The sequence below is a fragment of the Lissotriton vulgaris genome, chromosome 4_1 (assembly GCF_964263255.1).
Source record: "Lissotriton vulgaris chromosome 4_1, aLisVul1.2, whole genome shotgun sequence".
NCBI classification, from domain to species: domain Eukaryota; kingdom Metazoa; phylum Chordata; class Amphibia; order Caudata; family Salamandridae; genus Lissotriton; species Lissotriton vulgaris.
The window spans coordinates 1,569,481,191-1,569,553,279 of NC_141691.1; positions in this window are offsets into that span (position 1 = coordinate 1,569,481,191).

The following is a 72,089-nucleotide window of genomic DNA, read 5'->3' on the forward strand; positions in this document are numbered from 1 at the left end:
TGTTGCTTCTTTCTGTACTTCTCTTGCCTCTATCTGCACCCTTTGTGCCTCTTTCAGCACCTGTCGCTTCTTTCTGCACGTCTTTTCCTTTTTTCTGCACCCCTCGTGCCTCTTTCAGCACCTCTGTTGCTTCGGTCTGCACTCCTCTTTCTTTTTTATGTACCCCTCGTGCTTCCTTCTGCACCTCTGTTGCCTCTTTCAGCACCTCCGTTGGTTCTTTCTGCACTGCTCTTGTTTCTTTCTGCACCTTACTTGCCTCTTTCTGCACTTCTCTTGCTTCTTTCGTAACCTCTGTTGCTTCTTTGAGTAATTCTCTTGCCCCCTTCTGCTCTTCTCTTGTTTGTTTCTGCACCTCTGTTGCCTCCTTCTGCACTTCACTTGCTTCTTTCTGCACCTCTCTTGCCTCTTTTGGCTGCTCTGTTGTTTCTTTCTGCACCCCTCCTGCCTCTTTCAGTACCCCTCTTCCCTTTTTGTCCAACTCTCTTGCCTCTTTCTACACCTCTGTTGCTTCTATCTGTACTTCTCTTGCCTCTCTTTGCACCCTTCATGCCCCTTTCACCTCTTTTGTTGCTTCCTTTTGCACTTCTCATCCTTCTTTCTGCACCTCTTGTGCCTCCTTCTGCACCTCTGTTGCTTATTTCTTCAATTCTCTTGGTTCTTTCTGCACTTCTATTGCTTCTGTCTGCACCTCTCTTGCATCTTGCAGCATCTCTGTTACTTTTATCTGAAGATCTCACCCCTCTTTCTGCACCTCACATGCCTTATTCAGCACCTCTGTTGCTTTTTCTGCAGATCTCTTGCTTCATTCTGCACCTCTATTTTCTCTTTCTGCACCTCTCTTGCCTCTTTCTACACCCTGTTCTTGTACCTCTCTTGCCCCTTTCTGTACCTCGGTTGCCCCTTTCTGCACTTCTCCTGCACCCTTCTCACCTCTTTCAGCACCTGCTTGTTCTTTCTGCACTGCTCTTGATTTTTTCTGTACCTCGTTTGCCTCAACCTGCACTTCTCTTCCTTTTTTCAACACCTCCCTTGTTTCTATCAGAAATTCTATTGCCTCTTTCTGCACTTCTCTCCCTTCTTTCTGTACCACTACTGCCTCTTTCTGTACATCTCTGACTTCTTTGTGTACCTCTCCTACCTTTTTTCTGCACCCCTCTTGCCTCTTTTTTTACACCTCTGTTGGTTCTTTCTGTACTTCTCTTGCTTCTTTCTGTACCTCACATGTCTCTTTCTGCACCTCACATGTCTCTTTCTGCACCTCTCTTGCTTCTTTGTACATTCCTGTTGCTCTTTTCAGCAAATGTTGTACCCCTTTCTGTACTTCTTTAGCTTCTTTCAACACCTCTGTTGTTTCTTTCAGCAATTCTCTTCCCTCTTTCTGCACTTCTCTTCCTTCTTTCTGTACCCCTCTGACCTCTTTCTGTACCTCTCTTGCCTCTTTTTGCACCCCTCCTACCTTTTTCTACACCTCTGTTGCATCTCAGCATTTCTCTTGCTTCCTTCTGCACTTCTCTTCCTTGTTTCTGCACACCTCTAGGCTCTTCCTGTACCTCTATTGCCTTTTTCTGCACCCCTCATACCTTTTACTGCACCCCTCCTGCCTCTTTCTGCACATCTGTTGCCTCTTTCTGCACTTCACTTGCTTCTTTTTGCACCTATCTTGCCTCTTTTGGCACTTCTGTTGCTTTTTCTTCAGATCTCTTGCCTCTTTCTACACCTCTATGTTCTTTTTCAGCACCTCTCTTGCCTGTTTCTGTACCCGGTTCCCTATTTCTGTACTTTTCATGCTTGTTTCTGCACCTCTGTTGTCTCTTTCTTTACCTCTGTTGCCTCTTTAAGAACTGTTCTTGCTCTTTATGCACCCTTCACACTCTTTCATCACATCTATTGGTTCTTTCTGCACTGCTCTTGCTTTTTTCTGTACCTCACTTGCTTCAACCTGCACTTTTCTTTTTTCAATGACACGTCTGTTGCTACTTTCAGCAATTCTCTTGCCTCTTTCTGTAATTCTCTTCCTATTTTCTGCACCCCTCCTGCCTCTTTCTGTAACTCTCTTGCCTCTTTGTGCACCTCTCCTACCTCTTGCTATACTCCTCTTGTGTCGTTTCCACCTCTGTTGCTTCTTTCTGCACTCCTCTTGCTTCTTTCTGTATCTCACTTGTCTCTTTCTGCACTTCTCTTGCTTCTTTCTAAACCTCTATTGCTTCTTTCAGCAATTCTTTCGATACTTTCTGCACTTCTCTGGCTTGTTTCTGCACCTCTCGTGTGTTTTTCTGCACCTCTCTTGCCTGTTTCTGTTCTTCAGCTACTTTTTCTGTACCTCTCCTGCCTCTTTCTGCACCCACTTTGTGCAACTCTCTTGCCTCATTCTACACCTCTCTTTCCTCTTTCTGCACCACTCTTGCTCTTTCTGTACCACCGTTGCTTCTTTCTGCACTCCTCTTGCTTGTTTCTGCAACTCTGTTGCCTCATTCTGCACTTCACTTGCTTCTATCTGCACCTCGCTTGCCTTTTTCAGCAAATCTGTTGCTTTTCCTGCAGATCTCTTGCTTCTTTCTGCACCTCTCATCTCTCTTTCTGTACGTCTATTGCCTCCTTCTGCACTTCTCTTGCTTGCTTCTGCACCTCTGTTTCCTCTTTCTGCACTTCACTTGCTTCTATCTGCACCTCTCTTGCCTCTTTCGGAACCTCTGTTGCTTCTTTCTGCACCCCTGCTGCATCTTTCTGCACTAACTTTGTGCAACTCTCTTGCCTCTTTCTACACCTCTCTTCCCTCTTTCTGCACCACTCTTGCTCTTTCTTCATCCTTTGTGCATCTTTCAGCACCTCTGTTGCTTCTTTCTGCACTTCTCTTCCTTTTCTCTGCACCCCTTGTGCCTCTTTCAGAAACTCTATTGCTTCTTTCTGCACTCTTCTTTCTTTTTTCTGCACCACACGTGCCTCCTTCTGCACCTCTGTTGCCTTTTTCAGCACCTCTGTTTCATTCTTCCTGCACTGCTCTTGCTTCCTACAACAATTCACTTGCCTCTTTCCGCACTTCTCGTGCTTCTTTCTAAAACTCTGTTGCTTCTTTCAGCAATTCTCTAGCCTCCTTCTGCACTTTTCTTGCTTGTTTCTGCACCTCTGTTCTGCACTTCACTTAATTCTATCTGCACGTCTCTTGCTTCTTTCGGCACCTCTGGTGTTTCTGCAACCCTCTTGCCTCTTTCTGCACCTGCTTCCCGATTTGTCCAACACTCTTTCCTCTTTCTATACCTCTGTTGCTGCTGTCTGTAGTTCTCTTGCCTCTTACTGCACCCTTCATGCCTCTTTCACCACTTCTGTTGCTTCCTTCTGCACTTTTATTTTTTCTTTCTGCACCCCTTGTGCCTCCTTCTGCACCTCTGTTGCTTCTTTCTGAATTCTCTTGTTTTTTTCTGCACTTCTATTGCTTCTTTTTGCACCTCTTTCGCATCTTACAGCATCTCTGTTGTTTTTTCTGCAGATCTGTCGCCTCTTTCTTCACCTCACTTGCCTTTTTCAGCACCTTTGTTGCTTTGTCTGCAGATCTCTTGCTTCTTTCTGTACCTCTTTTTCCTCTTTCTGTACTTCTCACATGTTCTGCACCCTTCACATCTCTTTCAGCACCTCACTTGCTTCTTTCTACACCCCTGTTGCCTCTTTCTGAACCCCACTTCCCTCGCCCTGCAACTCTATTTCCTCTTTCGGTACCTTTCATGCCTCTTTCAGCACCTCTGTTACTTCTTTCTGCAATTCTCTTCCTTCTTTCTGCACACCTCTTGCCTCTTTTTGCACCTCTGTTGGTTCTTCCTGCACTGCTTGTGCTTCTTTCAGCACCTTACTTGCCTCTTTCTGTACTTCTGTTGCTTCTTTCCACACCTCTCTTGCTTCTTTCAGCAAATCTCTTGCCACTTTCTGTACTTCCCTTCCTTCTTTCTGAATCCTTCCTACATCTTTCTGAACCTTTCTTGCCTTTGTGCACCTCTCCCACCTCTTGAAGCACTCCTCTTGCATCTTTTTGCACCTCTGTTTGTTCTTTCTGCACTGCTCTCGCTTCTTTCTGCATCTCACTTGCCTCTTTTTTCACTTCTCTTGCTTCTTTCTAAACCTCTGTTGCTTCTTTCAGCAATTCACTTGACGCTTTCTGCACTTCTCTTGTTTGCTTCCGCACCTCTCTTGCATCTTTCTGTACCTCTCTTGCCTCTTTCTGCACTTCACTTGCTTCTTTCAGTACCCCTCTTGCCTCTTTCTACAGCTCTGTTGCTTCTTTCTGCACCCTCCTGCCTCTTTCTGCACCACTGTTGCTTCTTTCTGTACTTCTACTGCCTCTTTCTGCACCCCTCTTTGTGCTACTCTCTTGCCTCTGTCTACACCTCTCTTCCCTCTTTCTGCACCACTCTTGCATCTTGCTGTACCTCTCTTGCCTCTTTGTGCACCTCTCCTACCTCTTGCGTTTTTTGCACCTCTGTTGTCTCTTCCTGCACTTCACTTGCTTCTTTCTGTGCCTCTCTTGCCTCCTGCCTCTTTCTGCACCACTCTTTGTGCAACTCTCTTGCCTCATTTTCCACCTCTGTTCCCTCTTTCTGTACCACTCTTGCCTCTTTCAATACCGCTGTAGCTTCTGTCTGCACTTCTCTTGCCTCTTTCTTCATCCTTTGTGCCTTTTTCAGCACCTCTGTTGCTTCTTTCTGCACTTCTCTTCCTTTTTCTGCACCCCTCATGCCTCTTTCAGTACCGCTGTTGCTTTTTTCTGCACTCCTCTTCCTTTTTTCTGCACCCCTTGTGCCTCCTTCTGTACCTCTGTTTCCTCTTTCAGCACCTCTGTTGGTTCTTTCTGTACTGCTGTTGCTTCTTTCTGCACCTCACTTGCCTCTTTCTGTGCTTCTCTTGCTTCTTTCTAAACCTCTGTTGCTTCTTTCAGCAATTCTCTTGCACTCTTCTGCACTTCTCTTGCTTGTTTCTCTACCTCTGTTGCCTCTTTCTGCACTTCACTTGCTTTTTTCTGCAGCTCTCTTCCCTTTTCCGGCATCTCTGTTGTTTCTTTCTGTAGCCCTCTTGCCTCTTTCTGCACCCCTCTTCCCTATTTGTCCAACTCTCTTGCCTCTTTTACCACTTCTCTTCCTTCTTTTTGCACCCCTTGTGCTTCCTTCTGCACCTCTGTTGCTTCTTTCTGCAATTTTCTTGGTTATTTCAACACTTCTATTGCTTCTTTCAGCGTCTTTATTGCATCTTTTAGCATCTCTGTTGTATTTTTCTGCAGATCTCTCGCCTCCTTTTGCACCTCACTTGCCTTTTTCCACACATCTGTTGCTTTTCCTGCAGATCTCTTGCTTCTTTCTGCACCTCCCATCTCTCTTTTTGTACCTCTCTTGTCTTTTTCTTCACTTCCCTTGCACTTTCTGCGGCCTTCACACTTCTTTCAGCACCTCTGTTGGTTCGTTCTGGACTGCTCTTGCTTTTTTCTGCACCTCACTTGCCTAAACCTGCACTTCTTTTCCTTCTTTCTACACCTCTCTTGTTTCTTTCAGAAATTCTCTTTCCTTTTTCTGCACTTCTCATCCCTCTTTGTGCACCCATCCTGCCATTTTCTGTACCTCTCCTGCCTCTTTGTGCACCCCTCCTACCTTTTTCTGCATCCCTTGTGCCTCTTTTTGCACATCTGTTAGTTCTTTCTGCACTGCTCTTGCTTCTTTTTGCACCTTACATGTCTCTTTCTGCATTTCTCTTCCTTCTTTCTGCACCCCTCCTGCCTCTTTCTGCTTCGTTGTGCATTCCTCCTACCTTTTTCTTCACCCCTTGCCTCTTTTTGCTCTTCCGTTGGTTCTTTCTGCACTGCTCTTGCTTCTTTCTACAAATCTGTTGCTTCTTTCAGTAATTCTCTTGCCTCTTTCTGCACTTTTCTTCCTTCATTCGGCACCACTGTGGATTCTTTTTGTATCTCTCTTGCCTCTTTCTGCACCCCACTTGTCTCTTTATGCACTTCTCTAGCTTCTTTCTACACCTCTGTTGCTTCTTTCATCAATTCTCTTGCCTCTTTCTGCTTTTCTCTTCCTTCTTTGTACGCCCCTCTTGCCTCTTTTTGCACCTCTGTCGGTTTATTCTGCACTGCTCTTGCTTCTTTATGGACCTCACTTGCCTCTCTCTGCACTCATCATGCTTTTTTCTACACCTCTTTTGCTTCTTTAAGCAATTTTGTTGCCTTTTTCTGCACTTTTGTGGCCTGTTTATGCATCTCTTTTGCAAATCGCTGTATCCCTCTTGCCACTCTCTGCACCCTATTTCCCCACCTCTTTTGCTTCTATTTGCACTTTTATGGCTTATTTATGCACTGCTCCTTCTTCTTCCTGTACCTCTGTTCAAATTTCTGTAACCCTCTTGCCTCTTTCTGCACCCCTGTTCTGTCTTTCTGCACCTTTATTGCCTGTGTCTGCACCTCTCCTGTCTCTTTCGGCACCTCAGTTGCTTTTTTCTGTACTTCTCTTGTCTCTTTCTGCATCTCTGACTTAGAGGTAGTTTTAATCCCCCTGCCCTATTATGTACGAGCGCATTACAGGGGAGGTCATGCCAATCACAGGGGTACCCCAACCCATAGTGTACCCTAGTGTATGTAGGTGTTTTCACGGTATTCTAAGTGTCTTTCAGAATAGCACTTGTTCCGTGCCTGGTAATTCAGAGTCAGTTACAACCAGTACCAGTCATCAAAAAGGTGGGGGCACAGGATGACTTCGCAACAAGGCCCCTTTCTGCACCTCTGCTGGTTTTTTGTGCATATCTCCTGCTTCTTTCTGCACCTTTCTTCGTCTTTCTGGACTTTTGTTGCCTCTTTCTGCATTTCTCTTGCTTCCTTCTGCATCCTTCTTCCCCTTTCTGCACATGTCCTACCTCTGTAGGAATAGTTAGAAATGGGCATTTAAAAAACGTTTGAAATTCACTTAAAAAAACATAGATTTCAAGGACGTTATAGTTAGAAATGATCATTTAAAAAAACGTTGAAAGTCACTGGAAGAAACATAATTTTCAGGGTTTTTATAGTTAGAAATCAGCATTTAAAAAACCATAAAAATGCACTGAAAAAAACATAGGCTTCAGGGACGTTATACTTAGTTGGACATTTCACTTGTACAAAATCAGAGAAATTCGGCTGCCGTAGGTAGTTGAGCTAACTATAATTCGTGCCCCCACATCACTGATGACATCTCAAATGACATCACTGATGACATAATCCATGCGATAATCTGATGCACTTCCTCACACCCTAATATAACCTTTGATACACTCACTCTAAAATACAGACTACCAATTATAAAACTATAGACACACCAATACCAGTTACTAAAAACCAACTCATTGATTCCTAGGTCTATGTACACGTTTATTCATTCACCCAAACAGTCCCTCATACATACCGTCACCTATCAATACAGCAATATCATTTGCACTCATATACCTATAGAGACACTCACACATTGCTACTCATCCATAGAGGTACTCATACACCTAGTCAATCATGCAAAGAATCATTCACACTCCCATTTATTCACCAATACAGTTATACACACACCACCTCACTTATTCATACAGATACTAACACATACGTCCTCTCTTATACAATCACTGTTACAAGCACACACTCATCCATACAGCCACTATCATAATCACTCACTCTCACAAATAATGATTTATATACCCCAGCACTCACATACACTGCCTTTCACATATGTAGTTACTCACAAATGTAACACTGAGACATTCATCCACTCGCCACCACACCCCTACACACATTCACCCACCCATACAGCCCTTCACTGATACACTCTTGAACCCATACACCCAGTGAATTTCCCACTCACACATCTATGCACAGAGTCAAACACCCCCCACCCACCCACACAAACACTCAAACACCCATACTTACTCAGACAACCAATCAATAACCCATATAAACACTCATGTAGCTACTCACCATGAAATGCAGCCGCTTACACACCAAATAACAGACTGATACAGACATTCACACAATTTAGTAACTAATCCATACATTCGGTAAGACACGCTTAATCACTCACCTATACAGTCAGTCCCACACCTATTATATCATCCATTCAAACAGTCATACACCCACTCATTCTTCAATACACATTGACCTATTATATATATATATATATATATATATATATATATATATATATATATATATATATATATATATATATATATATATATATCCTATTTGAACTTTACAGAAACACACAGTCACTTGATGATGTCATCAGAGATGTCATCAGTGATTTCATTTGAGATGTCATCAGTGATGTAATGTCACTGAGCATGTCATGAATGCTGTAATATGTGAGGTCATCAGCAGTGCATTGCGGGGGCATGAGTTATAGTTAGCTCTACTAACTATCACAGCCAAATTCCTCTGGTTTTGTACAAGTGAAATGTCCAACTAACTATAACGTCCCTGAAACCTATGGTTTTTCAGTGAATTTCAAAGATTTTCAAATGCAAATTTCTATCTATAACATAGCAGTCGGGTTTGCACAGTGGTGGAGAAAGGTGAGCGCGGCCTCTGAACACCTCTTAGCAATCCCACTGTGTGGGATTTACTGAAGGTAACAGGAGGGGTAGTTAGCCCCCCAACTTCAACCTTGGGGGCCAATTACCCCTCCTATTATCTCCAGTAAGTCCCACACAGCAGGATTGCTAACTTCTCATACCAGGCCACCCCCCTTTCTCCACCACTCTGCAGATGCACCTACTGGTGCATTCTGTGTTAGGGGATTAAGTCCTCTTGAACCCTGAGGGTCCCTAGGGGCCAACTAGCCCACCAGGTACCTCCAGTAAGCACCACAGAGCTGGATTGCAGAGATTTTGTCTGAGACCACGCCCCTTTATACACCACTCTGCAAATGTGGCCCCTGGTGCACTGCTGCTCAGAGGATGAAATCCACTGGTTTCCCGTGGTCCAACAGTCCAAGTGCAATTGTGCACAAACATGGATATGGACACTGGATTCGCTGGTGCCAAAAATAAAGATTTATTTCATAAAGTGCTGTCCCTGATGCATTTTGGCTACGTCCTTTGACCTTGACCACATGACAACGCTACACAGTAATGGGCATTTAATGGGCTAACACCCTGTGAATAGGGGTGGACGGAATTTGCGAAATTGACTTTTGCAAACTATCGCGAAATTGGTCAAAATCTCTGCGAGCATGCAGACCTTTTGTGAAGATGCGGAGATTGCTTTTCCTGCCCGTTCGCAATGTGTTTTTGAGTGCTTGAGGGGAAATTTACCTCTAACTTGCCCATGCGGTTGCTAATGGGCGCGGCCATTTTGCTCGCGGTGCTTATTTCCTGTTCCGGGTCGAATGACGTGTTCAGTATCGCAAACTGGTGCACGATAGCATGACCTGTTACCAACAATCCAACATCTCATGGCGCATGCAAATGGATAGGAAAATTAGTCGGCGAATGCAGGGACCCAGTAAGTCACTACCACGCATGCGAGAACACAAATTTAAAGTGCAAAAAAGAAAAAACTTTCGTTTTGCTGCAGATTGCGAAAGTTTTGACATTTTCGCACTCTCCGCGGAATGCGAAAATGTCGAAATATCGCAAATTTCACGAGCAGAATAAAATTTACCGCCCAGGCCTACCTGTGATATGACATCACTAGCAACAATGAAAGAAATACTATGCAAGTTTGCTTTTCATACCGTTGTCAATAAAGCCTTTTGTAATATTTGAAATACAGGTAGTTATTCTTCCATACTAATGCATTGGGTATGAATGAATCCAAATAACATAGTGCTTGCATTTAAAGCATAGACTGTACTGACTAATGCTTACATTTAAAACTGTCCTGATCTCTCGATCTGTCTGTTACATGTAATCGCATATCCCACACAAGTATAAAGTCATATCCAAGTATCATATACCAATACATGTAAACGATAATTACATTGGTTTCTATATTACAGTTGACACTATAGATAAACTGTGCAAAAATTGCTGTACATCTCCCAACTGAGAGGAAACTAAAATAACCTAATGACTATAAATACATATAGTATGTAAAGTGCAAATAGATATTAATGTGCAAAGAAATATTTACATGTTCAAACTATATGTGTCAGCCTGGCAAATTCCAAGTACAGAGGTTAGACATATTTACACTAAAATCGAGATCATCTGGCGGCAGTTAGATAGAAAGTGTTACTAAATCTAAATAAATTGGAAGATGTTGTTAAAATAATTTTTATAGAAAAGATTTTATATTATGATTTGTTATAAAAACAAAATTAATTTTCTCCTCTCTAGTTTCTTAGATGCAGGGGGACACCTGGCACATGCAAAACATGATCTGAATTCCTTGTTATGAGAATAATGGGACTTTCAAATAAAAGCCTACTTAAAGTGCAGTATATGCCTTCTGATCCCTAGTTGTCTTTAGTGAGCATGATCTTCCAGTGATCTCTACTGTATTGCACACTTCTCAGTTCACTGATTGCTTATAAATAATTATGCCGGTCCTCACCAATGTTGAAGCCCTGTGGGGACTCCGTGTCCAATTCGACAATATATCTAGATTTGAGTTGTCTCAACCTTTTCTCACAGATTCCGCCTCTTTTGGTGAGTTGCACTGAATCTATCACAAAATATTGAAAGCAACTGAGATTATTACTGCGAACCGCTTTAAAGTGTCTTGCAACTGGGTAAGCTGGATCAGAATGTACTATTTCACGTAAGTGCTGTAGTATTCTCACCTACACTTGTAGTTTAGTACTACCAATGTATCGCAGACCACAACTGCATTGCAAAACATATACAGCGTGGTCTGTTCTGCAAGTGTAGTGATCTCTAAGCTTAATATTACTGTCAGAAAATGCGGTGTGATATGCTGTTGTGTTTGTGCCAAATTTGCAGGTTCTGCAAGAGCTGCATTTGAAGAATTCCTTTTTGGGAGATTGCCAGCTACTCTTATTCTCAGTTTCATGGCTTGTTCTGACTAAAGCATTCTGTATGGAGAATGCTTTTCGAAAAGTGAATGTATGTTTATCTGGAAGGGCTTGTTTGAGGGTGGCATCTGTTAGGACGATGAGCCATTGTTTGTTGACTAAGGTCTTGATGGCTTTGGTCTGTTTACTGTAGGTGGTAATCAGTCTAATAGGAGGTTTGTCTGTGGTTTTTAACGGATTGGAATCATCATCTGTGTCCACCATCTTATCATCCCTATTGGAATTTAACAGTGTGCCACAGTCCTTACGATAAGCTATTCTGATTGCTGTATCCAACTTCTTGGGATTATACCCTCTTTCCATAAACCTCATTGTTGCTTCCAATTGATGATGTTCATAATCACCTGTTGTACTGCATGCCCTATGGATACGGAGAAACTCTCCATATGGGATGCTGTTGGTTTTGTGCTGTGGGTGGAAGCTTTAGGCATGCACAACTGTATTGCCCACTATAGGCTTTATAAAAAGACAAGTGTTATAACATGATATGTCCCTTTCCCCCCTGCTTTTCCCCTTCCCCATTTGGTCCCTCCCTCCTGTAGAATGTTGGAGTGAAGCTTGTCTTGGAATGTTGGGGAGCTCACTCCAGGAGTTGGCACAGACGGATCCGTTTCCAATAAACTCCTCTTCTTCATCTTATTTAGTGTGGAGTTGATTTCTTAACATTTTGGCGACTTACACCGTGCTGGGGATGGTTGGATTCTTTCCCCTGTGATTTCTGCCAACCAAGGAAGTCAAATTACAAGCTGTGAGGCGTCGCAGAGCATGATTCACACCTGTCACGGTCCTAGCTTTGAGGAGTATTCCGTGTGAAATTATCAAGGTTGGTGACTCATGGGAGTAACAGAAAGGAGATCGTGAATCAGCCTGTGCTTGTTTGAGCAGCAGCTGTTTCATCAGTGTGTGAGCTGCGTCTGGAGATTGAGGTGTTTTCTTGACATCGAGACGCTGTGCTCATTCTGCCGGGTTTGGCGTGGGAACGGGTAACTGTTGAACCTGCGGTGACCCTTCTTGCTGTGCAGTTCATGTCAGATTACTGCCTACGAAGTTCCCTTGACAACGGGACGCTTGTTTCGTGCCGACGGGGGCTGGAGGAGGAGGTCTGCGTGAAGAACCTGCACCTTTGAAGGTTCCTTTCTCGTCAGATACAAGGAAGGACAGCGAGCGGTGACGGAAGGTCTGCGTGAAGAGCCTGCGCCGCCTTGATGGTTCCTATCTCGTCAGCTACAAGGAAGGACAGCAAGCGGTGACGGACTGCTTCCAGCCGGAGTCGAAGAAAGAAAAGTACCTCTACGAAGAACATCCTGCTGGCATGATTCCAGCGTTTAAGTTCCTCTCAGGTGAACCACTCTGAGGCAACGTGACATGTGACGGTTGTACCTCTCGTCCCTTTTTGAGTTGCGGTGTCCACTCGGAACCCCCAGTGTGGCATCATCGTTATAGCAATACTCCAGTTTCATGGTTTTGTGGCTAAATTGAGGTAGGAGACGTCATGTTCAGCAATTCTCTTTAACTGTTTCGGTTTGGGGATTGTTTTCCTCAAGTTGACACGGAAGGTTGCATGACGGTTATCTGTCTTCACGTTGTCTGAAAAAAACCCCCAGTAAATTACTCCTGTAAGACAACGCTCGACAATTTTTGGCGTGTTCTATTGCCATCAAAGGGGGACTGTGACTGACAATATTTGCTATTGGCGTGCCACCTATGTACTTTGTCAGAATCAATTGTAATTTTCACCTTGGCCCCTGACCTGCAAGGATAGTGGGTGCACGTTTTAGCATAATCTAATGTGTGTTTAAAGAGTTATGGCAAAAGTGGTTTGGGTGGTAAATGCTGGTGTAGGCGCTGTAATTTATATCTAAGGTGTCTCCAAAAACTGGCATGCGCGACAGACAATCCGCCACTGAATTCTTTTAGCCAGGGACATGTATTATAGAATAATTGAACCCTTGCAGTCCTAGAACCCAGTTGGAGATACGTGGAGTGGTATTTTCTAGCAGTTTGGTAGCAAATAACGGGATCAGTGGTTTGTGATCCGTCCTTAAACAGAACGGAATTCCTCACAAGAAGTACTTAAAATGGCGAATGGCCCAGTAACACGCAAGTGCCTCTTTCTCAATGGTGGAATAATTTGCTTCCGCCATCTTCAAAGTTCTTGAAGCGAAGGCTATCACTCTTTCTTCGCCATTTACCATTTGAGTCAAAGAAGCTCCCAACCCTTTATTACTAGCATCAGTTGAGAGTGTGGACTTTGCATTCGGGTCAAATGTGTGTAGAATGGGGGCATTCACAATGGCGTCTTTCACGAGTTGGAATGCTTGTTGGTGCACTGTGCCCCATTCAAATTTGGTTCCGAGTTTGAGCAGATCACGGAGTGGTTGTACTTGGTCGGCAAAGTTCTTCACAAACTTCGACATATACAACACCAGGCCCAGAAAGGACTGCAATTCTTCTTTATTTTCCGGAGCAGGAGCAAATTTGACTGCGTCCACCAAAGTGGCCTTGGGTTTGATACCTTCGCTCGAGATAGTGTGCCCAAGATACTCCACCGATTGCACCCCAACCTTACATTTTTCTTTCTGGGTCGTGACTCCCGCTTTACTGAGTTTAGACAGTACCACCTCCAAAACTTTGTTGTGCTCATCTTCAGATGCTCCATAGAGCAAAATATCATCCTGGAAACAGGTAACTTTTTCCAGGCCTTGCAGGATATTTTGCATTATGCGCTGGAAAACAGCAGCCGCTGAAGCCAGTCCAAATGGTAACCTTGAGAACTGATAAGCACCAAAAGGGGTTATGAATGATGTGAGGTGCTTAGAATCTGGGTGAAGGACAACCTGGTGGTAGGCCGAGGACAGGTTAAGAACAGTGAAGTACTTTGCTCCTTGAATTCCCATCAACATTTCATTAATGTTAGGGAGGGGGTGTCTGTCCACCCAGATGTTGGCGTTCAAATCCCTGAGGTCAACACAGAGACGGATGCCCTTCCCCCCCCCCTTTAGCCGCTACCACAATGGGGGCCAACCACTCTGAGCTTTCAATACGCTCTATTATTCTGTTTTCTTCCAGTCTGTTCAATTCATTCTGTAGGGGTTTTCTTAACAACAAGGGGACAGACCTTGCTTTATATACAACGGGTTTTGAATTAGACTTTAGTTTGATCTTGTGAAGGAACCCTTTAAGTTGCCCTAACTTGTCTGTAAATACCTCGGGAAATTTCTCACAAACCTCCTTCCCTACCGTAGGCCTGTCGATAAGTAATACCTGTTCAGGAGCATTTGGATCTAATTTGATACCTAGGTCTTTTTGGTGTTTCCACCCCAACAAATTTGATCAATTTCTTGTGATATACACTTTACCCAAAGTAGACCTATCCTTAAAATCACTACACATTAACAACATGCCAACCAAAGGAATGGGGTCACTTGTGTACCCCCCTGGTTTGATATCAGGAGGCAACAGATTATACTTCTTTTTGCCTGAATTTTCTTTGAATGCAGGGAAAAAATGAAAAAGTAAAGAATTATATTGCAGTGTTGAGGGGTTTGGCAGCCACGTGTGATTTTGGTACACTCACTGAGTCATTAATAAGGGATCAACTAGTTAGATGCACATGTGAAAAGAACATTCAGGTGAGGCTCTTAGCAGAAGCTCCTGATTTTCAAAGAGCTGTGGACATTGCCATCAGCATTGAGCACACAAGCTACTGTATGAATGAAATGAAGGAGGCTAGCGAGGTTAAACAAGTTAATGATAATAGTGTGAACAAAGTAGTTCAGAGAGATGTTAAAGTTAAGTCTAACCAACCTGAGGTGAATAAACATAATGCTCAACCCAACAAGCCTAAGTGCTATAGGTGTGGTAACCCTAACCATTTAGCTAATGATGTAAAGTGTCCAGCGAGGGGAGTCACTTGCAGCAATTGCAAGAAAAGGGGTCATTTTTCAAGGGTATGCCATGAAAAGAAAAGTACGACTCATATGGTGGTCCAAGAATCAGAGCAAATGTTGCAAGGGGACATTATTTTTCAAGTGCTGAACATTGGGGAACAGAATGTTAATGCGTTTCTGTTTTGTCCTGATTGATGTAAACCTTGGTGTCTAGAAAGATAGTTGCTTCATCATTGATGTGTGCTGTGAAATGCAAATTTAAGTTGTTTACATTGATTCGGTTGACGAAAGGCTCTGCCTGGCCTATGGTTCCTCTCCATATGACAAAAATATCGACAATGTAACACCACCATTTAACCACATGTGTTGACCAGTCATATGTATGTTCAACCTTGGGTACATGCTCCTCCACCAGCCCACATGCAAACAAGCATAGATGGGGGAGAAGCAAGCACCAATGGCCACCCCTCATAACTGTTGAAAGATAATGCTATCAAATAAAAGTACATTATCATAAAGACACCAGTGTATCATACCAAGCAGCATTTGATTATTGCAATACATTCCAATTGGTTGTGTGCCCAAATAATGTTCAACAGCTTTTAATCCACCGGAGTGTGCAATACTGGTATAGAGGGCAGTTATATCCATGGTACGGAACACATAGTCATTAGACTAGGTTTGTTGACTCAATTTGTGTAAAAAGTCGGTGGTATCCCGAATGTACATTGGGAGATTGATTCTGAATCCTTGAAGATAAAAATCTACATATCTAGACGTGTTCTCAAATATACTCTTTTTGGCAGACAGGATGGGTCAGCATGGTACTGGAAATTAATTTTTATGTACCTTGGGGATAAAGTACATCGAGGGCATTATATAATAATCATTATTGAGGAATGTGTACTCGTCTTTTGAGATCGAACCTTCCTTTTTTCATAGTGTCAGGTCATCTTTATAGTTTTTATGCATCCTTTTTACACGTGCCAAGTTAGTTTTGTTGTAGAACAATGGATCGTTAAGGTGCCTATATGCCTCATTCTTGTCATCAGATTTTTTCTAAAGCACAAAGTTCCCTTCCTTGCCTGATTTATTTATTACAATTGCATTATTGCTTTTCAATTTGGTCATTAGTTCAAAATATTTTTTGGTTTGATATTTGGGGGTAATATTTTGAGCTTTGGTCTTGGCCTGTAGTTTATTTAATTCTTCTGTTATGAGGTCATGAAAAATGTCTACTGCTTAGCGAGGCATAGTGTGAACAAATGTAAATGCCAGCTTAAAACGACTGTGACCAGACATGGCTAAATGTATTCCCTCTGCTGCAGCTACAGCTTGTGTATTCATATCAGCTTCCATGGTCCTGAAGGTGACATCACTAAGCGCATGCAGTGTTCTAATAAGTGGCATGTCCTCAGATTGTAATCCCCTTGGTTGGGCTTCACTTCCTGCATTTGTTTCCATCTCTTTATTGGTTTTGTCTAGATGTTTTTTTAATGGTGTAATATTTCTTTAGTTTTACTTTTCTTATGAACTTATATACGTCTATGGGTGTTTCACAGTAGCCAAAATTGCTTTCTGGGCAAAATGATAAACCTTGGGCAAGTAGTTGTTTTTCAGTCTGGTCTAGTTGGATGTCAGTCAGGTTAATTATAGTGTTGTCTATTGCGGCTGGCGTTTTTTCCATTGCTGTTTCTGTTGCCTCCGTCCTCTTACGCCTGAGGCACTTCCGTCTTTCACACCTTCTGGCATTTCTCCTTTGTTTAGCAAGGCATTTGTATTTCATGGCTGTAGGGACTGTTTTTTTCCCTTCTTTAAAAAATCCAACTCATTCGCGAATGTCAAGTGGCCCAAGTCTACCCTTTGTTCTGGTCCTGAGATCCCCCCATCTTCTGATTCCGTTTTTCTGGGATCATACTAGCATCAGAGGTAGATATGATAGTGTCACTGCCTGCCATATTAGATGGCCTTGGGTTTCCTAGGGCTTTACTTGTACCTTTTTGTCTTCGTAAGTTGTCAAACTTGTGCTCAAAGGGAAAGATTTGAACAAGTTCATAATCGTTTTTAACCCCGGCAAATTTAAATGCCTTCCTGGTTTTATAACCTCTTCTGGCATTTTCAGACGGGCTTTCATTTCTTTAATGCTTCTGTCTATGAACTCTTTATTTTTTTGATGTGCCAGTTTGCTTGATTCATTATTGATTTGTGTTATTTCTGTCATATTGCTCTCAGGGTCAATTCTGGCATATTAGGAGGCATACTAGATGCATGGACGCATCCAGGTTACTTTCCGCCCATTCTTTAAGAAGGAGTGGGTTGGGATTTTCGAAACTTGCCCCGAACATAATATGCAGGCCCCTTGGGATTCTTCCCACTTAGTGATATTTTTCAAGTGATTTGATTTCCCACCACTTAGTCAATTCCCTTTTACTGTTTTTCTCCAGTGCTTTTGTGAGACTTTTGACTTCATAGTTAGCACTAAGATCACTCTTGCTACTGTTGCTGCCCCCTTCAGAGATTTTAGGTGAGTTTAAAAACAGTTCCTCCACTACCATCTCTCGTAGCGCGTCTTAGGACATTGCACTGCAATTTGTCACTTTATTATACTTTGGACTGTATACGTCTTTATAAAGTCCATACTGGCACCAAAGCACCTCCCCACCTGCAGCATTACTACAGACCTACCGCATGCACCCTGTGACTTCAAGAGTCCTCCGACTCCCGTAATCCACCTTAAACACTGTTTCTGCAATTTGAGGTCCAGGCAGGGGGCTGGTCAGTAATGCTCCAAACAGAGCGAATTCCATGGCGGCCTGAACAAAAACCAGCCTACTTCTGGGTCAGGGGTCCGTAAAGATGGAAGAAACCACCTTCCGATGATAGAATCGAAACAACAGTCTAAGTGCAGTCGTGCTCGAATACGGACACTGGATTCACTGGTGCCAAAAATAAAGATAAAGATTTATTTCAAAAAGTGCTGTCCCTGATGCGTTTCGACCACGTCCTGTGGCCCTCATCACATGACAACGCTACACATATTATATATATAAATCCAATTGCCGTTTTCACCCTAATCCACCTGGCCACTTAATCCAATTACCTATGATTCACGTGTGAAACCGAAAATACTCCAAATAGATATCAGGTGATGCACCACGCTTCCAAGAATCCACAAGTCTTCTTGCTTGATACACAATTTATTCAGGATATATAAACACAAAACACTTCCCAACACGTTTCAGGGATTCACGTCTCCTTGTTCACATGAACAATATACATATCACCTTCACAGCTCCCACCTCAGTCTCCAAACTCAGGACGGGTTCTATATCCATGGGGTGAGGGTGGGACCTTACTTTTGCTACGCAGCAACTCAAAATCAATTAGAGCACTCACGTGGTCATTTTAAGCATCTTAATTATCAGCAGTTGTATTTCGAAGTATATCGCTTTTCTCAATGCTGCAAAGTTCAATCAAGGTACACAATGTTTGGTTGTACTGAAATACCACATCTGCCTTTGCTTTGAGGTAATCCATCAAGGGGCGGGCCAAAAAAAGGGGTCAAAAAAAGATTTTTTCGTTCATGACTAGACCCCAAATCTCTAAAGGAATTATACCAAATTTGGCAGAAAGCTAACTATTGGTCACAATAGTTTGCGACGCCTATGCGTGGCTTTGAGGCCCCTCACCAGGAGCAGTGCTGTGATTGGCTGGCCGAAAACTGCGTAGAAAGTTGAAGCCAATATTTTATGAAGTGCACCGCTGTCCGGGGGATGGGAAAAAAGGTTACAAAGTACAGAAAATGCTATGGGTACCCTGATACGGTGGGTACATTGTCAGAGTCTCTTAGGGACCCCTTATGAGTTGTAAAAAGGCTGAGTATTCTTTATACACCTGGTTGGAGTCGCAGACCATTTGCAACACTCAGCACACCTCCGTGTAATGCTGCGGTGGAGCTGCAAACCTTGCCAAAAAAATACATTAACACACTCACTCGCACAATAAATATATGCACTCACGGTTTAGCAAGATGGCGGCCGTGACTCACGGCTGAGCTGCAGCGTGTAGCAGTGATGGCTCTGCCGGGTTGAATCCTAGGAAACACCTCGTCAATTTAAGCACACCATGCCGCTCCGCTTTGGGCTGAGAGAGGGGCTTTCTTTTCCCTTATGTAGCGGCTACTTTTAAAAACCGACGCCGTCCTTTTTTTCTTACCGGAAAACGCTGCCTGGTGAGCTGCTGAGAGCCGCCGCTGCACTTCTCATCAGGATCGGGCTTGCCGGCAGAGCCTGCAGAACTCACGGACTCAGGGGGCGGGTCCACATTGACCAGGTGAGCGGCTCCAGCCACAGCAGCAGCGGCGGGGGCGGGAAGTGCAACGCAGAGCCCGCGAGGTACAGAGGCAGACATCGGAGGTACCAGCAGGAGCGTACGAGACAAGCGGTGCGGCAGCCTTCAACGTGTAGGATCACAAGCCTGAATACAAGTCTGAATACAGGAGGTAAGCCGGTATCTAGCAGGCGAAACCCCGAAAACAGACCAACTTTCAAGGAATTGAGGGATACAGAGACTATTAGCCGCTCAGTAGTTGCCGCTGCAGAGGGGACTATAGAATCTGAAACAAGTTTAAACCGAGAAGAAAAAAGCAAAGCCGGGATATTTTTTAGGGCTACAGTGAGTCAACCGGCATCAGTGTTGCGCACTCCTAAAGGAATGAGGCCCCCAGCTGTTAGGACAAGACAAGCTGCTGCCTCAGCTGCCGCTACAGCATCAGTGAGTGTAGTGGAGCTTATGAATCGTAAGGAAAAAGAGAAAGACAAGAAAAAACTGAAAAATAAAAACACGGAGATGGCGTCTGTGGCCAGGTTAACACCACTATCACCATCCACTGGGACCATCGGGTTCGAGCAAGAATCAGGTCAAGATGCAGCTGTTAGGTCCACAGTGGTCTCTGATGCTGATAACAGGGCTCCTGGAGGCGAAAGATCTGGGACAGGTGAGGTTGTAGGCGAAGAGCTCGTCAATGACTCTATCACAGTCACAGTCACTGAGATGGCAACAGCACCCTCAGTTGAGGAAACGGTCAGTTTAATCGTGCCTGTGCTTAATCAGGAAATTCCCTCTCAAACAGCCGACAGCATAGTGAGGGTGTGTCAGGCGGACCCGGACCTAGGTCAGCATCACTCTCTGGGCACAGGGGATACAGCTGACGTACTAGTAGAGAATGCAGCGGTTAGTCCCATGGAGGGCCCTACTCTAGGCCAAACCTCAGGCCAAGACCAAGATCAGAGAGCTGAATCTGTCATCCGGAACGGCCAAACGGATGGTGGGAAAGAGAAAGAAAAAGAGAAAGAGAAAACCCCCAGCGAGTGTTTCTTTTCAGTGACTGAGGAGGCCGACTGGTCAGCTGATGATGAGGAAGAGGAGCTCAATAGCTCGGACATCGATGGTAGCAATCTAGAATCAGAAAGCGACCCAGAAGGGGATCCACCACAGACAGTCAAAGCATTGCAATCTCAGAAAGGTCAAGGTGATTTAACATGGGACCACTCCCCTACGATTCTGCTGCAGGGTAATCTAAATCAGGCGGCAGATCCCTTGCAGGGTCAGGTGCCCTTATCAGCATCACAGGACACCACACAACCCTCAATGAACTCAATGATGTTAATGATGGAATCGATCCATCAGGGTATCACAGCACATCGCGAGGAGACTAGATCCGACAGCCTCAAGGCCCAGGCTACCATGAGGAAAATGAAAGGGGTGGTCAGGAAGCTTTCAAAAGCTTGCGAGAACATGGGAGATAGGGTTTTAAATCTGGAAGAGAGAATCGTCTTGACTGAAGCGGAGGTGGCAACCGCAACAAGAAAAGTGGAATCCCTAGATACACAGGCACAGGATGTCCAGTGGAAGCTAGAAGATTTGGAAAACAGACTAAGAAGAAACAACCTTAGAGTCTTAGGGATTCCGGAAGGTTGCGAAGGACAGGATGCCAAGGCATTTATTGTTAAAATATTCGAGAAAGCATTCCCAGATGTCGCAGGGTGGAACTGGACTACAGAAATCCAGAGAGCACACCGTATACCATTCAGGATGAGGCAGAATGCTAGAGCTGATGATAAGCCCAGAGCAATCCTGATATATATAGGAAATTTTTTGCTGCGCCAATCTATTGCAGAAAAAGCCAGACCAGATTCTAAGAGGGCTTTTGAGGGTGGTTCTTTCTTCGTGAGGCCGGACTTTTGCCATACTACGGTGGAACGGCGATGGAGATTAAGACAGTTAATCAAGCCATTTCAGGAAAAAAAAATACAGGTGTATCTCATCAATCCAGCTCAACTTAAAGTTATTCATCAGGGAAAGACTCTTTATTTTCCTTCAGAAATCAAAGCTCGGGACTTTTTAAACTCAGTATAGAGTGAGCTTGTGTTTAATTAAGCACTTCTAAATCAGACTAGCTTTAGGATGGCATAATAGCGGTAAGGTGTGCGGCTAAGGGCTAAGCATAAATTTCAAAATTCCGAGTTTGAGTTTGACACTGTGTGATGTCATGTTATGTCATTATATGTCTTCAGGAGTTGAAACAGTTTAAAGTTGTAAAAAAACAAAAAAAATAGGTAAAATAGGTAAATACGGTTTAAGGGAAAAAAAAAAAAAAAGGGGGGGAATCAGTTGGATTCTACTTTAGGGGTTTTGTAAAATCTTAGGGTAATGGTGTCTCCTAATTATATGTATTCTTTTTTTTATTTTTGAATTCAGAGTCCACTGCACTGCACGCTGCATCCATCACACGCACAGACTCAGTCTGCGCGCTCCTTTTGGGAGGGGGTCAGGGTTAGGGGTGGGTTCAGGGGGGGCTGTGACTCGGGGTGGGAGGGTGGGACACGGGGGGGAGAAAGCAAAAAAAAAGAAGGTTCTCATAGCTAAGATGTATATTGTCATAAATGTTAGCTTACCAATGCTAAGGGTATTCTATTCATGTAAAGTTTTCAGGGGAATATCTGATCGGATAGACCAATGGATACGATTCCTGCAGGGTTATGTCTAAGCTTAATATAGTAAGCCTTAACATAGGTGGCCTCAACAACTGGAAAAAAAGAAGGAGGTTGGAGGAGTATATCAAGATAATAGGGGCCGATATTCTCTGCCTTCAAGAAACTCACTTGCCGTGGAAAAATAAACACTGGCTGAAATTCAGGGGATATGATATTTTATCATGTTCTTCGCAAACATCTATGATAAAAGGGGTAGCAATCATCGGAAAGACAGGATTGGGGGGGGTTAAAAGGTGTAAGTCAGATATATCTGGACGCTGGGCTATATGTGAAATGAACATGGGTCTCACAATCTGTACAATATACGGGTCTAATCTCGATGACCCAGCAGTAATGGATTATTTAGAGCAAGAGTTAATAAACTGGTCAGCCCCGGTAATAATCTGTGGGGATTTAAATATTTCAGCAGATTTTACATATAGGTGTGTATATACAGGTCGGAAGCCACGGGTATATAAGGCGCTATCCTCTGTTATTAAATCCCATGGCTTGATAGATGTGTGGGGAAGCTTAAAGCGAGATAATCCAGGGTTTACATATTTTTCACACCCTTTTAACAAATATACCAAACTGGACTATTTTTTGATAACAGCTAACTATCTTCCACATGTGGAAATAGTAAGGCTGCCCAAGATAATCTCGGATCATAATCCCCTTGTGTTAACAATTGCTGTCAGTCAACAAGGGAAAAAATGCAGACCTTGGACTTTCGATAGGAGGCTTGTAATGGATACAAATTATATCTCGCATTTGAAAACTTGGTGTCAGTCATTTTTCGACGCAAATAGATATAGTGCTCCCCGCAATATTGTCTGGGATAGTTTCAAAGCTGGTCTGAGAGGCGAGACAATTAGCTATGTTGGGCGTAAGTGGAAGAAAGGCAAGATAGAGAGGGAACGGTTATTGGGTAAATTGGCAGATGCAGAGGAACAGCATAGGAAAGATGTAAGCCAGGGGTGCCAGGGTAATTTAAGCTTAGAGCGACTGAATAGTATCAAGGCTGAACTCCAGTTACAATTGGCAAAAAAAGCTGCAGCCGGATATCATTCATATAGATCTGGAATGTACGAAACGGGGGAAAGTGCTGGAAAGGCTTTGGCTCTGCGGATAAGGCAGGTTGCTTCAAAGAACATCATAACCGAAATAAAGGAAGGAGACCAAACTTATAAAAAGTCAGACGAAATCCTTGATGTTTTTAAGAGATTTTACCAAGAGCTTTATAAGGAAGAGTTAGAAAATGACGATCCAGGTATAAATTGGCCAGAAATGGGTACTAAACTTACGGCTAATCAAAGAGAAAAATTGGAAGGTAGCATTACTATGGATGAATTATCCGAGGCACTACAGGATCTAGCATCAGGCAAGGCGGCAGGGCCTGATGCCATTCCTTTGGAAGTATACAAATGTTTAAGGGAAGAAATAACGCCCTTATTATTGGATTTATTTAACGGGGTTATCAATACCGGGGTTATCCCGGAATCTTGGACCGAAACAAATATTGTGGTCTTCCACAAGAAGGGGAAACCGAAAGAGAGCCCTGGGTCATACAGACCTATATCACTGATAAACAGTGACAACAAACTATATGCCAAAATCATGGCGACCCGGCTGGCAAAGATCATTGGGACCCTGGTTTCTCCCTGGCAGCACGGTTTTATCCCAGGTAGAGGTACGACCGATCATATAAGGAGGGTCATTACAATATTTGACATACAAGATGCCGAAGGAGGGAGGGCTGCTATGACTCTTCTAGATGCAGAAAAAGCTTTCGACCGCGTCAGGTGGAGGTTCTTGTGGCGGGTAATGAAAGATAGAGGTTTTGGCCCTAAATTCCTACAGGCAATTGGTGCTATGTATGTCAATCCAAAGGCTAGGATACATCTTATGGGTGAGCAGTCAGGTAGGATTTACATCTCAAGGGGAACGCGACAAGGGTGCCCTTGCTCACCCATTCTCTTTGCTTTGTATATAGATCCTCTAATAAATCTGCTAATGGATAGTAAAATTAAGCCAGTGGTTACCAAAGGATTTCAGACCAAAGTACTCGCCTATGCGGATGACATTGCTATTTTAACCACGGATCCTGACAGTGCCCTGAATGAAATTGTTAAAATTACCTCTGAATTTGGGAGACTATCTGGATACCGTCTTAATGCAGCTAAGACGCAGGTATTATGCACCGGAAATATAAACAAAACGGATAATAGATATCTGGACTCAGTGGTCTATCTAGGAATTATAATTAACGCTCAGCCAAAGGATATTATCAAAGATAATTTCGAGCCATTACTTATCAAAATTAAACAGGATTTAAGGAGAATAGACAAACTTCATCTATCAGTTATAGGAAGAGCAAATGTTATTAAAATGTCTTTTTTTCCTAAAATTTTGTATAAATTTAGGTCTATCCCTTTCAAAATTGAAGATTTATTGATAAAGGAAATGGAGTCGATATTCATGAATTTTGTATGGCAATATGGTAAGGTTAGGAGATCCAGTAAGCTCATGTCTCTTCCTCAAGAAAAGGGGGGGGCTAGGAATGCCCAATCTTAGGTATTACAATTGGGCCTGTTGCCTTGCAGGGATGTCTGTGCTTCTCTTTCCAGATGATGCTAGATACAGCCAGGGAGCTATTCCCACTATTTACCACCTGGCACTGGGGGGGGAAGTATATGGGATATTGTCAAGGAAACATGACAAACGATTCTTCAAAGTCTCTGGCTACAAGATTATTGGAGATATCTGGGGGATATGGTCATCAATCTGCAAAGATCAGGACATCCCAAAGTATAATCAGCACACCCTATTATGGAAGTCAGATCTATTTCCGCATTTATGCGATGATGGCCCATGGAAGCATTGGGAAAGACAAGGGATTAATTCATTAGGCCAAGTAATGATCAAAGATGTCTGCAGACCTTTAGAATTGCTTAGGACACGGTTTTCACTCCAAGGGGTCCAAGTATTTAAGTACATGCAGCTGGTTAATACCATCAAGGCAAAAAGACCGGGTTTGAATATATCTAATGAATGTGCTTTATTGGATTATTTGAAAGGTGGAGGACATAGAATCAAAGATCTGTACAGGTTACTTATGGAGAGTCTCTCTGACGATTTGATCAAGGTTGAGGAGAGCTGGGCTCACAAACTGCAGGATCCGGAAATCGATCTTGACAGAGTACTGGTAATGGACAAAAGGTTTCTTAGATCATCAAATTTAAGAGCACAGCACTTCAAGACTCTTTTCAACCTATACTACACACCAGCTAAACTGTTCAAATGGGGTAAGAGAATGGATTATAATTGTCCTAGGTGTGGCAAGGGGCCAGCAGACGTATTACATATGTTTTGTAATTGTTTAAACTTGGGTCCAATCAAAAATGAAATTGAGAGGTTTTTAGAGGGGCTGCTAGCTGTTAAAATTGACCTATCCCCTACATTGTTAATATTTGGCTGTGATGTAAAACTAGGTTTGAGTATAGAGATAGAGGCGTTGGTTTTTATCTCGACAGCTGTTCTTAGGATATTAATTGCTGCTGCGTGGAAGGATGTGGAGCCTCCAACTTTCCAAATGTGGATGTGTCGGCTGCTAGGGATTCACAATATTGAATCGGAACTCTATGCCCTTAAAGGAATCAAAGCCAGAGAAATGGGTTTACGTGTATGGGCACCAGTGGCTAGTTGGAGGAAGGCAAGATGTGCGACCCTTTAGACTTGATAATATTAAGAGTTGTCTCGGTCATTTTTCTCTTTTTTCTGCATATCTGGTTTTAACCCGGTTATCTGTACCTGTCTATTCTGATTTTGGGTAATGTTGCTTATATTGTATTTATGATACTATCAAATGTACTTATATATGTCTATATTTTATGCTGATTTATATATGTATATTTATGATCTTAATGTACATCTGGCAGTTGTGAACTTTCAATAAAAATAAACAAAAAAAAAAAAATATATATGCACTCACAAACCCACAAACATTCACACACTCGGTTACAGACCCATTCAGATGCTCATGTACCCATTCACAGACCCACTCAGACACTCATGCACCCACTTACAGCTGGGAGACTCATGCACCTACTCACAGTCCCACTCAGACACTCACCCACCCACTCACTCACAGACACACTCAGAGACTCACACACCCACATACAGTCCTGCTCAGACACTCATGTACCCACTCACAGAACCACTGAGACACTCATGCACTCACTCAAAGACCTACTCAGAGAGTGCACTACCCACTCACAGACCAACACATACACTCATGAGCCCACTCACAGATGCACTCAGAAATTCACACACCCACTCACAGACCCACTCAGACCAACTGAGAGACTCATACACACACTCACAGACCCACTCAGACATTCACCCACTCACAAACCCCCTTAGAGACTCATGCTCCGAGTAGTCATAGACCTACTTAGACACTTATTTATTTATTTTATTTTATTTTATGCAATTTTTAAAGCGCGCAAATACCCGTACGGGTGTCTCGGCGCTATCGTTACAGAACTCACTTCTTGCGATGAGGGGGAATTAGGCAGAGAACAGCCATGTTTTAAGGCTCTTTCTGAACTTGAGCAACGTAGGGGCCGTTTTGATGTGGAGTGGTAGTGTATTCCACAGCTTGGCAGTAGCGATAGTAAAACATCTATCTCCCCAGCTGGCCTTTCTTGTCCGTGGGACTTTCAAGAAGTAGGCTGAGGACGATCGTAAGGTCCTAGGTTGTTCCACTGGGCAGAGGGCTTTTTTTAGGAACTGTGGTCCGGAGTTGTTCAGAGTTTTGTAGGCTATACACAGAGCCTTAAATTTGATTCGGCTCCTAATAGGGAGCCAATGTAGCTCTTTGATGTAAGGAGACGTGGAGGTGAATTTGGGGATGTGCAGTAGGGCTCTGGCCGCGGCGTTTTGCACCGTCTGGAGTTTATTGAGTACCCTTTCCTGAGCGTTCAGCAGAAGGGAGTTACAATAATCGGTTCTTGAGAACACTAAGGTGCTGATAAGTGTTTTGCCCGCGGACTGTGGTAAGTAAGGAAGTAGTTTTTTTATTTTTTTTAGGGTGTAGAAGGCAGATGATACCACAGCGTTGGCGTGATGGAGGAAAGTCAACTTATTGTCAAAAGTGACTCCCAAATTGCGGACCTTGACTACCGGTTGGGGGGGGGGACCCAACTGAGATGGCCACCACTGTGGGGACCATGCCGGCTGCAAGTTCCCGAATGTCATCACCTCCGTTTTATCAGAGTTTAGTTTGAGGCAATTTGATGACATCCAGGAGCTTATCGCCTTCATTCCCTCTTGGAAGATGGCTGCGACAGATGTTCTATTATTGTGCACCGATAATACTAGTTGAGTATCGTCGGCGTACGTTGTAAGGGCAATTCCATGCGATTTTATCACCCTCGCTAAGTCCGATACATAGATATTAAAAAGCGTCGGACTTAGCGAGGAGCCTTGTGGGACTCCGCATGGGAGGGAGAAGGTCTGGGAGGTGAAATTACCCATCTTGACTGTCTGAGGGCGATTGGCCAAGAATGAAGCAATAAGATCTTTGGCCTTGCCTCTTATTCCTAAAGCCGAGACACGGTCGATCAGAGTGACATGATCGACCGTGTCAAATGCAGCGGAAAGGTCCACTCACAGACCCACCAACAGACTCATGGCCTTACTCACAGACCTACTCAGAGACTCATGCACCCACTCACAGACCCATTCAGAGACTCATTCACCCAATCACAGATCTACTCAAACACTCATGTGTCCAATCACAGACCCACTCAGACACTCAAGCATATGCTCACTTAACCACCCTGATGCTCATACACTCACTCACACTCATTCACCCACTTAATCACGCACACAGACACTTAAGCAGCCACTCACAGAGTCACTCAGAGACTCATGCACCCAGTTGCAGACCCACTCAGACACTCACGCACCCACTCAGAGACCCACTCAGACACTCACAACCACAGTCACGGACCAAGTCAGATATTCATGGACCAACACACCGACCCACTCAGAAACTTACAAATCCATTCACACACCCACTAAGACACTCATGCACCCATTCACACAGACATTCATGTACTGGCTCACAGACCCACAAACATTCACACACCCAGTCACAGACCCTCTCAGACTGAATGAGAGACTCACGTACACACTCACAGACCCACTCAGACATTCAACCGCTCACAAACCCACATAGAGACTCACATTCCCAGTAGTCAGAAACCTATTCAGACACACACACCCACTCATGACCTACTGAGAGACTCATGGCCTCACTCACAGACCTACTCAGAGACACAAGGACCCACTCTCAGCCCCACTCAGAGACTAAAATACCCACTCACAGACCCACTCAGACACTCATGCCCCCAGTCACACCCGCACTCAAACACTCATGCTCCCACTCAAAGAGCCTCTATGACACTCAGCAATTCATGCAACTAGTCACATGCCCAATCAGACACAGATGCATTGACTCACAGACCCACTCAGAGTCTTATTCAGTCACTCACAGACCCACTCAGACACTCTCACAGCCATCCAGATACCCACTTAGCCACTCATTCACCCACTCATAGACCCTCTAAGTCACTCTCAAACCCAATCAGACACTGATGCATTGACTCACACAGCCACTCAGAGAGTTGTGCAGTCACTCGCAGGCCCATGCAGACACTCATGCACTCACTGAGAGATGCACTCAGACACATATGCACCCACTCACAGATCTACTCAGACCCTCTGACACCCTTTCACATAGGTACTCACAGACTCACTCACAAACCCACACATACATTCACACACCCACTCACAGAACACACAGGCACGCACACACCTTCTCACCCACAAACAGGCAATGACAGACCCACTCACAGACCCACACAACCACTTACATACCCACTCTTGAAGGTGACAGGTTACAATTAGGATTAATTAGTAAAAAAAACAATAGAAATTCATTGAAAAAAGGTTATTGGGACGTTCTAGTTAGGAAATAGAATAAAAAAAATCTTAGAAATTCACTGAAAACAACAAAGGTTACAGGGACCTTATAGTTAGACTCGCATTTCACTCAAAACCATAGAAATTCAGCAGTTTTAGTTATCTGAGCTAACTATAACTCGCACCCCTGAAATGCACTGCTTATGACCTCACATATTGCATCACTCATAACATGGTCAATGACATCATTGATGACATCTCAAATGACATCACTGATCACATCACTAAGGAAACCTACCAATAAACCACTGAAGCACCCACTCACACCCGATACAACCTCTAATATACCGACTCATATACCCACATACCCACTCACATCCCCATACATTAATATTACAAATACTCATGCACCCACTGACTTATGCATAGAGCCACTAAAACACCCACTCTCTGAGTCGTACAGTCAGTAATACAACCACTCACTCATACAGAGTCACACATCTTCTCACTTACTCATACAGATACTAACACATTTACTCAGTTACCTAAATAGTCACTGAAACAATCACATAGTCTTCCATGAAGCCTCTCCCACGCACACTTACCCATATACCCAATTACACACCCATTAATGCACCCATAATGCCACTTGTGTATCCTCTCCCTTACCATACAGACACTCATGCACTCTCTTATTCTCTATTTACAGACTCTCCAATACTCACTCACTCATCCATGCAGTCACTCATGTACCCTGTCATTCACCAGATACAGTCACTTACACAGCCACTCACTCACCTATATGGCCACTCACATACACATACAGCCAGTGACACAGCCAACCGTTCACCCATAGAAAACTCACACACCCACTCACTCTATACAGTCTCTCACATACCCACTCATTCATCCAAACACCGCTGACACACCCACTCACTCACCCATACAGGCACTCACACAGCCACTTACTTACCCATACAGCTACTCACACACCTACTTATTCGATGATACAGCCACACACATCCCCACTCACACAGGCACCCACATAATCCATGTTTTAAAATTGAATAACTCATTAGTACTACAAAAACTAAACTTATTTAACTTTTATGACACCTTAGTACTTATGTTTATCACTCAGAAATGTTTAGAAAACACTCACAATCACTGGATAATATGTCGCCAGTAGGTAGTTATAGTTAGTATCTATTTTCCATAGACCAAGCATTTTTTGTATTGCTCATAACTTTTTGCGCGATTTGATGACTCTTCACAAAAGTTTTAAAACTAGTTTGCCACTCACTTTTGCTGCTCTCTTGAAAGTTTTAGGTTGATTCGTCAAGCAGGGACGAGAAAAAGGGAGGTACAAAACCTGGTTTTCCCCATGCAATTTTTCAAAGGGAATTTAGACAACATTACAGCCCGAAACACAGGATGAAATGACCCCGAATTTTACAGAAAACTAGACCTTGGTCCAGAAAGATCTCTGTTTTATAATTTAGTATAAATCTGTTCAATAGTATAGGAGTTATTAAAGAATTTATTTTATGGCTATCTAAGGACGCGAATCTACTGTGGTGGATCCCCGGATCCATGCGCCAGCTGCAATGCCATGATTGGCTGGCCACAAACTGAGAGGAAAGTTGCAGCCACTATTTTATGTATTGGGATACAGTCCTGATCCCTGTAATTAAACATGAAACATAATTGAAAGATTCAGGGTTGAAGCACCCTGACCCGATGGGTGTCATAGTGGGGTTCCTTAGGGACCCCTGATGGGCAATAAATTACCCCAATACTTTTTTCCACATGTGAATGGCACTCATCATGGCCGCATTTGAATTTGCGATAGATCCACGGATCCAGCACCAATGGAAAAAAATACATGCACTCACAGATCCACTCACACACTCTCTCACACCAGCAGATGCCATATGCAATGCTGGATTGGCTACATGCGAGGGTGTTGATCGAAGGGCCTGGCTGCTGGCCAGGCCCTGTGGACAAAGCTCAGTCATGCATGGCCAAAGGCCGTCCTCGCTGTGGGGTTTGCTGCATGTGGGGGGTTGGCCATATGACCTGATCACAAGCCAGGCCCTCTGGCAAAACCTCCGCTGCACACAGCCCAAGGCTGTGCATGGCAACACCTGGAATAATGTATGGTAAATAAATATTACTTTACGTTCAAAAACATAGAAATTTACTCTAAAAAATAAATTTGCAGGGACATTATAATTAGGAAATAGATTTAAAAATCTTAGAAATTCAATAAATAATCAAAGACTACATGACGTTATAGTTAGGCTCAGACTTTACACACACAAAGCCATAGAAATTCAGCAATTATAGTTATACTTATCTCAAGAAATTATAGCTTGCGCCCTTGAGACCAAGTTTATCTGACCAAGGTGCTTTCCCTCTGGGCTAAAGATTCAGGTCCCTCCCACTCAGAGCTTTTTTGCAGGACCTCATGGAGAAGGTATCCAACCTTGTAGGACCCTCTTGGCTACATCCTGCAGCCTATCCACGCTGGTGTAATCCGAGCTCCAAAAAGCAATGAAGTCCTAATGTAGAAAACTTGCCCTAGCAAAGGCACTAAAAGTATCCGGCCATTCAGAGGACTTCCCTGTGAATGAATTTTGAATTTTCCTGCTTGGAATTTTCCCTGCATAAACCAACAGCTTCACCAGGACGTAATCCATGGACTATCTAATGTTGTTGCACCCTTCTTGGATACAGTCTGCTGCCTTGCCCACTATACAACTTTGACTTCCATTTTAAGACGGGGTTCAGATGGGTTACACAGTCACAATGGTGGTGGATATCCTGTCGGACAAAATCTATACTACTATTATAAAGAGAGAACACAAACCTTTGAGCCAGGTAAACTCAAAAAGTACTGCACCAATCACTACACCCAATGCACCATTTGAAAGGGGAGATGTAGCAGAAGGACATAGGCTATAGATGTAGACACCATATACGTTAAAAAAGCAAAAACGCCAAAAGTGGGAAAGTAGTCCCTTGTGGGCGTTAGCGTGTAAAACAAAAGATGTGGGCGTTTACAGGGGCATGGTCCAAAGTACAAACAATAAACATATGCCAAACGATTTCACTGATTTCACTGTGCAAGGCACACACTTCAATGTGCATAGCGCAAATGCGATTTCAATGATTTCACTGTGCAAGGCACACACTTAACTGTGCATCCCGCCCATTTGCTAAGGGCCGCCTATCACTTGCCTCAACATTCGCGCATTCGTCGGCGTTACCCTTCAAACATTAACACCTTCGTGGGATGACATCCAAAAAGGGGCGCGCCTTCCATAATAATACAGTGCCACAGGGGGCAGGCTTACAAAAAGGGTCACCTATCATTCGCGTTGCTTCGCACAGCCCACCAATCACGACACACAATGATTAACACACACACGAGTTGCGATACAAAAATATAACAAATGTTTAACCATTTGACAAACGACAACGTTGTCACAGGGGGAGGAACATAAACAAAAGAGGCGCCCATTTCTTAGACAAGAAAGCCAATCGACTGAACATGATGAACGAGACTTTACTCACAAGGCTCTGAATAATTACGTATGCTGCGGACAAAATTTAAAACTTACACAAACACTTCCAAATTTCAAACACTCTGCGTTATCAGTGGAACACTGCCAGTACTTGCGCCAATAAAAACAACAAAAAAATTAGTAAAGGGATCGCAAATGTAAACAAGGAAAGCCCCTTTCACAAACAAGCAATTTCAGGCAAAAACATCTGAGCGACCACTGTAACACTTGCTGCACTTGCGGCGCAAATTACAACATTTGGGAAACAACAACATTTGCACACAGGGGGAACACTCTCAACAAGGACAGCAAAACAAAACTAGGGGTGGCTCAATGAAAACCTGCGGATGAATTAAACACACATTACTAATGCAAACAAAAAGTAAAGGCAACACTGAACATCGGCCATCCCCAGACAACGTCGGGCGGGCTGCTAGTATAATATAAATCCCTTAGGATGTAATGAGATTTATATTTCAGCGCACAGGATATCCACCGTTGTGACCGAGTAACCTGTTTGCCGAGATCAAAATCAGGCCTTAAGTCCAAAGGAGAAATCTCCAAATGGGTTGAATCTGCTTGATGTATCCTATTCACACTTTCTCATGGTCAGTCTCAAATTCCACCTAGGTCTACCACGACCAGTTGACCCGCATTGGGGCCTAATACTTTTTAGCAGTATTTTTTATTAAAAACTTAATACAATTCATATCTCCAGTTCCCCTTATTGGATTTTCTTCATTTTGGTGTGCTTTTTTTGTTCATTAAATGTTTCTCGGTTTTTAAAAATTAGAGTGAGATTTTTTTGTTGCGTTGTGTTCTTGTATTTTTTATTGTGTTAGTATTTCTAAATGCTTTGCACATGTTCCTAAGTTAAGCCTGGATGCTCTGTGTCAGCGCCACCAGGTGTTGAGCTCAGGTTTAAATTACTGAATCCTTCACTGGAACAAACAAGATAGTGACATTATTGTTTGTGGTGGACTCCCATCTACTCCAAATAATAATCAACTTTCGCACACTGAGCATTATTAAAAAGAACTAATTAACCTCATTAAGTAAAAGCTTCATTGCATACTCATAGTCTCTCCACTAGCCTCCAATGCATTTTGGCCAGGCTCCATGAGAATGTTGGGGACCAGCAGGGGGGAACAACCAGACTCTTTCTTGGTAATAAAGGCATTCATTAAGGCTCTTGACTGGCCTCTCTGCTATTCCCCCAGAATTTAAATAAGGTGGTAGAGGCTGTTAAAACACACACTCAGAGGCAAGGAGGATTGAAAATTGCTATTATGTTTACTGATGACATTCTAGTGGTCTCTCTTAGACACCCAGTGGCTTACAGAACTTATTAGATACTTTGGGTGCATTCTGTACCTCTAAGGATCTGGCTATGAATACACTCAAAACAAAGTTAATAATTATCTATCCAGACAAGTTGACAAGAATAACTTTAGGATAGATAATTTTCCCTTAAGCATATAATTGAATGGGTTCATGTGTATAGAACTTCTGCATAACATAGCATGTAATAAATATATAATAATGTCCAATGAGTGGGAGAAACTGAAGGGCATATTTATTAAAGAGTTGCATTGCACTTGCACCATGCAACGGGAAGCAAGATTGATGTACCTCTTAAGTTAGATTTATCAAGCCACGCAAGGCCACCTTGAGTAACCTTTGCGTAGCTTGATAAATCTAGAGTAACGTAATGAATCGCAAATCTCTGTGTAGCGTTACTCTGCCTCAGGAAGGCTTTCCATGTGTGGAACATGACATGAGTGTTCCCACACAAAACCCCTGGATTTTGACACATTCCCATCGTTACCATTACTGGTAGACTTGGGAATGTGTCAAAATGCTGTGCCTCTCCAGGTGAGGTGGAATGAGGAGAAATATCTTTGGGCCAGATGTATCAACATTGTATTTTGCCAGTCCTTAATAGTGAATTTTACTGATTTGCTATTATGAACTCGCAAAATGCAATGTAAATTGCAATTCCTACGCATTCTTAATTTGCGAGTCGCAAATTGTGAGTCGCAAATAAGGAATGGCTTCCAATTCATTTCTAGGGGCCTAGAGGCCCATAGGAATGAATGGAAATTGCTTGGGCAATTTTCGAGTACCCAATAGGTACTCGCAAATTGCGTATGCAATTTCAAGGGTGCAAGGGAGCCAAAACAACATCCAGTTGCACCCTTGGAATATGCATGTGTGCACATGTGGAGCACATATAAGCCCTAAGGGCATGTATGTAAGCCACATAGCACCAAGCAAAATGCAAAAAAGTGAATTTTTCTAGGAATTTGCAAATTTCCACCAACTTGAAGTTGGAGGTATTTTTCGATTCCCTAAAGCCAGGTTGCAATCTTATTTTTCCTTCCAGTATTGCATATAAGTAATCTCAGATTGCAATTCCCTGAATGCATTGTCAAAATAGGTCATCGCAAAAACTGTGATTCCCTATTTTGAGAAAGCCTTTTGCGAAGATACATCCCAAAAGGCTTTTTACCGTTCACAAAAGGTAAAATGCTTGAAACATCTGGCCCTTTATTTCTTCTTATTACTTACTCGTTCTGTGTGTGCTGTATTCTGCAGCGCACATAGAAAGAGGAAAATGCCTCAGAGGATTGTTTTTGGCAAGGAATGTTCCCCTTCCTGCTCAAAAGTAATCCTGCTTACAATGCAGGCAGTCTTGCACCAGCATAAGGAAAACACAGGAATGCACTGCATTATGTTAATTCCGGCAAATTCCTGTCCATCCCCTATCATGCAGCGCATCAATGTGACTTGCTGAAAAGCACTGTGCTGCACTGTGTGATTTTTTCATTGATATGCCCCCTTGGGTTTTGCTCAGTAGAAGGGTCTTTATTTGGTGGTCTGTATGGAGCCGAGCTACGGAACCATTCCAAAGTTTAGACTTACTAAACTTTGAGAAGGTTTTTTTAACCGTCTATTGAGACCACCCTTCACCACAAATTATACCTTTGTTTTAAGACATTGGGGAAAACCAGAAACAGCATGGGATGGTCCGTCATTATGGCGGTCGCCCTGGTCCCCGGGACTTGCAAGGGGGGGCCGCGACAGCAATGACACAGATCCTACCCCAAAATGGCAGCCAATAGGTGCCCGTTTTTTGCCAGGTGAACCGGAAGCACTTTAGTGCTTCTGGTTTCAGTATCGCTTCTGCCCAGCCTGGCTAATCCAGGGTCAGGTGGCTCAGCCCTTAAAAGGGGGAGCCGGCGAGGGAAGCAGCCTCTTTGTTCCTGCTGCTGCCCCTTGCCGCATGTCCACGAGCCGACTCTTGCCCCGCTAACGAATGTTGCCCACCCACCATCCCCTAAAAGCTGGAGTTTCTGGGAAGTTGTTATGCAATATTATATGGATAGTGATTTTTCTTCTTAATTGCTTTTGTTCACAGGTTGTAGTACTGAATTTGTAATATTGTAAATAGATGTGAAGTTAATTGTCTGTATGCTAGTTATTGTCGTATTTTGGTGTCTCTGGTCAGGAGGTAAGGACAACAGTGGTAAGCCTAGTCTGCGGTCTTAGCTGTCAGCACCAAGCAACACAAGGCTGTGCCTTAAGTACCAGGAGGAGGATGAAGATGAGTCACATTTTCTGCTCCATTGCTTGATGTATGACAATCCTAGGGCAAAATGGCTCAGCAACTGTTAGGAAACACAGGCATCCGTAAAATGAGGGCTGCAATGAACTTTATTAAAGCTGACACCTCAAGACCCCTGGTGCTTGCCGTTTCTCGCATTTTGCTTGCTGCCTGGAAAGTCAGAGAATGCACTGTCCTGAAATGATTATGTTTATTTCTTTGGCGTGCAGTAGTCCATGAATTCCTTTTCTCATTTTATTCCTTGTGACTAAGGCTGTTAAACATAACACAGTACTTTTTTTTAGATTTTAATTGTTTTGTATTAAGACTTTTAAGTTATTACGTTTATTGTTTTAAATTATATGGGCATTGGCCCTAGATAAACTGAAACTAAAACTGAAAAGAGTAAATCAACATGCAAAGCATAATACAGAATTCACTAATTCAGTGATATATTTAATCGGTCTCACTTGCTTCATTATTTATCAACCCTGACACTAAACATTGTTCAGCTGGATTTGTTTCCATGCGCTAGAGCTTCTATAGTACTGTCTATCAAGTGCATACGTCAATACTTTACACTCAAATGTATGGATAAATCTCCATAGTGGAGATATACCACAAAAAACACACCATTAGTTGAAGTATGTAAAACCAAACTGAAAAAATAACACAAAAGTAGTGTAAAAAACATGAGACGTTTATTAATTGATGCACTAGTTGCAACACACAGCTCTACCCCTACTGCAACCTCCATTGAAACTTGTATATTTTAATGATCCCCAAAAGTGATTGTGGAAGCCGTATTGCAGCCCTATATACAACAACAATTGTAATATTAAATGCCGAAGTTGGAGAGGCCACCACCCCTGAGTAGAACATCCATGAAGTTCAGGTGGGAGCACTGCGACCTCCAAATTATAACCGCTTGTAACAACAGATTGAGCCCACATGTTTATAGTGAGGGTAGCTAGTAGCACCTTGGTTTAAGAACCCAAACAAAAAAGCTTATATGCAATCCTAATACCAAAGCACAGCCTTCTTTAGGTCCACAGATATCAATTCTCTGCACTCGAAGCAGAAATCACTGTTTCCTGATTAAGATGAGAACCCTAAAGTATCCTAGGTAGAAAAAAAGAACTGGGACAGTGATCTAGAGCATCATTGGTGACATGTAGGTAAGGTGGGGAATGCACTTGAGAACTCATGGGCTCTAGAAAATTACATTGTTAGCAAGAAGCTTTAACAGAATCTGGCAATGATGCTTGAAAGAAGACTTTTGCAAGACACGCAGGACCAATGGCAGAGACATGTGACTATTGCTATGCTGTTCTCACAGACATCAACAGGAGCAGGTGGAACCTATTTACTTGAGTCTAAAACTGCAGACCCCTGGTGCTTGCCGTTTCTCGCATTTTGCTACTTCCCTGAGAAGGGCAAACTCCAGCAAAACAGAAACAAATAGGCTGCTTACAATACCTAGCATGTAGTACATGGGATATTTGCCCTGCTGACAACTTTTTTTGCAGTACCAAACTACTGATGTGTAACATAATGAACACAAGTCTACTGTCACCTGTACACAGAGTAACTCTTGAATAGAAAGGTTTATAACATGTTCAATACCTCAACACAGCTATGGGGCATTTGGACGACATATATTTTCTAAATGCTTGCATCCATTAGCTGGACACAAAAGTAAGTGGAAAAGTAATATGTTAGTCATCTGCCACAATCAAAACCATAAAACAAACAAGCACACTCATTGGATGATGTCATCAGTGATCTCATCAATGATGTCATTTGAGATGTCATCCATGATGTCACAAATGATGTCCATAGAACATGCCACACATGATGTCATATGTGAGGTCATAAGCAGTGCATGGTGGGGAACAATTTATAGTTACCTTAGGGCACAGTTATAGTTAATTGAGATAACTTTAACTGCGAAATGACAATGGTTTTGTACAAGTGAAATCTGAGAGTAACTATAACGACCATGTAACCTTTGTTTTTTTAAGTGAATATATATATATATATATATACATAGATATATTTATACACAAATATATATACATTCAGTAGTTTTGCAAGCTTCCTGCCTCTCAGTGGCAGCGAGGTCGCATGCCTCATTAACAAAATAAACAAAACCAATGCCAAGCCCAATTCCTTTGGAGTGAAATTGCTTATTTATTCCAAATAGCTATAAACGCCCGACACATTTCCGAGCAGTCGCTCCTTGATCATGAGTCAGAGTATGTTTGTGATACCATTAACATATATTGCACAATTACAAATGTAAAGGTAGGACCGCATGTTTATCCTCATCTCTCAGTAAAAACGTCATCCATTTTGAAATGGTCATCCCATTGCTTGGATGTTCAGTGGTACAATATTAATACTGGCAGTTCGAACATTTTTCTAACAACCTTATTATTATAATGCAAGGTTCCTGTTGTAAATCATTGTCCACAGTGCCGCAAAAACTATTGCAGAATCAATTATACATGATTAAAAAATTACTGCGACCGTCTATTTATATCGATCAGTTCACCACGGTCTCAGAACCTTCCACTATGTAGGTATTATCCTTTATAAATTCCAATTCTTCCCCAGTGGCAGATGAGGATCTTGCATGATGTTTCTTTGTCCAATTTCAATTCTGCCCTAGTGGGCATATTTAAATACATTATACTGCAAACCTTAACAGCCAGCTTCTCAGTTCTATCCACGACACCGATATTTATAGCTATTTTGCATTTCATCTTCTTTGTATGATGTTGTCCATGTCTCCTACAAGATAAAAATGTGCATGATCACTAAATATCCCCTATTACCTTTAAAATCACTAAACTAATGTACAATGAGAGGCAAAGAAGCCAACATATCCAATAGATAATACATTCCACATATATACAAATCGAATTATGATACTCAGCCAAGATGGATAGAAAACCTTTAATCCTTATTTAATCCAATCGGATGCATAGTTTCAAATTTTATAATTAATTTTGATTCCCGGCATCGTAATTCCAGAACCATTTTTCCCCTTCTTTCAGAGATCGGTATTCTATCTATCGCACAATATTTCAGAAACAGCATTGGGTCTTTATCATCGCTTGTAATAAATAAGCAGCTGCTTGTAATAAATAAGCATTTTCACCCGAAAGGAATTGTGCTCAGCATTGATTTTATTTATCAAGATATCATGAGATGTGTATGTATATATATATGTGTGTATGCATATATATATATATATATATATATATATATATATATATATATATATATATATATATATATATATATATATATATATATATATATATATATATATATATGTATATTCACTGAAAAAACCATAGGTTATAGACCGTATATATAGTTAGGAATTAGCATTTACAAAACCTTGAAAATTCAATGAAAAAACCATAGGTTATAGACCATATATAGTTAGGAATTAGCATTTACAAAACCTTATTTTACTCGCACAAAACCATAGAAATTCGCATATATAGTTAGTTGCAATAACTATATATCGCGCACCCGCAATCCACTGCTGATGATGTCACATATTACATCATTCATGACATGGTCAGTGACATCACTGATGACATCACTGATGACATCTCAAATGACATCACTGATGACATCACTGATGACATCTCAAATGACATTACTGATGACATCACTGATGACATCTCAATTGACATCACTGATCACATCACTGATGACATCCCATTTGACATCAATAATCACGTCACTGATGATATAATTGATGTGATAATACAATGCACCTCCTCACACTCTAAAATAACCTCTGTTACACCCAGTGTTAAATACAGAGTTTCATTTTTTGAACCATTGACACACCAATACCAGTTACTACATACGCACTCACTGATTCCTACGTCTACACACACATTCACTCATTCACCCATACAATCACTCATACATACAGTCACTCATTATTACAACACTATCATATGCACTCATACACCTATGCAGACACTCAAACACTGCCACTCATCCATAGAGTTACTCACACACCTAGTCAGTCCTGTAAATAATCAATCACACTTCGATTTCCTCATCTATACAGTTAAACACAGAACACCTTATTTATTCAAACATATACTAACACATATTTACTCTCTTATACAATTACTGATACAAGTACACATTGATGTGCACAGAGTCACACACCTCCCAGCCAGCCACACACACACTCAGTCTTCCATACAAATACTTGGGCAACCAATCAATAACCCATATAGCCACTCATATAGCTACTGATCAAACCATGCAGCAGTTTGCACAACAACAGACATATTGATGCACACTTTCAGACTGTTTAGTCACTAATCCATGCATTCAGTAAGACACATTTATTCACTCACTCAGTCAGTCACGCACCTACTAAATCCTTCATCCAGACACTTATACATCCACTCATTCTTCAATATGTAAGACATATTTTAATTTTACAGAAACATACAGTTACTGGATGTTGTCATCAGTGATGTCATCAGTGATGTCATTTGAGATGTCATCAGTGATGTCATCAGTGATGCCACTGACCATGTCATGAATGATGTAATATGTGACATCATCAGCAGTGGATTGCGGGTGCGCGATATATAGTTATTGCAACTAACTATATATGCTAATTTCTATGGTTTTGTGCGAGTAAAATAAGGTTTTGTAAATGCTAATTCCTAACTACATATGGTCTATAACGTATGGTTTTTTCAGTGAATTTCAATGGTTTTTTAATAGCAAATATCTATAGCTGTAACATATATTCTTATTCTAATTCACAAATATATTTTATATATTTTTTTTTTAAGCAAAGGACCCAGATATGTTTACAGTTTATCACTAACAATGTTCCAGGCTAATGTATTTTCACGAGAAATTAACAACTGTCCTGCAAGTAAAATATTCCTATTTCGTGAAAAAGGGCGTTTCTACGTCCCATGAGGGAGCCATTGAGCAAAAGAGGCTCGACCTGCTGTCTTAGTCGCTGATAGGCCTGATTATCGGATTTTTATCGATCACTTTATGTTGCAACAGTGGAAAACAAAACAGCCCTTGCCCATTTATTTTTACAGCATTCCTGCGTATTATACCCTACCCCCAAACAGTATTTTGCCTGTTACCATAGTAGTAGTTTATGGAACACTTACGTCAGCACATAGGTTAAAAATGTCACCACAATGTGTTGCTAATGAGTGACATTCAGCATTATACTTCAAATTATAAATTGAATTTCTATTGATGACTGCTACCCCCACAAAAAAACAGACGTATGTACTTTTTTAATTAACTTTTATTAAAACAATAACTGGAACTATAACTAAAATATAACACTACAATAAATAACTAGAACTATAAGTAACAAAACAATATAATAAACAACATATGATATGGAGTCCAAAATAAGTATTGTAGTTAATCTGCAAAACAAAAAGAAAATGAGTGTTTAAATTTAGATTGAAGTGACTAAATGAGATCAAACATCACAAGTCAAAGTAAAACTTGACAATATTTATATTTCTTAAAATCTTCGCAGTGTGCCTGAAACGCTTCCACTGGCATTGTACATGCAGACTTTGGTCCACCCTCTTTATCAATTTTTGCAGTTTAAAATATAACGTCCTACATGTGTTATTCATCTCCTACTTTCTCCTTTCAAATTCTCTTGTAAAGACCTTAACAACAAATAAAGGGAACATTTTCTGCATATTTTTAATAAAGCATATGACACAATGCATAGTAACACGGTATTTATTGAATGTTTTGAAAACAATTTTCACAAGTCTTAAAAAAGGTGAATGCAAGAAAAGTTACTTGCCGCATATGCAAGACTGCTTTCAAGAGGAGACCCCAATAAAAAGGACTTGTGTGGAACTGCAAGTATGCTGAAGCAGTTGCAGACTAAGAATCCGGTCAACTTTGCAAGGGAAGAGTTAAGGAGATTCAGAGCGGCTCCTTCTGCTTCATGAAAAGGCCCGAGTACCAGTGGAGTAACACCGTCAACCTCTAGAGCACAGCCTAATATTTGTCCCCAATTTGAAACCCTTTAAGAGAAAAAGTAAGAAGGTTGGGAGCTTTGTATGCCATCCTAATATCTAATTATCCATAGTTTTACAGAGATCCGCCCTGTATCAGACTCATATGTACAAGTGTATGTACCTGTTTTTCTCCCCACTGATTGATTGATTGGCTGGACATTTATTCTTCAAGGAATACTTCTCTAGAGGTATTCTTTGTTTGTAAATAACGTGGAATAGAAATATTCTGTCTAGTCTTTGCAAGTAGTGAAGGGTGGGTAATGCGGACCTTTGTCCCCCGTTGTAATCTGTCATACCCATCTACTCCCCACTGATTGAGAAACTAGTTCCACCCGGACCATTTATTAGAGGTACATCATCTGGCTCAACCGGAGAGTACCCCTAATAAAGAAGACATATGTAAAAAACAAAGTAATCACTGAATCCTGTTAAACAGAAACTTTAGCATGAAATACACTTGAAAAGAAAGGGAAAGAAATCAAACAAAATCAGTAGGCCACTGATGAGTTTTTGACTTCGCTAAAAATAAGAAACATGAAAGTAGTGAAAAAAGCAAAGCTTGACGTTACGGCAGCCACGAGGTAGCTAGGCTCCGCCACCTCCCCACTGCTCCAAGCATGTCTGTCCCACCGCCCGCCACGCCCAATAACGGTAACATGAAATAGATACAAATCAGCAGATACCTACCCCCATTCCGGAAACTCCCGAAGTGCAACAGGGCCACGGTTACGCCCATCCGGAAGATGAGGCCTCGACACGTGCAGGGCGGGGCCCAGCTAACCGCCATCAGCCGTGACGTGGATGGGCCGAAATGTATTGGTCTCCCGATTCCCTTCTTCTTCCGCCTTGCAGGCCACGGGGGGGGATGTCTTGCCTCTGCCTCCGACCCCCCCCTTCTTAGCGCCTGGTCCGGACATCATGGATATCAACGCCAGGTGTCGGCATGGGGTGCGCTGGGAGGGAGAAGCGGCGCGAACGAGCCTCTCCCACACCCCCAGGTGGGGGCCCCTCGGCTGCACCCCCAACGCTCCACTCACCCATCAAAAGGGTCGTCGCGTAAGGTGCACCAGGAGAGAAGCCGAGGCCGACAGGAACTCTAGCTGCGACAACACTGAAGAGGAATGTCTTGCACATGCCACCGACCCTCCCCTCGTATCTCCTGGTCTGGCCCCGGCTTGGTATGAGCTCCCCGTTTGGTCCTGAAGCGGCGCCCTGCAGGCCACGGGGGGGGGGATGTCTTGCATCTGCCTCCAACCCCCCCCCCCTCTTATCGCCTAGTCCGGACATCACGGATATCAACGCCAGGTGTCGGCGTGGGGTGCGCTGGGAGGGAGAGGCGGCGCGAACGAGCCTCTCCCACCCCCTCAGCTGCACCCCCAACGCTCCACTCACCCATCAAAAGGGTCGTCGCGTAAGGTGCACCAGGAGAGGAGCCGAGGCCAACGGTATCTTCTTCTTTTTTCAATAATGGCTGGGACAACACTGGGGGGGGATGTCTTGCACATGCCACCGACCCCCCCCGGGCCAGGAGAGGAGCCGACTCCGACTGGATCCCTCTTCTTTCTTTAATGGCTGCGACAACACTGGGGGGGATGTCTTGCCCATGCCGGTGCCGGCCTCAGTCTTGAAATGAACAAAATCCAGCAAGACTACCAATTTGATCAGTTCCGGTGGGACACCAGTATGACCCGGTAGGAGAGATTCTTGCCTCCCACCCCACTTTGACTGATGGTTCATGTCGGCAGTCCCCTCTGCTACCCTTCAATGAAAACTTTTGGACTGCCGAAAGAGGTCCCGGTCCAACCACGAGTTGGTGGAGACATTTTGACTATACTTGGACCTTCCTGACCTCACCCAAAATGGTGCTGGTACAAATGAAACTCTCAACTCCTTGTTGTGCCCCGATTGCTCAGCCTTAATATCATGAGATATGTATGCAGTTTTTAGAAAATGAATTGATATGGGATAAGACTGATTACAAATTCGAACAATGAATTGATATTAAGTTCTAATACATCATTGATTACTGTATTTATTATTGAAGGTTGGAATTGTTGACACTAATGGTACTTGCTCACAATGAATTATTGATATGATTTTGTTGCACTTGTCGCACTTTTTACTATGAAATCAACGACCACTGACTCTGTTATATTTTCCACAAATAAATATCCCCCCTTACAGTTCCAGCCTGCTCCGTGGCCGGCCCACGGGGTTGTAGGCCCGTATTTGGGCACCAACATTTTTATTAAAGGTTTTTGAAAAAGCAAACGTAGTTGTAACGCGTAGATTGGTAAGTTTCGAAGAAATGGCCACTGTTTCCGATTTTTTCTTTTTTTTTTAAAAAGCAGGTGAAATCAAGCAGCTCAATTAGTTAAGGGTTAAAAAGTATAGTACGCAGAAACATTGAAAATATGAATGGTCCAGGTTTGTTGTATGTGTTTTTCATTTTTGTACAGCATAAAGCAATCGATAAAGATCCTGGTATTTACCCTCTACTTTATATGCTACCTGTATCAGGGAAGTTGTTTTAAATGCCCCTAAGCCACCCCGAAGGAATGTCACCTGGCCCCCCTAGTTCGAACGAAAACGACCCCGTACCACTAAAGGTTATCTCTCTTCCTCAAAAATGACAAAAATTACTTTCTAGGACGTTTTGGACATTGATGATTTTCATATGATCTATTTATTAAAGTAATACTCATCTCTCCGCATGAAATTAATTTTCAACATGCTACACAAGTCAATCTCATCTTCCCAAAGTTCTTTTGCAGATTTGGGAACGTTTCCCTTGCCTCTGACTCACTTATTGCTAAGTCATTGATGGATGTTTTTGCCGAAAGGAGATTATCCACCAAATCTCGAAATTGTGCTTTAGAATAATTAAGAGGGTGCCACCTCTCCATGTGCCGATGCATGGTATGATTACCATAGCTATATTTTTTTTCGGTCCCTCTCGAGAGTTTTTTTTTTGCAGATGAGGCGGGTAACGAACCTGGCATTAACTTTCTTTTCATGAGAAGGAAAAGAAAAAAATTGCCAGATAAAATTCACTTTCACATGGGACGTTCTTGCCATTTCTTTCAGAAACTTTTACATCACTGTGTCATTTCTTTGTCTATCCTGGTTAAAGCAATGTCATATAAATAGTTGTTTAAAAAGTTTTTTTTAAACGTGTTTACTTTGTTGGAGCGTTGTATATATTTATAAGTTATTAAAGTGTTATACTCCTACTACTTTGTTGGAGTGCTATATATTTTTAATGTGACACATAATTGTGAAGACTTTGATGTACAAAAAGGCATCCCTGGAATCTTCCGCTTCAGGCTAGGTCCCACACACCCTTACAGTGAGAATCCCCTCCCCAATCACAATACAGGATCGTTATCAGATAGTAGGAACGCGTGTGGTGTGACGGATCTCATGAGATGGCGACCTTGATCTACTGTAACTCCTTTGAACAGGGGTGAATCTTTACAGTTGAGGCCATAAACTCCATCCGCAGGGCTATGTGATAGCCTGGGACCGGCCTGGACAATCAGACACAAAGGAAGAGGAATGTCAGAGGGTGCGGTAGTGAATAGGGTGAAAGGGTGGTGTCGGGCGGGCACAGGGTGTGATTCTCAGGGAAGAGCAGCACAGATGGGGGAGGTTTATGGCCCATACATAAGACAGAGAGCAGGGGTGACCAGTGCGTGGGGGAGACGCTTGCGAGGGTGGGGAGCCATGCTGAGGATCGGCGGCGTGCAGAGAGTGGGTCTGGTCAAGGCATCTAAAATGGCTGCCGTGCACGACAAAAGTGTGGCATTGGAAAAAAAGCAAGATGGCGCACACAATGTTTATCAATACGGATTAATTTTTAACAATTATTTTTAACAATATATTTACTCGCAGTGTCAAAATGGCGATCAACACTTCCTAATTTCCTTCGAATCGAACGCTAACAGAAGTCAAGCGGCAAAAAAAAAAAAAATGCTCACGCGCAACCGCTGGAAGACAAGTATCAACATATATGAGCCTCCTCAACCACCCACAGAAAACATAGGGAGTCAGGATACGTCTCCCATACCCCCTTATACCCAATACTCACATTGCTTTTCCTCCATCTAGTAATTTAATTAAATCGAAACACAAAATGGCGAATTCACGTTTCGCTACCAGTTTGCGACCCGGTTCGCGGGATGAGAAGCCCTTCTACCGCGAAAAATCAAATTTTTATTATTTGCCCCACGGGACCCTTTAATAACCCCAACATCATTCCTAGGGGGTCAAGAGGGGTCTACCTTGCCCCCTTTCATTAAATTCCCCCTTTGTTTTTCTCCTCCTCTTGTCTCTCGATCCTACCGAGAGACAAGATGGCGGCCGCACCGGACTGTTTAGAATGTTGACAGACACCGGAGAGCCAATCAGCTTCGCTACGCAAAGCTGCGTTACGCGAAAAGTACGTGATCTGGAGCGCTATCCGGGACGCTGTCACAGATATATCTGTTTTTTTTAAATATTAATTTCTCAAAATCCACTGGAGCACATATATTGAGACCCAGCAAAGGCACATCGGGCTAACAGTCCCTATAATTTTGCCAAGTTTCGTGTAAATCCATTCAGCCGTTCGAGCTAAAAGTGAGGCCAAAGGCCCTATGGAAATATGAATGGGAAAAACGCGTTTTGGGACCCCCTTTTTTTCTCGGCCCCCCCTTGACGGAACCCCCCCAAATTTTCAGGGGCTGCTCAGAAACAAAATGTGCCATTTTCCTGAAAATTTCAGCCGATTCCGTCCACAAACGCTAAAGTTATTAGACATAGAATTTTCAAAAGTTCCATAGAGAAAAAATCCTAACTATATATACCTACTGGCGAGCGCCAGTAGGTAATATATATGTATATATATATATATATATATATATATATATATATATATATATATATATATATATATATATGTCTGCTCTGAAAGAAGCGTTCTTCCGGGATCCTACTCCCATCGTCAAAAGAGGACAGAACAGTACAAGAAGACACTGTAAGTGGGATTACAGGATTACAGTTGTATGTCTGCCATACGTCTTAAATTACATTAACCAGTTTAAATTGAATAAGCCTAAGTATGGGAGAAAAAATGGAGGCTAAAAGAAGACTCAGGGCAACAACAATGTTTGCCATGAAAAGCGGTAAAACGCTATCCAAAGAACAAAGTGTAGAAACAACATCACTACACCAAAAGTATCTCAAAATAGAAAAAATGATGCGCAAAGAGATTTCCAAGTGGTGGGAAGCGATCACACTAGAAAAATATCAGGAAGAGAAACGCGTGCCTCGTGGGCTGAGGATTTTAATAGCCCCATCGTATGAAGACGCTGATGAAGAACTAGCAGGGGAGGGGGCAGATAACTTGATGGACTGCTCAAATAGGATGTTATCCATATTAATCAAGCACGTCTAGAAGAACAGAGGCATCCTGATTTGGGCTATTGATGAATTGAGGAGTGAGATTGAGAAAGAGGAAAAGGACGATGTCTTCAAAAATAAAATGGAAGAAATAAGAATACGGATTGAAAAACATGAAGAGGAAACAATAGCCAAAAAAGAGTGCAAATTCCTGAGAGATGAGATCGACTATCGCTCTGGAAGAGTATTTACCTTTAGCAGGAAATATGATAACCTAACCCGCAAAGGAATACAAGGCACATTGGATAAACTACAAAACACGGAAGCAGCAGATGGTGAAGTTAGCGAGATCGACATATCAGAGGATGGGACTCCACTGAGCGCAAATGTCACTCCAAAACCAACAAATTTTTGGAAGGAATTCCAGGTAATGAACCAAACCCAAAATCACTCAAATTGGCAAAAGGACAGAGGAAGAGGGAGGGGAAGAGGATTCCCCGGACGCGGCAAAGGAAAAGGAAAAACTACAGAAAGTACAGTGACATCCGGAAACAAATCAGGAGAGGCGGCTGGAAAGGCAACTGCAACCCCCATGGGAGTGAAAACACGGGGCCAAAAACGACGTGGAAGATGAACACCAGAAACGTGGTAAATTTATCCAATCATATTTTAACTAATGATGAATTTGATGTCCTACAGTTGGGTTTGTCTTTTTGTCCCACCAATCCGTTCTCCTATCATAGGGAACGCATTGACTTATTCTGTTTCCTATGAAAACTACGCCTCCATAAGTGGAATAAATTAAAGGCTAAGGGGGGTACAACCAGTAGAACTCAGATGACTGGAGCTCCGGCCACAGAAACTATTCATGAGGTAGAAACTTTGATAGTTCTGGAGGAACTTGAACGTGACAACCCTGAACTACCCCCCATTGATGCTCAAGCACTGGGATATGACACGAATTTGAGTAGTGTCAATAATTTTAAACCAAAGTCTACTTTCAATCCTGTAGTGCCATCGAGTGCAATAGACACTTTTGAAGATCTTGTTGTAAATGAGCTCAAAACTATAGCTAAAAGTAAGGCCTGGTCAAAGGACAATTTAACCAAAGCTCAAAGACTAGCCATCAAGTCTTTAAAACAGGACAACAACATAGTGATCGCCAGAGTGATAAGGGTGGAAATGTTGTTGTCCTGAACCTAACTGACTATATCTCAGAAGGCTCTAGTCAACTGAGCAATCATGATTGTTATGAACCAGTACCAAAAACTCGTATTGAAGAATCGAATAACATCTATTATGGCATGTTAAAGGAATGGCACAAGAATGGACTACTAGAGTATGATGAGTATGCCTTCCTTTTAAACAGAAACCCCAAAATTGCCATACTGTACTTGTTGCCCAAGCTGCATAAAAATCCAACTAGACCACCTGGGAGACCGATAGTCTCCTCCATGAACTCATTACTAGAAAATAGTTCCAAGTACATTGACTTCTTTCTGCGCCAATATGTTGAAACACTGCCATCATATTTGAAGGACAACCGCGATTTTCTAAAAAAGATTGAAGGTGTAGTTTGGAGGGAGACTTTTCTCCTCATAACTTTGGACGTATGTAGTCTGTACACCTCAATCAAGCATGCAGATGGTGTCAAAGCGTGGGAACATTACCTGAAATCGAGATCCATCTCATTTCAACAACACAATGAGATGATTGTACAAATGATGTATTTTTGTCTGGAAAATAATTTCTTTATTTTTGATGGGAACTTTTATAGACAGAAACAGGGCACTGCCATGGGCACTTGCTTTGGTCTCAGTTTTGCCAACCTATGGGAGCAGGCAGTGCCCATGAGGCATCATCTGTATCTCAGCCATGTGATACTTTGGCTGAGATACATTGATGATTTATTCCTAATTTGGAATGGCAGTGTGGAACAAGCTGAATCATTTGTAAATATTCTAAACAACAATGAATGGAATCTAAAATTTGAAAGCTCAATAAGCAGTACCAATGCCAAATTTCTAGATTTGGAAATAACGGTGCTTGATGATAAATTGGTATCGACCTTGTACAGAAAAGAAACTGCAGGCAACACACTGTTGCATGCAGAAAGCAGTCACCCTCCAATGCTTATCCGCAGTATCCCCTACGGGGAGTTCCTTCGGGCCCGAAGGAACTGCGGAACACAGGCAGATTTTGAAAAAGAATGTGATCTAATGACCAACAGATTTATTGAACGAGGGTACAATAAAGATGTAGTGAGACTTTCTAGACTCAAGGCCATCCAATTTTCACAGACTGAGTTGCTGGAGTCTTCCAGTACTAAACAAGATACCACCAATGTTAGATATATTTCCACCTATAACTCTGGGTCTATGAGGGTCAGACAATGCTTAGCCAAGCACTGGAAAGTGTTAAAAACAGAATCAACCCTGGAAGATGTGGTACCAGATTTTCCCAGCATCACTTTCAGAAAGGGACAATCCCTTAAAGACAAGATGTGCAGCAATGACATTGTGAGAAAAAAAGAATCCCCTTTGGACATCAAGGGACTCTATACCTGCATGGCCTGTAAGGCCTGCAAATTTAGCTGCAACATCAAAAAAGTCTTTTACCCGGTAGAAAATGTGGAAAAACCAATCGATAAACATCTGACTTGTGTTTCGGACCACTGCGTCTATGTTCTAACATGTCCGTGTTCTAAGAAATATGTGGGCAGCACCATGTTTGCAGCCAAAAAACGGGTGTTGGAACATATGAGAGCAGTCCAAAACAAGGACAAATTATCACCTATTGCACGCCATTTTGAGGAATTTCATCACAGTAACCGTGATCTGCTGCGCTTCTTTGTTGTTGACAGAATACCACCTCGCAACAGAGGAGGCGATAGAATTCGCAAATTAAGACAATTGGAATCCCAATATATTCTTAATTTAGATTCCAAGATCCCCAAAGGGCTGAATTCTGAAGAAGAAATGGCATGGTTTCTGGGAGAATAATTACCCCATATCGGTAATCCCATGACTACTGAACATGATCTCATTGTGTTAGAACTGTCATAACCTCTTTTAGGGGCTCTCAACAATAGATCCTTGGCTGTGCTTGCTTTTATGTTTCGCTTTTTTTGATCTCTTTTTCTGAGATAAAATTGTATGATACTGAGTCTACTTGCCTCCAAAAAGCTTTTAATGTTCAATCACTTGCACTTGTTTTTAAGGAATATAATATAGGAGTCGCCCCCAGTTATAGGGTTGGAGTGAAACTTTTACTTTCACAACAAATAATGAACCTTGGGCATTTCCTTTTCAGATTGGAATATAATACACCCTGTGGACTAGAACAAATTGAAAAAATGGGTACAGGAGCCTACTCTAAGAAAAATAAAAGAATAATGTATATGGACTATATGTGAGATTCTGGTTGGAACATAGACATTTTTGAAATTGAGATCAATTATTAACCCACTTGGGTATTATGTTTATTAATCTCAACTTGTAATTATATGATTTCATGTTGTGTGATGAGTTCCTCATAGACAAATCAATCCATTGATTATGGTTAATGTGGCACTGGGCAATTGTAGTATGAAATTGAGTTCATTTCTAACTTGCTAGATTAGGTGGTTTACACATATGCGCCCTCCAGTCCATGCCAACATGATCAAAAGTTAGGCATTGCCGATTACTAACAGTTTATGAAACTTTTTTTGTCTTGGAATATTACTATCTGACATTAAATTCAAAACCATGTTCCAACCTTTAATTTACTCAATAGGGAATTATAGGGAACTATTTATTTGATATACCAATGAGATGACTCACGTATCAATTGCACTACTGAATACAATCACTCGTTATTTAATTTCATTTTAGGCCCCCTATCCCGGAATAACCCACTTGGGAATTACTTTTTCGATATATGCAAAAATCTTAGATTCAGATGACTAAGCAGTTGTTAGAATCTATGCCTTCTGATTATGTCCGAATGGGCGTCTTTTGGAATAATGCATTATACTTGGCTTGTATATATATAAAAAAATGCCTCTGCCCGAGCTCATAATGTTAATTTGATTTTCCCATGCAAAGGGTATTTAATTGATTGTTACACAAATCAGATGAACAAAAATAAGCCCAATACAATGCACAAATGTCAGGGCCAATTATGTAACAAAAGACACGTTTGTTTGTTTCCTTCTGAGATTTGAAATGAATTGAAAAATTTTATGAAATGGGCACTAACAATTAACATTAATGATTTGATTGTTGTTTTGTGAAAGTATAGTGCGTAATAATGCAAAACATTATGTTCATGACTTATGATTCACCCCAACCCGTTCGAAGATGGCCGACCCCAAAAACGTTGTGAGTCCACTTTTCATTTTGTTTGTTTATGTGTGATCACGTGCACGAAATATAAGCAATGGCCATGTAGTAGGGCTTTACCCGTGAGCAAGGCGGTTACCCGCCGAAACGCGTAGGGTTTTCTTTTATGGCTTATGGTCTATGAATAAAATCTAATATGACGAGACAGACGGAGTATTGATCTTCATTACCTGTGTGGAGTGCGGGGTACTGGTAAAGTACGTGGACGTGCGTATATATATATATGTGTGTGTATGTATATATATATATAAACAATATATGACTGAAGCCATGTCCCAATTGAACAACCGCAAATGTTATAAAATCAGCAGCGCTTTGGCAGTCAAAGAGACCTCTAATTCATTCTATTTGAAGCTCCTAGCTTGGAAAAGTGCTGGTCTGATTACAAAGGACGAATACCTGTACATGAAAAATGATTATCCTACCATCCCCAACATTTACTTTATTCCCAAAGTTCATAAAGATCCACTGCACCCTCCCGGAAGGCCCATCATTTCCGGTAGGAATAGTTTGTTGGAACACACTTCAAACTACATTGACTTTTTTTTACAGGACTGTGTAACCGGATTGGCCTCTTACCTGAGAGACACTAGTGATTTTCTTGATAAAACCAAGGACTTTGTTTGGGACCCTGGGTTTCTCTTACTTACTTTGGATGTATCATCCCTCTATACCTGCATAGATCATAAGGATGGTATAAGTGCTTTGGATTACTTTCTCACCAAGAACAGACCCACCTCCCCTGAGCACAGTAACATGCTGTTAGATATGGTGACTTTTTGTTTACATCATAATATGTTCACCTTTAACCAAACTTTCTACCAACAAATGAGGGGGGTGGCAATGGGGGCCAGATTCTCCCCCAGCTATGCCTGTATTTTTATGGGCTGGTGGGAGGAGCTGGTCTTAAAGGGTACACTAGGTGAATGGTATTACAAACATGTTAAAATGTATTATAGGTACATTGATGACCTTATCTTTGTCTGGAATGGCACCAAGGAAGAGGCCCAGGAGTGGGTTAACCTCTTGAACACCAATAACATCAATTTGAATTTCACCTGCACCATGAGCCACACCAGCATTCATTTTCTTGACATAGAACTATACATTTTTAACAATGTATTGGAAACCAAGCTCTACAGAAAGGAGACCGCTGGAAATACATCTTACATTATACCAGTTTCCATCCCAAACACCTTATTCGCAGCATCCCCTACGGGGAAATGTTGCGAATAAAAAGGATCTGCAGCAATCCAACTGATTTGATGATGGCAAAAAATGAATGTAAGGAAAGATTCCTTGCTAGAGGATATCCTATCCATATTATTCAAACAGCCATTAACAAAACTTCAGAACTGGACAGAATTCCCCTCCTTGTTCCCAAAACTATCAGAAACCCACCCACACCTGAACCTGAATCCATTGACTCACCAGAGTCCAGCACGGTCAGACTTATTGTGCCCTATAGTGCCCAAAAAGGTGCGATAAACAAAATCATCAACCAAAATTGGGCACTCATTCGCTCTGACCCTGTAATAGGCCACACCATGCCAGCCAAGCCTAGTATTACGTACAAGAGAGCTACTTCTCTTCACAACAGCTTGGTATCCAACTGCCCTGAAGTCACTCCGTCCAAAGACTGGCTGAAAACTTCACGGGGGTTCACTAAATGTCATTCTTGTAAAGCTTGTATTTACGGTATCAACAAATCCAGTTACCGTACAGCCTTCAGTAGCAAAGAAATCAAAATCTCAAAATCCCTCCACTGCAAAACTGAGTACGCCATTTACATCTTGGAATGTACATGTCCCTTACGGTACGTGGGAAGTACCAAATTACCAGCTAATGTAAGGATATTGCAACACATCAGGGCCATTACTAACTCTGACCCCACCTACCCAGTGGCGAGACATTTTCGGGAGGTCCACAATAACAACTTAATGGATCTCAAATACTATGTCATCAACACAATCCCAAAAACCAAACAGGGAGGTAACCGTGAGCATAAAATGCGCAAGTTGGAGACAAGGTATATCTTGAATTTCAACAGCAAAAGCCCTGGAGGTTTAAATAATACTGAAGATTTACATACCTGTCTATGATCCTTTTTACTTTATTGAGCCCCCCCGGAAGTGACCTTTCTTTCTCTCTCCCTTGACATTTTGGTAACCTACCTCCTGTGTCCTTTTCCTCTTGTTTTCTTCGTGACTCATGGTTCACGATCTAGCTAGATCTTTTCGCCAGATGACATGCTAATACTTGTAAAATTATTCCTTGACGATTTGCCCCTAGTGACTACCATTTGCTTCTCACAAACCACAACCCTCATATTGGGGTTGCTTTTTATTCTCTTGCACTTCATTCACTTTTGGCACCTAATGGCACCTTACTTTATATTTTCCACAATGCACCAACTGTTTAGGATTATGAGTCTTGTCACACCCATGAGGGTTCTTGCAACATGGTATACCTAGATATACTAAAATCAAGCATTTATGCCTATATTATATCATGACCTACAAACCGTAATCACCGAGCCAACATATTTGTGTAAATATATGAAATGAAAAATACATTTTTTTATCAAATGTATTTTTGTATGGAAACAACTATTTCCCCAGCCTCCCGAGGGCCGCTGAGCCCACACCTGCTTTTCCCGCCGCCCCAGCCTCCCGAGGGCCGCCGAGCCCACACCTGCTTTTCCCGCCGCCCCAGCCACCCGAGGGCCGCCAAGCCGGCTCCAGCGTTTCCCGCCGCCCCAGCCCGTGGCCCCGCCCTCCGACAGCCGATTGGATCGCGCTCCCGCCTCCCCGCAGACCCTCCCGACCGGCTCCCTTCTTAAGGGGAGCCAGACCAAGATCTAGGGAGTGACCACAGCGCCTTCGGCCTGGTCACCCCCATGCTCCTGTGCCTGCTGCTTCTCCCGCTGCACCAGCCTCCCGAGGGCCGCCGAGCCCACACCTGCTTTTGCCGCTGCACCAGCCTCCCGAGGGCCGCCGAGCCCACACCTGCTTTTCCCGCCGCCCCAGCCTCCCGAGGGCCGCCGAGCCCACACCTGCTTTTCCCGCCGCCCCAGCCTCCCGAGGGCCGCCGAGCCCACACCTGCTTTTCCCGCCGCCCCTGCCACCCGAGGGCCGCCAAGCCGGCTCCAACGTTTCCCGCCGTCCCAGCCCGTGGCCCCGCCCCCCGACAGCCGATTGGATCGCGCTCCTGCCTCCCCGCAGACCCTCCCGACCGGCTCCCTTCTTATGACGTCCCCAGAGCGACCGCGCAGCGGACGCACGCAGCGGGAGCACCGATTGAGCGCCGAAGGTGCGCCAAAGGTAAGCCCGTCTGCGCCCGTCCGCGACCGGATCGCGCCCAGCGCCAGGACCCCTGGCCCACGAGGACCCCGACCGACCCGCCTGACGTACACCGCCGCCACCCTCATCGCACTCAACACCGGCCGATTCCCAGGATGCTACCGAGCCACCCCACGACGCACCCACGGACCCTTCAGCTGCCACGCCTGCAAGTTCACCTGCATCCGGACCTGCCCGACACCAGCACCCGCCAAGTCGAACACCTGCAGCACCCACCTCAAGTGCATCCTGCTCAACACCCACTCCGTCCACAGACACGCCATCGAACTCTGGAACCTCCTAGACGCCACAGCCCCGGACGTTGCCTTCCTCACGGAGACTTGGATGAACGCCTCTTCAGCTCCCGACATCGCCATCGCCATCCCAGAGGGCTACAAGATCACCCGGAGGGATGGCACCGCCAACCATATGGGAGGAGGCATCGCCATCATCCACAGGAACACCATCCGTCTCACGACCAGCACCGACAACACCCTGACCACTGCCGAACACCTGCATTTCCAGATCCACACCGACCCGAAGACCACCCTCAGAGGCACCCTGATCTACCGACCTCCGGGACCACGCACCCAATTCAGCGAGGACATCGCCGACTTCGTCAGCCCGCATGCCCTCCCCTCCGCTGACTACATCCTCCTGGGGGACCTCAACTTCCACCTGGAGAACAACAACGACCGCAACACCAGCACCCTGCTCGACAACCTCGCCAATCTTGGACTCAAGCAGCTGGTGTCCACCCCCACCCACCTCGCCGGACACACACTCGACGCAGTCTTCACTTCCTGCACAGACATCAACTTCAGCCACGCCACAGAGCTTCAATGGACGGACCACAGCTGCGTCCACTTCACCTTCAAAAGAACGACGACCCACCACCACCAGCAACAGGCTGCCCGCAGAAGCTGGACCAAGATCACTGCCGACCAGCTCGCCACCTCCCTGAGCCAGCACCCTCCTGCCAGCTCAGCGAACCCCAGCCAGGCCGCCGACAACCTCACGAAGTGGATCAGCAACTGCGCGGACGAGCTCGCCCCGCTGAGGACCCCGCCCAGCAGACCCGGCAGCAAGAAATCCCCATGGTTCACCGACGAAATCAAGAGCTCCAAGAAGAACTGCCGAGCCCTCGAGAAAGTCTGGAGAAGGGAACCTACACCGGACAACAGGACCTCCTTCAAGCTTGCCACCCGGAAGCACCACCAGCTGATCCGCGCCGCCAAGAAAACTGCATTCAAGGACCGGCTGGACAACAACGCACACAACTGCAAGGAACTCTTCAACATCGTGAAAGAGCTATCCAACCCCAGCGCAGGAAACAACGACATCACCCCATCGCAAGACCTCTGCAACTCCCTCGCCTCATACTTCCACAACAAGATCGCGGACATACACAACAGCTTCAACAACCAACCAACGCACACCACGACCGAACAACCACCCCCCACCACCACCCTCCAAGCGTGGACCCCGATCAGCACCGAAGACACCATCCGCACGATGAACTCCATCCACTCCGGATCGCCGACCGACCCCTGCCCTCACCACGTCTTCAACAAGGCCGACGCTGTCATCGCACCCCACCTGCGAGACATCATCAACACATCCTTCGACACCGCCACCTTCCCCGAGAGCTGGAAGCACGCCGAACTCAGCGCTCTACTCAAGAAACCCACAGCGGACCCCACCGAACTCAAGAACTACCGCCCCATCTCGCTCCTCCCGTTTCCAGCCAAAGTCATCGAGAAGACCGTCAACAAGCAGCTGGCCGCCTTCCTCGAGACGAATGGATCCCTCGACCCCTCACAGTCTGGCTTCCGAGCCAACCACAGCACCGAGACCGCCCTCATCGCCGCCACCGATGACATCCGAGCCCTGATGGACAACGGAGAAACAGCAGCCCTCATCCTCCTAGACCTCTCCGTGGCATTCGACACTGTCTGCCACCGCACCCTAGTACAGCGCCTCAGCAACGTCGGAATCCAGGACAAGGCTCTGGAATGGATCATCTCCTTCCTCGACGGAAGAACACAGAGAGTCCGCCTACCACCGTACAAGTCAGAGGCCACCGAAGTCATCTGCGGCGTCCCCCAAGGATCCTCGCTGAGCCCCACCCTCTTCAACGTCTACATGAGCCCCCTCGTGGCCATCGCACGCCAACACAACCTCAGCATAATCTCCTACGCCGACGACACCCAGCTGATCCTCCCCCCGACCAACGACCCCGCCGCCACAAGAGCCAACCTGCACGAAGGGATGAAAGAGGTAGCAGAGTGGATGACGACCAGCCGCCTGAAACTGAACTCAGACAAGACGGAGGTCCTCATCCTGGGCTCTTCACCCTCCGCCTGGGACGACTCCTGGTGGCCTCCCGCCCTGGGCACCGCACCCAAACCGACAGACCATGCACGCAACCTGGGCTTCATCCTGGACTCCTCCCTCTCCATGACCAGACAAGTCAACAACGTCTCCTCGGCATGCTTCAACATCCTACGCATGCTACGGAAGATCTTCTGGTGGATCCCCACCGAGACCAGGAAGACCGTCACTCAGGCCCTCGTCACTAGCCGACTGGACTATGGCAACGCCCTCTACGCCGGTACCACCGCCAAGCTCCAGAAGAGACTCCAGTGGATCCAGAACGCCTCAGCCAGACTCATCCTCGACATCCCACGAACCAGCCACATCTCCGGACATCTGAGAGACCTACACTGGCTCCCCGTCAACAAAAGAATCACCTTCCGCCTCCTCACCCACGCACACAAAGCCCTACACGACCAAGGCCCGAGCTACCTCAACAGCCGAATCAACTTCTATGCTCCCAAACGCCACCTCCGTTCAGACAACCTCGCCCTCGCCACGGTCCCCCGCATCCGAAGAGCGACTACAGGAGGAAGGTCCTTCTCCTACCTGGCCGCCAAGACCTGGAACTCCCTCCCGACCGACCTGCGCCTGACCCAAGACCACCTCTCCTTCAGGAAGAAGCTGAAGACCTGGCTGTTCGAGCAGTAGCGGCACCCCCCTACCCCCAGCGCCTTGAGACCCTACGGGTATGTAGTGCGCTCTAGAAATGTCTTTGATTGATTGATTGATTATAAGATGTATTCATATATTTCCACTTGCACTTGATTCATTTTCCCTTCAAAACTCCAGGGGGTGCAATGGTCTATGTATTTATACTGATAGTTTCGGTTTTCTTTGTAAAATCTCGTTGGTTAACAACTTTGGTCAGTTTTTGCATTTTCGTTTCCAAAAGACTCCTGCAAATTGGTTGATGTAAATATTTTGCTTGCAATAACTTTACTTTGTATATGGCAAGTCTTTTTTTCAAAAGAAGGATAATACGTTGCATTTTCACCTTTTCTTTATGTTTATCACATTCACAGTCACGTGCATAGGGTGCTAGCTGTCTTAATGGTCCATTCAATGTTAGAACGTTGTCATGTGATCAAGCCACTCCGGTGGTGAAACGCGTTATGGCGGACTACTGAGAAAATAAACGCTACTGCTTGCACTTAATCTGGGCTCGTGTCTGCTTCTCGGTGCTTGCTGGAGATAACACGCGGCATCTGACTTTCTCAAAGCGGCTTTTGAGATATATATGTATATATATATATGTTATATATATGTATATATATATATATATATATATATATATATATATATATATATATATATATATATATATATATATATATATCCAAAGGTCAGGTAGCACGCATTCACAGAAAGCCTCAGGAAGCTCAATTCATTCGTTTTTTTTATTTCCAAACAACTTGCCAGCACTCACGTAGCTCAGGTAAAACATCCAAGTTCAAATGCCAGACACGTTTCAGGACCCTCAGTCCTTTCTTCAGTGGCAGATTACAGCAATGAACATTTGCGCAGCAGACGACAGTTTTAATCACAGGCACCTGCCTGAGAGGGCGTGGTGCTCCCACAGCATTCTGGGGTTTGGAGTCCGTCTGTGTTTTGCCCCAGTGGGCGCGTTTCAATGCATTGCAAAATTAATTAATTTGAAGCCTCAGTGGGTTGATGCTGATCCTGGCGCCGTGAATGCCTTGCTTTCTAGAAGTTCAGCACGAAAATGTGCAGGCTGCAGCCCTGTACTGTAACCAAACACCTCTTCCTCCCCTCGATTTCAGCTCTCATATAGAGTCAAATCAGGTCTGCTACACCAGCAGTGGGCTTTCCATTCCGGCCGTGCAAGGCCGTGTATAAATCCAAAGGTCAGGTAGCACGCATTCACAGAAAGCCTCAGGAAGCTCAATTCATTCGTTTCTTTTATTTCCAAACACAGACGGACTCCAAACCCCAGAATGCTGTGGGAGCACCACGCCCTCTCAGGCAGGTGCCTGTGATTAAAACTGTCGTCTGCTGCGCAAATGTTCATTGCTGTAATCTGCCACTGAAGAAAGGACTGAGGGTCCTGAAACGCGTCTGGCATTTGAACTTGGATGTTTTACCTGAGCTACGTGAGTGCTGGCAAGTTGTTTGGAAATAAAAGAAACGAATGAATTGAGCTTCCTGAGGCTTTCTGTGAATGCATGCTACCTGACCTTTGGATATATATATATATATAAATATATAAATATATATATATATATATATATATATATATATATATATATATATATATATATATATATATATATATATATATATATATACATATATATATATATATATTCAAACAAAGAGTTTACCCCTCAGTGGAAGAAGCCACAAGAATGGTAAAATTTGGATCAATTTCTTTAAGGAGCAGCTGCAACAGGAGACGCAGAGAGAACAGTCACCATCTGTTCGTGTACAGCCAGACCGGTTTCGGGCGTCTATCCCTTCTTCAATGGCTCCTGCTTGGCAATGATGATGCAGTATGCACTCGTGATATTAAAGCCTGCCTTCAAGGGCGTTGTCAGATGAAATGGCCTTCTGGGTCTTGTAGTGCATACACCATTTACCTCGTGTGAGTTCATCATTGTGGCAGTTAATAAATGTACGATTAAAACCCATTGGGCTGGTGAGCATGTGGCTCTGGGTGTCCTCTTGTCTGTGGTCAGCTGCTTCTGGACACCACTCCCCCGTGTACTGATCGCACCGTTGGGCGCAATCACGGGTCCGCAGCAAGCGGCAGGCTTTGCTTCCGCGACTGGGCTCAGCCGCAAAATATTCAAACAAAGAGTTTAGCCCTCAGTGGAAGAAGCCACAAGAATGGTAACATTTGGATCCATTTATTTAAGGAGCAGCTGCAACAGGAGATGCAGAGAGAACAGTCACCATCTGTTCGTGTACAGCCAGACCGGTTTCGGGAGTTTATCCCTTCTTCAATGGCTCCTGCTTGGCAATGATGATGCAGTATGCACTCGTGATATTAAAGCCTGCCTTCAAGGGCGTGGTCAGATGAAATGGCCTTCTGGGTCTTGTAGTGCATACACCATTTACCTCGTGTGAGTTCATCATTGTGGCAGTTAATAAAAGTACGATTAAAACCCATGTGGGCTGGTGAGCATGTGGCTATATATATCAGTCTGCTCCGAAAGAAGCGTTCTTCGGGGATCCTACTCCCATCGTCAGGTGGCGCGTTCCTCAGCGAACCAAAAATGCCGAACAAGTAATTTTAAATCCACAAGTTGCTCATAAGCATAACGCGCACTCAGTAGTATATATGCTCAGTTTGTTTTATTCCTCAGAAAAACGTTACGCGTTTCGACACAGGATGTGTCTTGATCACACGCTAAGAAACATAACATTTTGCTTGTTTTAACACCTTAGCAGCTATGGAACGTCCAGCTCCAGTGCTGAACGTTCCATTGCGCAGGTGCAGTTGGAACGGCCGACGGCAGCACTCCCGAGGTAGTGGTGCCGTCGGCTGTTGGACCGGGCGCAGCACTTATGAGGTTAAATAAACATAAACAATGGACAATGTAACAAATTGTCCATTGTTTATGTTTATTTAAAACAAGCAAAATGTTATGTTGGTTAACGTGTGATCAAGACACATCCTGTGTCGAAGCGCGTAACATTTTTCTGAGGAATAAAACAACCTGAGCATATATACTACTGAGTGCGCGTTATGCTTATGAGCAACTTGTGGATTTAAAATTACTTGTTTTGCATTTTTGGTTCGCTGAGGAACGAGCATTTAAAAAACCTATGAAATTCACTGAAAAAAACATAGGTTTCACACCAGTTATAGTTAGGAATTAGCATTTAAAAAAACCTATTAAATTCACTGAAAAAACCATGGGTTTCACACCAGTTATAGTTACCTGGAAATTTTACTGACAAAAAACCATTGAAATTCCCACGTTATAGTTAGTTGGACTCACTATAACTTGCGTGTGTAATGCACTGCTGATGACATCACATATTACATCACTCATGACATGGTCAGTGACATCACTCATGACATCACTGATGACACCATCCAGGGAATGTGTGTCTTTCTGAAAAATAAGTATGTTTTATAGATGTATATGTAAAGGTCGATGGAAAAATAAATGTTTAAATAAGTGTCTTAATGGATGTTTTTTTAAAAAGAAATTGATTGGTTAACTGGCTTATTAAGTGTATCTTAGTGAATACATATATTAATGAGTAATGTTTAAATATTTAAATATATGTATCAGTGTTTCACTTTGTGTATAAGTGGCTGCATGGGTTGGTGAGTAGCTACATGTGTGTTTATATGGGTTATTAGGTGTTTTTTTAGTATCTTTATAATTGTCTGTTTGATTTGGTGGGGGTGTTACTTAGCACATAGATGCATCAATGACTGACTCACTGTTTGTATGTGTTTTGAAGACAGCATATGTGTCGGACTGTATGGGTGAATGAGTGTGTATATGTATGTGTTAGTAAGTGAATGACTGTCTCACTAGTGTCTTTATCAGTAACTACATATGTTTTAATCTAGTATATGTGAGTATTGATGTATATAAGTGAGTATATGTGAGAGTGAGAGATTGAAAGAGTCCTTGTTTTAATAAGTATGTGTTTCTATAAGTTTAAGAGAGTAAGTATGTGTAAGTTTCCTCAGAAGTAAGGTGGTAGTGTGTATTTAGCTGTATATGCAAAAAAATGGATGTTCAATAGTTTATTTGCATGTGTGAGAATGTGTGTGAGCAAGTTTTGGAAGACTGTCGGTGTGTTAACGGATGTAAAGGTGTCTCACTACATATGATAAGTGAGTATATGTATGAATGACTATATAGAACTGTTGATGAATGAGTGGATGTGTATATAAATGGTGGAATTACTGAATTGGTTGTTGTAACTGGTATAGGTATCTCCACTTTTTTGAAAATGTTAGTTTCTATTTTTGAATATGTGTTTCAAGGGTTACTTTACAGTGAAAGGAGGTCAGTCACTCTGTCACAAGGATGGTGTCATCAGTGATGTCTTGAGTGATGTCACTGACCATGTCATGAGTAAGGGTGGGCGTAAAATCCGTTTCGCGGGTGAATTTGCGGATTTTCCGCGATTTCGCGATCTGCGAATCTCGCGAAATCGCGGTAAAATCCGCGAATCAGCGGGGACAAAATTTAAGCCAAGAAAGGGTTACAGCAGCAGGTGCAAAAGTTGAACCTAATTTCTTTGTAACCTTTTACAAAAGGGTTACAAACAAATTAACTTCAACTTGGACACCTGCTTCTAATTGCTTCCTGGCGCCTCGTTGCCTACTTGCAACTATTCTCTGACCCTGCTCTGACCATTGAAGCAGGGTCAGAGAATAGTTACAAGTAGGCAACGAGGCACCTGTCCAAGGAATTAAACATCAGGAAGCACTTACAGATATAAAAAACAGGAAGAAGGGAGAGGATGGCAAATACACCCATTTTGAGTTGTCAGGAGGGGTTAAACTAAAAGAGACCTTTACAGCACAATTTTCATATGCATTTTGCTAAAAATAATAAGCTGTATGTTCTGTAGGGGCAACTCAGGAATCTGGCCCTTCAGAGATCCGGCCTCTCTTTCTTTCTCTCGTTCTCTCTCTCCCTCTCTCTTTCCCTCTCTTTCTCTCTCTTTCTATCTATCTATCTATCTATCTATCTATCTATCTATCTATCTATCTATCTATCTATCTCTCTCTCCCTCTCCCATAAACGACTGCATGGGTAACTTCGCTATGCAAGCGGCTCGCGAAGACGCAAAAAGGCCCGCGAACTTGCAAAAAACCCCGCGAACATGGTAAAAAACCCCGCGAACATGCAAAAAAACAAAAATCCGCAAATTCGCACAAATTCGCGAATTTTGCGGATCGCGAATTCCCAAATCTGCAAATTCGCGGATCGCGAACTCGCAAAATTCACCCATGCTTAGTCATGAGTGATGTAATATGTGATGTCATCAGCAGTGCATTACACGGGCAAGTTATAGTGAGTCCAACTAACTATAACGTGGGAATTTCAATGGTTTTATGCCAGTAAAATTTCCAGGTAACTATAACTGGTGTGAAACCTATGGTTTTTTCGGTGAATTTAATAGGTTTTTTAAATGCTAATTCTTAACTATAACTGGTGTGAAACCTATGGTTTTTTCAGTGAATTTCATAGGTTTTTTAAATGCTAATTCCTAACTATAACTGGTGTGAAACCTATGGTTTTTTCTGTGAATTTCATAGGTTTTTTAACTGCTAATTCCTAACTTTTTATAGGGCCTCATACCTATTAGTGAATTTCTAAGGTTATTTTTTCGCAAATATCAATAGCTTAGAAAGGTATGCTTTTCTAAAAATGAATCCTATATTGTATATTAATATAATATTTAAAAAAAAAAAAGTATAATATTTTTTTTTATATTTCACTCAGGAGCGCTCCCGGTGCGCGTACCGGTCAGCGCCCCGGTGCGCGTACCGGGCCGCGTCCCGTCAGCGCACCAACAAAAAAAAAGGAAAAAAAAGGAGTGAGCATGAGGAATGGGGAAAAAAGAGAGTGGTGTAAAGAGAAAGAGAGCTAGAGGGAGAAACACAGAGGGACTTTGTAAGAGATAGTAAAACAGAGAGAAGGTATAAGAGGAAGTAACTGAGAAAAGAAAATGAATAAGGGAGCAAAAGAAGAAAAGAAAGAGGAAGAAAACTAAAGCAGATGTTCTAGGATAATGTGAATGAGTGATGACAGTAAAAGGAAGCAGAGTAAAGGATGAGGAATGAAAGGTAGTGACGGAACCAGAGAAAAGGAACAATGGTGATGGAGGGAAAGAAAATAGCAGTGAGTGTAAGTAAAGAGGAGTGAAAGAGGGTGGATAAAAGTGAATAAGGTTAAGACATGGGGAGTGACAGAAAGAAAGAACAGAGAGAGTAAACGAAGAAGTGTCAGAAAGGGACTAAGTGAAGCAGAAAAAAAGGAAAGAGAGGGAGTGTGGGTGAGCAGGGGCACTGAAAGAAGTTGAATGTGGTAGGAAAGTAAGGGAAAGAGAAGTAAATGTGTAGGATAAGAATAAGTGAGAGAAGCAGAGTAGGAAAACAGGGGTGAGGTAGGGTGGGAGAAAAGTAGTGAGGTTAAAACAAAGGGTGATGATAAATTACATTTTGTAGTCACACTTACCATATAATTAATGAAAATTTACTTGCATCTTTAAACTACACTTTGTATCTGTGAAAGACAAAACAAGAAACAAGTTATAATTAGTAAAATATATATTATAAAATATAAGAAACAGGTCAAGAGGTAAAAAATCTAAAAAAGTTTAATAAGAAATAAAGCAATAGTGAAGGATACAAAAACAGAAATAAAGTAATGTAGAAAGAGAAAAAAGAGAGAGGGAAAAAGAAATAGAAAGAGAACAAATTACTGAAGATAAGTAAGATACTAAAAGAATGCGAGATACCAAAACGAAATCAGGAAAGATAAGAAAGTAAAAAGAAAATGAGTGAAAAGGAGAGGAGTCTAAATGAGGAACTATTAATAAGAAAGAGGAATAGAAGATGACTGAGAGTGAGTGAAGGGGAGTTACAGAGTGAAGGGATGAAGGGAATGAGGTTGATATAGAACGATGGAGGAAAAAGGAGTGAGAGAGTAAGTACACAGAAAGACAAAGGGAAGGACTGAGTGAACTGCAGTACAATGAGTGAGAAAGGAAAAAGAGTAAAGGAGCAAAAGAAGGAAAGAGAGGGGAAGAGAACTAAAGCAGTGGTACTCAGAGAATGTGAGAAAGATGAAAAGTGGTGGAAGGGAGAGAGGAAATGCAGACAGTTGAAATTGGATTGAGGAGTTGTGAATGAAGTAGAGTAAAGGAACAGCGATGAAACAAAGTTAAAAAAAGCAGTGTAAGTGAGTAAAGAGAGCTAAATAAGGGTGGAAAAAGGAAAATTAGTGTGAGACAATGGGAATACAATATAAATTACACAATGCAAACTATAGCATAACTTATACAATATGTTACATTGTTTATTTTTGCTGTTCTCAGAATATATTGAATTTCACTTAAATTAGTGAGTTCAAACTCTTCATCATATAACAGCGAGAAAAAAAAACACAATCTAAAAGATTGTGTTTAAAAAAAACCATAAAAACTTACATCTCATATATGTACACTAATCTTTGATTCACTTACGTTTCCGTGAGGCCAAATAGAAGATAGTGAAGGTCCTTTTGGTGGAAAAAAAGTCTGCTTTTCTCTATAACTTCCATTTCATCGTCTTCCTATGAAAAAAGATCTAAGAACATCATACCTTACACTTTCCTTACGGCCAAATCGTGTCAGATATATGAGCAGTTTTTACTATGAGATCCACTTACAGTACCTATATGAGATAAATAATTTTAAACATTAGATTAACTAACTAACTAACTAACTTTTATTAACTATTCCTGTCTTCAAAGGCCAATTACCTTTACTAAAACTTTGGTTTTAAAAACACTAGGTAAGAATTTTTAAAGTCATAAGGCAAACGTTGTTTATAAGTCAAATGAGAATCATTGCAGTAACTCCACCCTTTTTACATTTTAACTAGCACGTATAATGTCCTGATGTTGTCGAAGGACCGTCATGATAAATAATAGCTTCAGTTGTAAAGGTTCTTCCTGAAATTGATAACTGAGAAGCCACAACATTTTTGATACAAGTTGTCAATTTAGTTCCATCAGGTCTACATCGTTGGAAAACTAAAATGATATACTGACCATAACTTTGTATAAATAATGTGGATAGCATTGGACACTTACATTGGGTACACACCATATTATGATCTGCTGCTTTAACTAGATTTTTAAATGACACTGATTTACAGTCAGGTAAAGTCAAATATATAAATCTTTCAGTGTCTATTCTAGTATTACTTGATGAACTACAATTGTGGCAGTCATGCTGCCATTGATAAGAAAGGCTGAAAAGATTATCTACATCTACACCTTCATCTTCCAAAACACCAAACATATACATTAAAAATTCCTGACAATCCTGCTGAATGTTCTGTGAAAATTTATCTTGACCAGATCAAACTCAAATTTCTGTTACACTTTCTAGTTTTGCTCTATCACTGCTACATTTCTCAAACACAGAATTCAATAAACCACTCAATCTTTGATCCCGATTTTTAACAATCTGTTCTTGTAAAGTTTGAAGAAAAAAAACCACTACATTAGCATAGCAGTTGACACCAGAACTATTTTCAAACTGAAATCCAACAACATTTTCAACAGAATCCTTTTTCTTTCTGTTTTGAATTACAGTTTCATCTACTTTTTGTCTTTTTGCTACTACCTCACTGCAATTATTCTCATTTCTTCTTTTTCGGCCTACCACACGTTTTTCAAACAGAGGAAATTGAGGCAAATGTGGAGCATACTCTCTTCTTAACCTATTGTATTCTTTAACACAATCTAGATCTGCACAAATCTTTGTCTCATCACACTCAATCAAGTACAATCCTGATAAAGTTCTGACTCGTGATAATGCCACATATGCCATACCCTCTTTAAACATAGATCTTCCAATGTTCACCAAAGCACTATCTACACTTAAACCTTGAGATTTATGATTTGTTACTGCATATGCCAAACAAACAGGAAACTGTTTTCGGCGAACATATAAGTCTTTTACAAGTAAAAATCTAGCAGAACAACGACTGATTTGTTGTACTTGCTCAATACCATCAAATTTTATTTTTAAAAATTCAATTCCATCTCTATTTCTATAATTCACAAAATCAACAACATAACCCATTGTTTCATTTACCAGACCTCTTTCAACATTTAAATTTCTTCTCAAAATGATACGACAATTTAAACACACATTCAGAGTCTTTTCAAAACCAGCTGTTTTACAAATACTTTTCTCTAATGAATCCAATTTTGTTTTCAAATTTTCTGACAAAACAATTGTTGAACCCATATGCTCTATTTTATCTATTGCTTCCAGTTTCACAAGCTCTTCATTTTCCAACTTTAACATTTTGTTGTTGAAGATGGAATATTCTTGCAGAGTTGGCATCAAACATATCCCAGATTTCTTCTCAGTCATTTTAAAAAAAATATTCTCTGGAAGAATGTTCTCATTTGGATACAAATTTGAAATTAATCGAGCATGTAAAGCTTCTTTCCCAAGCTCACTTACTTTTCCAATTCTTACATCTTGTAGAATATTTTTATAATCTTCATCCTTTGCCTGTCGCATATTTTGAAGGAGTTCAGCATATTTAAAATTTAACCATATATTAACGTTTCCAATGCTTCCAAGGGACTTCCTGGTATCTTCATGCGTGAGCATTTTAAACACTGATTGTCCTTTTACAGGAGTCAACTGCAATAGATCTCCAAAAACAATAATGTGTTTTCCTCCAAAGAACACATTATACTCTGTTCTAAGAATTTCTTGCATTCTCAAATGCACAAAAGCAAGCATTAGATTTGAGACCATGCTTACTTCATCAATGATAAGAAGTTTCATTTTCTTCAAGAGTCTGGAAACTTCAGAACACGCATCTCCAGATAACTTGTTGTAATGCAATTTATTATCATGCTCAACTGGCAGCATCAGTAAACGATGTAGAGTAATCCCTTTAATGTTATGTGCTGCCAGTCCAGTTGGAGCAGTTACAACACAAGACAGCGGTGAATCAGTCCTTTTCTGCAAATAAGTTGCAATGGCTTTAATCAGAAAACTTTTTCCTGTTCCCGCTTCTCCATTTACGTACAGTCGAACAGGCTTAAATGATGTACATGAGCACACTTTTTTCTCATGTCTGAATCCATGTTCAATCTGTTTTGTAACTTCGTCATATATCTTTTTCTGCTCAACGTTTAGTTGCATTACCAAATCTTCTAGGTTAACTCCATCCTCTTGAGCTTGTTCCATAGCTCTTTCCACCTCATCCATGGCAGTTGCAGCTTCATTTTGGATAATTGGTCCTCCTAGTGGATCCTGACTCTATGAAGTAGAACTCTGACTGTCTTGAGAACTGTCTCTATCAATCTCTTCAGCAATTGTGGTTTCTTGCTCTATTTCTTCGTTCAACATTTGCAGATAATTTAGAAAAACAGGATATTCTATGGTATCCTTATTTGCATTAAAAGAGACTTCATAACAGAGAAAATCTACAAGTAGTTCCTCTTCTTTACGCCATGGCTTAAAGAGTTGCAAAAGAGCGAAATAGTAAAATTCTCTTTTGTCTGGAGCTTCGCAACTCAATTTTCGATGAGTAATCAAATGGCCTTTTCTCTGCTTCACTAGACATCCTTCATACCCAATGACAGCATATTTTTCATTATTGATATCTTCTGTGATGTTCCTCTTATAACTGTAGTTTTGCAGAACTTCATACAAACAAGTGTTCTCAAGGTGAGTACTTCTTTTTGGATAGTATGTATCCAACATATTTGTCTTCCAAATATCTGTACTGTTTGGTTCTTTCTTTGCCAAATATTCAATTTCTTGTACAGATTTCAAAACTCAGTTTCGTGTTGCAGCAAGACCTAGACTCACCCAAATGATTGTTCTTGATTTGGCATAGAGACTTGCTGATGATAACCGATCAGAACATTCATATGCTCCAATTTCTCGATGCGACAACATCTTCAGACTCAAACTGTATAATTTCTTGCTTAGACTCTTTTCATGTGAAATGTCCTCTCACATTTCCTTTAGTTCTGTCTTTTCTTTTTTTGTGATGTAAGATGTCACATATCAAGCCACAGCAATACAGTTGTCAGCAACAAACTGAATATCCATGTTAGCATTCCACATGGACAAAATCACTGGGTTGTAGTCGTTGATGTACTTGGACTCTTCGTTTCTTTTTAAATTACATGTATTTTTGGGAGATTTCCTCGTCACAGTATGTCATAGAGATGACATCAAATTATTTACTCTTCCTTTAGAAATCACTGGTCGTGGAAACGCAAAACGACATTTCGTGTAGTACTTTTCCTTGTTTTTAAATTTTCGACGACAGTACTTTCCACAACGATGAGATTGAAAATGTAAAACTTGTTGCCTTAAACTATTTTCTTTAGTAGTTTTTGGAACAGCACATGTTGAATACTCTTCAATGAAACTCATCACTGTTTCATCCAAATCGAATCCAAATTTGGGTGCATCTTTAATCCATAACAACATATGTATATGAGGAGCACCTCTCGCTTGATATTCCTTCCTCCAAAAGAAATCCAAAACCTCTCCAAGGGGAGGAATTATTTTTGTTGGTAATAAAAGACATCATAGCTTCAAATCTATGATTAAAATATCTGCAAACATTCACTGGACCCAAAGAACACAGTTCTCAAGGTGTTTTCAATTCTATATTTTGTATTTTTCCATTTGCCTCTCATAGAAATTGAAGTAAGTCGTCTCATGCATACTCAGCACAGCTAAGAGTGAGGAACCATGTAGGAGTTCCTAAGTTTCTTAGCATACATTTCAATTCCCCATGACGGCGGAACCAATACTCATTTGTTCCACGCTGACATGCCATGAGATTGATTAGCTGAGATTCCAAAATACTGTCTTGCAGATTGACTTTCTCCATAAAGTCCCTTGCTGAAACTTTTTGCAGATGAGCTCCCCTTTTCAATATATGATTAACTGCATAAGAAAGCCCAGACAAATCACTTTCATACAGTAGATAAAACAAATACGGAATGCATTGCCGAAACCTTGGATCTTCAGCATATAATATTAAAGTCCGGTATTCAGCTGCAGGAATTTGAACTGGTCGATCGAAAACAACAAGCTTCCAAACTTTCTTCCCATACACTAATGGGACTTCCGTTTGCTGCTTTCATTTGAAACAAGTCAATTGCATTCCCCATTACTTCTTTGGAATGCAAAGGATGAACAGTATAATGTTCATATATTTCTTCACTTCTAGACACATCAACTTTTTCAATTTGGCCAACTGAACAATCACTGTCTTCTTCTGTAGCTGTTTCCTCTGCTCCAACACTTACATCTTTATAGTACTCATTGTTTTTGACCAAATACAACGTTGCCTTTTTGACTTTCCTAACATCCACTAAATCTTGCCAGATTTTCTTACTCTTTGTCGGAACCCCATTAACTAGAATAATGAGAGGATCCTCTTCTACTCTTTCTACACCAATTGTATCAATATTTTTCTTGACATCTAGAGGCAAATAAACAACTCTTCCCTTTAATCCTCTTTGTAAATCTGTAGGAGGTAATTTCGCTATCTTAGGCTCCATGCGAACAATAGCTTGAAAATGATGGACACATTGAATCAAAATTGATTCATAAGTATTTAAATCCATCAATTCAGTAGGAATATCTATCAACTGAAGATTATTATGAACAGCTCTAGCAGGTATTCTATTTTCATTTAATTTTTTCAAACAATGATTACAAATACACTGATCAAAACTCAAATCGAAAGAATTCTCCACCAACAAATAACTTATAAAATCCTTCCATTCACTATTATTTTCCAATTCACATTTTGCATATAAATCAACTAACCTAGTCTGAATCTTATAATGAGTCCGTCGACAACACACACAAGTTAAATTAGGCCTTTCACTTGATTTCACCTTAAACTTGGTAATTTCCTCGTCAAACTTTTCTATACTTGAAATCTGTACATTGTCTTCCACATTACCATCCATTACTATATCCATTTCTACACTGTCCTCTTTGTTCCCAAAATAACAAAACTCAATTTCTTCACAAATAGTCTTCACATCTACTTCAGATCCATGCAAAAGAGCACTGTTTAACTGTTTAAGCTTAAGTGCTGGACTTTTTGCATAATACAACCTTCTCACTAATTTCCTCACCTTATTATGATGCACTGCTAACATCCTAAAATGATGAAAACACTCTGATATACTTTTCTAGAAAGACAAGCTAGTGAATGCCCATGCAAACCTGTGTTTTCTCTTACTCTGCAAGGATCTAACTCTTGCAAGATCTTCATTTTTTGTTTTAGAGTTTACTTACTATATGTACGGAAGAAATTTCGAAGCAAATCGATAGAATCCTGTCGCACACTACAAATACTACTGCACTTCCATGTGTACACTGGACCCTTAGTACGTCTCCCTAATACTTCATCACTTAACACTTCTTCTGCATCTCTAGACATAAGTTTCTCTTTTTCCATCACACAACCATCTTTCACCTCATATGCTCGACCACTGGTGTCAACTGCATGCACCAAATAATTTTCCTGAAAGTAACTTTCCTCATTAAAAAATGGCTCAGAACTTGAACTATGCATCCATTCTTCAGAAAAAACTTCACAAAAATTAGTCCGATTAATAATTCTTTTCCATCTACTGTTCAATTTGAAAACATCAATTGCCTTATTAAGTATCCTA